This window comes from Lathyrus oleraceus, chromosome 7 (assembly GCF_024323335.1).
Source record: "Lathyrus oleraceus cultivar Zhongwan6 chromosome 7, CAAS_Psat_ZW6_1.0, whole genome shotgun sequence".
NCBI classification, from domain to species: domain Eukaryota; kingdom Viridiplantae; phylum Streptophyta; class Magnoliopsida; order Fabales; family Fabaceae; genus Lathyrus; species Lathyrus oleraceus.
Genome location: NC_066585.1, coordinates 13475647 through 13547735, shown reverse-complemented (window position 1 = coordinate 13547735; position 72089 = coordinate 13475647). Strand labels below are relative to the sequence as shown.

At 38.6% G+C, this 72089-nt stretch overlaps 1 protein-coding gene and 1 long non-coding RNA gene across 3 annotated transcripts; both read left to right on the top strand.

Annotated features, from left to right (window-relative positions):
- The first annotated feature begins 31176 nt into the window (after positions 1-31176).
- On the top strand, positions 31177-33623 carry LOC127102132 (lisH domain-containing protein C1711.05). Of its 2 annotated transcripts, XM_051039542.1 has the most exons (6): positions 31177-31339; positions 31442-31568; positions 31890-32043; positions 32130-32503; positions 32792-32834; positions 32972-33623. In XM_051039542.1, the coding sequence occupies exons 3-6, from the start codon at positions 31926-31928 to the stop codon at positions 33394-33396; spliced, it is 960 nt and encodes a 319-aa protein (XP_050895499.1). In that variant the 5' UTR covers positions 31177-31339; positions 31442-31568; positions 31890-31925; the 3' UTR covers positions 33397-33623. The 2 variants fall into 2 exon arrangements, with proteins under 2 accessions (XP_050895499.1, XP_050895500.1); XM_051039543.1 differs by having other exon boundaries at positions 31177-31550.
- A 5294-nt stretch (positions 33624-38917) lies between these two features.
- Positions 38918-41306, top strand: LOC127102131 (uncharacterized). Its single transcript, XR_007794706.1, has 3 exons — positions 38918-39392; positions 40061-40357; positions 40458-41306. It is a non-coding gene; the product is annotated as an uncharacterized LOC127102131 (long non-coding RNA).
- Positions 41307-72089: the final 30783 nt, after the last annotated feature.

The window sequence follows — 72089 nt, the reverse complement described above, 5'->3', positions numbered from 1 at the left end:
ATGACTTTGGGTTTCAGATGAATTTGTGGTTCCGAGTTCAAGCCGAAGCTTTGATCCTGTGTTCTGAGAGACACAGCCAACCAGTCTTGTCTGCATCATTTGCATCATAACATGAGTTTATTTTCAAAAAAATACGCAATAAAAAAAAGAGAAGAAAAAAAAAAGAAAAAAAGAAAAAAAAACTAATCCCTGCATGCATATCATTTCTCAGGTACATTCCAGAGCTTGTTCACTGATAGAGATGGCAACAGTCCCAGAGTTGAAGCGGAAGACTTGTTCCTACAGCTTTCACCGTGAACCTTTGACGTCTCTGATTGAGTTGAGCGACCTTATGACCAGTGGTAACCAGAAGGGGTTTGTTGACCAGTATGGAGATACTCTGACACTGTTGAAGATGGTAGTCGATCCGGTGCCGTTGCAGACTCTTCTACAGTTCTACGACCCAGAGCTTCATTGTTTCACCTTTCAAGATTATCAGTTGGCGCCTACTCTTGAGGAGTACTCCATTCTGCTGAGTGTCCCGGTCCGGTATCAGGTTCCTTTCTTGGATGTGCCCAAGGAGGTTGATTTCGGAGTTGTTGTCGGAGCTCTCCATTTGGGTATCAAGGAAGTCAGTGATAGTTGGAAGTCCAGTGGGGATGTTGTAGGATTGCCTTTGAAGTTTCTGTTGAGGGTAGCTAGAGAAGAAGCAGAGAAGGGAAGTTGGGAAGCCTTTCATGCTCAGTTGGCCGTCATGATCTATGGGATCGTCCTGTTTCCGAGTATGCCCAATTTTGTTGACTATGCTGCAGTCAGTATTTTCATTGGAGGAAATCCAGTTCCTACTCTGTTGGCTGACACTTACTATGCTATTCACAGTAGGCATGGTAAGGGTGGGGCTATCAGGTGTTGTCTCCCGCTTTTGCTCAGATGGTTCTTGTCTCTCCTGCCAGTCAGTGGACCTTTTGTGGATGCTCAGAGCATGCATAAGTGGACTCAGAGGGTTATGTCTCTTACCTACTATGATATCAGGTGGCAATCTTACCGGATGGATGTGCGTAACGTCATTATGAGCTGTGGAGGATTCCGTAATGTGCCACTCGTAGGGACTAGGGGTTGCATCAATTACAACCCGGTTCTTTCTCTCCGCCAGTTGGGGTTTGTGATGAAGGGAAGACCACTTGAGGCTGAGGTAGCTGAAAGTGTGTATTTTGAGAAGCAGAGTGACCCGGCCAGATTGGAGCAGATAGGGAGAGCTTGGAAGTCTATTGGTGTGAAGGATGGATCTGTCTTAGGGAAGAAGTTTGCCGTTGCTATGCCCGATTACACTGATTGGGTCAAGGAGAGAGTAGAAACTTTGTTGTTACCCTACGATAGGATGGAGCCGTTGCAGGAGCAACCACCTTTGATCCTTGCTGAGAGTGTGCCTGCGGAGCACTACAAGCAAGCCCTGATGGAGAATCGCCGTTTAAGAGAGAAGGAGCAAGATACCCAGATGGAGCTGTACAAAGCCAAAGCTGATAGGTTGAACTTGGTTCATCAACTCAGAGGAGTGCGAGAAGAAGATGCTAGCAGATTGAGAAGCAAGAAGAGATCCTACGAGGAGGTGGAGAGCATGTTAGATGCAGAACACCGGGAGTGCTTGAGGCTGCAGAGAGCTGAGGCCAGCTATCAGAAGAAGATCAGAAACTTGGAGAAGCAACTCACAGATAAAGACATCCAGTTGAAGAAAGAAGTAGACTTGAGACAGGCATCAGAGAACCACCTTGGAGGAGAAGTGGTAGAGCTTAGACGACAACTGAAGGAGAAGATCACTCTTTTGCCAGAATGTTCAGAATGTGACCTGTTGATAGACCAGTGTCAGTACTTGAAGACTCTCATTCCGGGAGGCCGTTTGTCTTAGCTTGTATCTTTGATGTGTATGTTGAGAATCACCTCCAGGCTTGTTGGATGGGATTCATTGTTGTACTCCGATTGTTTGGATTTTCTTTGTCGACTTTGTTGTATGATCCTGTTACTCATATATATGGGGTTATTGGTTTCACCTTGTACTCATCACTCTTGTGTATGTTTGTTTCTGTGCTTCTGTGTTGTTCTTGCTGCAGGTTGCCATCTTTTGAGGATGACTCAGGCTCTTTGAATGCCTGAGGAATGAACATATCATGTGCATCATACGCATCATTAGCACCATACTCATATCATTTTGCATAACAGGTGTTCTTGGTCGTGACTTCTCACTCTTGGTTCCTGTTCAGGCAGGATAGCTGATCAACGTCCGCACCGCTACTCAACAAGACTGAATCAACAGAGAGGTATGGATCAAGTTCAGGCTGAGTTGGCTGAGATGAAGGCTAACATGGCCCAGTTTATGAATATGATGCAAGGGGTTGCACAAGGTCAAGAAGAACTTCGAGCCATGGTTCAGAGACAAGAGGCTGCAATCCCACCGGTCAACCATGCTCCTCCAGAGGGAGGTCCGGTCAATGATAATAATGTTGTTGCTGCTGTACCCATCAACAACTATGCTACAGGTGATGAGTTGGAGGGTATTCGAATCAACGGTCAACCTATTGTTCCAGATGCCGCTAATGCCAGAGCAGTCCGTGCCCCGGCCCGTAATCCTGCTCCGATTGTTGACAGACAAGAGGATATGTTCACTCTGCTCAGTGAAGACGAAGACGTTCTGGGAAGGGTTGATGAGAGGGATCGTAAAGTTGATGCCCTTGCTGAGAAAATTAGAGCTATGGAATGTCAGAATTCTCTCGGTTTTGATGTTACCAACATGGGGTTGGTGGAAGGTTTGAGAATCCCTTACAAGTTTAAAGCACCGTCCTTCGACAAATACAACGGTACTTCTTGCCCTCGCACCCATGTGCAGGCTTATTATCGAAAAATCTCTGCGTATACCGATGATGAAAAGATGTGGATGTATTTTTTCCAAGATAGTCTATCTGGGGCTTCTTTGGACTGGTACATGGAATTGAAGAGAGATTCGATTCGATGCTGGAGAGATCTGGGTGAGGCCTTCTTGAGGCAATACAAACACAACATGGACATGGCACCGAGCCGGACTCAGCTGCAGAGTCTTTGTCAGAAATCCAATGAGAGCTTCAAGGAGTACGCCCAGAGGTGGCGTGAACTGGCTGCTAGAGTTCAACCCCCTATGCTGGAGAGGGAGTTGACAGATATGTTTATCGGTACTCTTCAAGGTGTGTTTATGGACCGGATGGGGAGCTGCCCATTCGGTAGTTTTTCTGATGTTGTCATTTGTGGAGAGAGGACTGAGAGCTTGATTAAAACTGGGAAGATCCAAGATGTTGGTTCCTCTTCTTCTAAGAAGCCGTTTGCTGGGGCACCTCGTCGAAGAGAGGGTGAAACTAATGCTGTTCAACACCGCAGAGATCAGAACAGAATTGAATACCGTCAAGCTGCTGCAGTAACTATTCCGGCACCTCAACCTCGTCAACAACAACAACAAAGAGTTCAACAACCGCAACAACAACAACAGCAACGTCCGTATCAGCCCAGACAAAGGATGCCTGATCGACGTTTTGATTCGCTACCTATGTCGTACACCGAACTGCTGCCCGAACTACTCAGGTTGGGGTTGGTTGAGTTGCGTACAATGGCTCCGCCTACAGTATTGCCTCCTGGGTACGACGCCAACGTCCGTTGTGACTTTCACTCTGGGGCACCAGGGCATCATACTGAGAAGTGTCGGGCTCTCCAGCACAAGGTCCAAGATTTGATCGATGCCAAGGCGATCAACTTTGCTCCAGTGCCTAACGTCGTAAACAACCCTATGCCTCAGCATGGTGGGCATAGAGTGAACAATATTGAGGGGAAAGAAGCTGAAGATCTGGTTGTTAATGTTGATGATGTTCAGACTTCTCTGCTAGTTGTGAAGGGCCGTCTGCTGAATGGGGGTGTCTACTCGGGCTGTGATGAGGATTGTTTGGGCTGTGCAGAATCTGAGAATGGTTGCGACCAGCTAAAGGCCGGTATCCAGGGTATGATGGATGAGGGTTGTTTGCAATTCAGTAGGGCTGTAAAAGATCGTGGGACAGTGTCAACTATCACCATTTACTTTAAACCGTCTGAAGAACGTGGACAAAGGGTCGTTAGTGCACCTGCAACAAATGGTACCCCAGTTACCATTTCCGTGCCTGTAACCATCAGTGCTCCAACTACTATCGCCGCGTCTGGAAGAAGGGTTGTTGAGAATAGTAGAGTCGTGCCGTGGAAGTATGATAATGCTCACCGCAGTTACAGAAGGGCTGAAAGTCAGACGATACCAGTGAGTCAAGCTCCAGTGACAATTGGTTTACCAAATAGAGTTCCTGCAACTGTTGGTCCGGCTGTGGACAATGTAGGGGGTCCAGGAGGTTTTACCAGAAGCGGTCGTCTGTTCGCACCGCAGCCTTTGAGGGACAATAATGCTGAGGCTCTCGCCAAAGCAAAGGGTAAGCAAGCTGTGGTTGAGGAAGAACCTGTCCAGAAGGAAGCGCCCGAGGGGTCATTTGAGAAGGACGTGGAGGAGTTTATGAAAATAATCAAGAAGAGTGACTACAAGATTGTAGATCAGTTGAATCAAACTCCGTCCAAGATTTCTATACTTTCACTGTTGTTGTGCTCTGAGGCACACCGTAATGCCTTGCTGAAGATGTTAAATCTGGCTTACGTGCCTCAGGAGATTTCTGTCAATCAACTGGAGGGTGTGATGGCCAATGTGAGCACCAGGCATGGTGTAGGATTCACCAACCTGGACTTACCGCCTGAAGGGCGGAACCATAACAAAGCCTTGCACATCACCATGGAGTGCAAGGGGGCAGTGTTGTCTCACGTATTGGTAGACACCGGGTCGTCGCTGAATGTGCTGCCTAAGCAGATTCTGAAGAAGATTGATGTGGAAGGGTTTGTGCTTACTCCCAGTGACCTGATCGTTCGTGCTTTCGACGGCTCCAAACGTTCTGTGTGTGGGGAAGTTACCTTGCCTGTGAAGATAGGTCCTGAGGTATTCGATATCATCTTCTATGTTATGGACATCCAGCCCGCCTATAGTTGTTTATTGGGGCGTCCATGGATTCATGCAGCAGGGGCAGTCTCGTCGACTCTCCATCAAAAGCTCAAGTATGTCTGGAACGATCAGATTGTGACTGTGTGCGGTGAAGAAGAGATTCTGGTGAGTCATCTATCCTCGTTCAAATATGTTGAGGTGGATGGCGAGATCCACGAAACCTTATGTCAGGCGTTTGAGACTGTGGCTCTTGAGAAAGTGGCGTACGCTGAGCAGAGGAAGCCAGGTGCTTCAATTACTTCTTACAAGCAGGCTAAGGAGGTTGTTGATTCTGGCAAAGCTGAAGGCTGGGGCAAGATGGTGGACTTGCCTGTTAAAGAAGACAAATTTGGCGTTGGTTACGAGCCTCTCCAAGCAGAGCAGAATGGTCAAGCGGGTCCGAGTACCTTTACCAGCGCTGGGCTGATGAATCATGGCGACGTCTCTGCAACCGGTAGTGAAGACTGTGACAGTGATTGTGATCTGGACAACTGGGTTCGCCCGTGTGCACCAGGGGGGTCTATCAACAACTGGACGGCTGAAGAAGTGGTTCAAGTTACTCTTCTGACAGAGTAATTTTCTGTTGTTTTTTCATTTTGCATGAAAATCCTACGATCTGCCCAAGGCGTAGTGATTCATTGTAGGGCCTCATCATGTTTTAATGATTATCATTAATGAAGGACATTTTTTGAAATCAAACTTTGTGATCCCTGTCTTTCTATTTTTTGTTTTCATCTTTTTTTTCAAAAACAATAAAAATGGCAATGTTTTTGTTTTTTGTGACTTTATTGAACTCTTTTTTCTAAAACAAAGCATTAAACATGCAGAAGCGATCTTATGGCATTCACTATGAACAGTTCTGTTATGGCTCAGTATGATTTCGACAATCCCATCTACCAAGCTGAAGAGGAGAGTGAGGAAGACTGTGAACTCCCTGCAGAATTGGTCAGATTGCTGAAGCAGGAGGAAAGGGTCATCCAACCTCATCAGGAGGAGTTGGAGGTTGTTAATTTGGGTACTGAGGACGCCAAAAGAGAAATCAAGATTGGGGCTGCTTTAGAGGACTCTGTCAAGAGGAGGCTGATTGAGATGCTGAGAGAATATGTGGAGATATTCGCCTGGTCATATCAAGATATGCCTGGTTTAGATACAGACATTGTGGTGCATCAGTTACCTCTTAGAGAAGGGTGTCCTTCGGTCAAGCAGAAGCTTCGTAGAACGAGTCCTGACATGGCAACTAAGATCAAGGAAGAGGTTCAGAAGCAGTGGGATGCAGGTTTTTTGGCTGTTACAAGTTATCCCCCATGGGTGGCCAACATCGTTCCTGTGCCGAAGAAGGATGGTAAAGTCAGAATGTGTGTCGATTACCGGGATTTGAATAGAGCAAGTCCGAAAGATGATTTCCCATTACCTCACATTGATGTATTGGTTGATAATACGGCTCAATCCTCGGTATTCTCTTTCATGGATGGTTTCTCTGGATATAATCAGATCAAGATGGCGCCAGAGGACATGGAAAAGACGACATTCATTACACCTTGGGGCACGTTCTGCTATAAGGTGATGCCATTTGGGCTAAAGAATGCTGGTGCTACCTATCAGAGGGCAATGACGACTCTCTTTCATGACATGATGCACAAAGAAATTGAAGTGTACGTAGATGATATGATCGCGAAGTCGCAGACAGAAGAGGAGCACCTGGTTAATTTGCAGAAGCTGTTTGACCGGTTTGAGAAAGTTCAAGCTGAGGTTGAATCCGAACAAGTGTACGTTTGGAGTGAGATCAGGGAAGCTTTTAGGCTTCATTGTCAGTGAGAAAGGGATTGAGGTTGATCCAGCAAAAGTCAAAGCTATTCAAGAGATGCCTGAACCGAAAGCAAGTCCGTGGGTTTTTAGGGAGGTTGAACTACATTGCAAGGTTCATATCTCATCTAACAGCCACGTGCGAACCAATTTTCAAACTGCTTAGAAAGAATCAGACGATCAAGTGGAATAATGATTGTCAGAAGGCTTTTGACAAGATTAAAGAGTATTTACAGAAACCTCCAATCCTTATACCTCCAGTTCCAGGGAGACCTCTGATAATGTACCTGTCAGTGACTGAGAACTCGATGGGGTGTGTATTGGGACAGCATGACGAGTCTGGTCGAAAAGAGCATGCCATATACTACCTTAGCAAAAAGTTTACCGACTGTGAAACAAGATATTCACTGCTCGAGAAAACTTGCTGTGCTCTGGCCTGGGCTGCTCGCCGACTGAGGCAGTATATGTTGAACCATACTACCTTATTGATTTCTAAGATGGATCCAGTGAAGTACATCTTTGAGAAACCGGCCCTCACCGGGCGTGTTGCTCGTTGGCAGATGATTATAACAGAATATGATATTCAGTACACGTCACAAAAGGCCATCAAAGGTAGTATTCTGTCAGACTACCTCGCCGAACAACCGATTGAAGATTATCAGCCTATGATGTTTGAATTCCCTGATGAAGACATTATGTATCTTAAGATGAAAGATTGCGAAGAGCCTCTTGTCGAGGAAGGACCGGATCCGGATGACAAATGGACACTGATGTTTGATGGGGCTGTGAATATGAACGGTAACGGTGTTGGGGCGGTGCTGATCAATCCTAAAGGTGCTCATATACCTTTTTCTGCCAGATTGACGTTTGACGTCACCAACAACGAAGCTGAGTATGAGGCTTGTATCATGGGGATAGAAGAAGCCATTGATCTGAGGATCAAGACGCTTGACATTTATGGAGATTCCGCTTTAGTGATCAATCAAGTCAACAGAGATTGGAATACGAATCAGCCGCATTTGATTCCATATAGAGATTACACCAGAAGAATACTGACGTTCTTCAAGAAGGTGGAGTTGTATCATGTCCCCCGGGATGAGAATCAAATGGCTGATGCCTTGGCTACTTTGTCGTCAATGATCAAAGTTCATTGGTGGAATCATGTGCCACATGTTGCGGTAAATCGACTCGAGAGGCCTGCGTATGTGTTTGCAGCCGAGTCTGTGGTGATTGATGAGAAGCCGTGGTATTATGACATCAAGAACTTCCTAAAGACTCAGGAGTATCCTGAAGGTGCGTCGAAGAATGACAAGAAAACCCTGAGAAGGCTAGCTGGAAGCTTCTATTTGAATCAGGATGATGTGTTGTATAAGAGAAACTTTGACATGGTCTTGCTCAGATGCGTGGACAGACCCGAGGCGGACATGTTAATGCAGGAAGTTCATGAAGGTTCCTTCGGTACTCATGCCGGCGGACATGCAATGGCTAAGAAATTGTTGAGAGCGGGTTATTACTGGATGACTATGGAATCCGATTGTTTCAAGTATGCTCGGAAGTGCCATAAGTGTCAAATTTATGCTGATAAGGTGCATGTACCACCAAGCCCTCTGAATGTCATGAATTCGCCTTGGCCGTTTGCCATGTGGGGCATTGATATGATTGGGAAGATTGAGCCTACTGCTTCGAATGGACATCGCTTCATTTTGGTAGCGATTGACTATTTCACCAAATGGGTGGAAGCAGCTTCCTATGCTAACGTTACCAAACAAGTGGTTACCCGGTTCATCAAGAAAGAAATCATATGTCGTTATGGAGTTCCTGAGAGAATCATCACTGACAATGGTTCGAATCTCAACAACAAGATGATGAAAGAGCTTTGTAAAGATTTCAAGATTGAACATCACAATTCTTCTCCTTACAGACCGAAGATGAATGGTGCTGTAGAAGCGGCGAACAAGAATATCAAGAAGATTGTGCAGAAGATGGTCGTTACGTACAAGGATTGGCATGAGATGCTGCCTTTCGCTTTGCATGGGTACCGTACCTCAGTACGTACGTCGACCGGGGCAACCCCTTACTCCCTTGTGTATGGTATGGAAGTTGTCCTACCTGTTGAAGTGGAGATTCCTTCTCTGAGAGTTTTATTGGATGTCAAGCTGGACGAAGCCGAGTGGATTCGAACAAGGTTTAACGAGTTGAGCCTTATCGAAGAGAGACGGCTAGCAGCTGTATGCCATGGACAGTTGTATCAGCGAAGGATGAAGCGAGCCTTTGATCAGAAAGTGCGTCCTCGAAGCTATCAGATCGATGATCTAGTTTTGAAGAGGATTCTCCCTCCCGGTGCAGAAAACAGGGGCAAGTGGACTCCTAATTATGAAGGTCCGTATGTTGTGAAGAAGGTCTTCTCCGGTGGAGCCTTGATGCTTACAACTATGGATGGTGAAGATTTTCCGTCTCCTGTTAACTCAGATGTAGTCAAAAAATACTTCGCATAAATTGACCCGCTGGACAAAAAGAAAAAGAGTCCAGGCAAAAAATGGGCATCCCGGCGAACCAAAAAACAGAAAGAAAAGGTTCGGGCAAAAATTAGGGATAAAATGAAAAGAATTTGTACACCCGGTAAGTCGAAAACCCGCAAGGGCGGCTTAGGCAAAAATGGGTATCCCGGTGGATTGAAAACCCGAAAGGGCGATCCAGGCAAAAGAGGGATTAAAGCGAAGACTACAGTCTGAGTTGTCTGTACTTCATCAAGCTTTGTCGTCTGCCATCTCGAAAGATGTGATCCGTCCAGTCATTCTTCTCAGAAAGCAAGGAGTTGGGAGGAAAACTGATGATCTGTGAGTTATAACAGAATTGGGAAATAGTGGATGCCGTGTTCACATTGCCATTAGGATAGATTTTTCCTTTTGTGCGCAATTACCTCTTTCTAGGAATTGCTTCCCAATGTATTCGCCTCTTCAGGCACATTTTCAATCAATAAAAGTCGTTATTCAGATAAATAGCTCTTTTGTTTTTATTTTTACTGTTTTGTTTGCAAAAATGTCCGAATTTTTGATAAGCATTGCATATAAGAACATGAAGGCTAAACAATAGCTTGCAGGATGATGAAACATTTGAAAATCATTTTGAATGTTGAGGACACTTGAACGTATCTTGTCCATGTATCCCCTGGGGGCATTTTGTTGTGCTGTTTTTCAGGTTGGCATCTGTGAGGACGTTTCCTCAGCAGATATTTTCCCCAAGCAAATTTGGAAGCTATCAGAGCTGTGTTCCCCTGCGGAGACGTCTGTGGATAGTGCCTTCTATTCCCTAACAGATCTAAGGATTGCTTATCCCCAGCAGGCCTGTATTTGCCGATTTCCTCCCCGAGTGAGGCAGGTTCATTGAAATTTATCTCCAGCGTTTATCCTATCTGTGGACTGAAGGATATCCCCAGCAGCAGTGCTATTCTCCAACATGAGTGAGAAGTCGTTGCTCTCCCTGTAGAGTCTCCCCGCAGAGTTGGAGTACCCGATCAGTTTTGGCTCCCCAGCCGGATTTTTTCATCATTTTTGCATTTTGCATGTAGTGATCATTGCATCCTCAGATTGCGTAGCATTCCCATTCAATATGGAGCATTACGCCATAGAAAAATTCAAACATATGCATTCATGTGTTAACCTCACCAGACCGTATCCCCGGCAGAGGCGGATCATTTCCTTCAACATCAGCACAGCAAGTCTGCTACAATTGCTCTTGACAGCATTCAGGATTGATATCCCCACAAAGGTTTATTACCTCACCCATTGGTGACAGAAAGTTTGTTTCTCCCCAGTGAGACCCCCAGCAAGTGGTCAACCTTGCCTTGACATATCTAAGATGTCGTTCTTGTGATACCGGTAAGTGTCATACTAGCACCCGCGTGTGTTTCTTTGTTTGGTGTCGATAAACACCATTGTTTCGGTGTCTGTAAACATCGGGTATTCTCCCCAGTCATCAGTAAATGTCTGGTCATCATTTTTGGTGTCGATAAACACCATTGTTTCGGTGTCTGTAAACATCAGGTATTCTCTCCAGTCATCAGTAAATGTCTGGTCATCATTGTTTTGATGTTAGTAAACATCGAGTCTCACCCCAGTCATCGGTAAATGTCTGGTCATTTTTTTTGATATCGGTAAACATCATCTTTCGATGTCGGTAAACATCGAGTCTTGTCTGCAGTCATCGGTAAATGTCTGATAATCCCCAGCTAGAGATCCCCGGTAGAGTCATCGGTAAATGTCATATCTGGTTTCCAGTTGCAAATATTTGTTTTTTCCCTTAGTGAAGTGTTCCCCGGTCATCGGTAAATGTCTGGTCGTTTCTTTTGATGTCGGTAAACATCATCTTTCGATGTCGGTAAACATCGAGTCTCATCCCAGTCATCAGTAAATGTCTGGTCATGCTTTGTTTCCTTGTTGATAAAACCAAGATCCCCAGAAGTCGTCGGTAGACGTTTTGTCTGATTACACCACAAAGATTTTGTTCCTCCCCAAGTGGAGACGCCATCGGTAAATGGCCCCGTATGCTTCGATATCGGTAAATATTGAATGCCCAGTTTTATCCGCCATCGGTAAATGGCCCAGTTTTCTTCGATATCGGTAAATATCAGATCCCCAGTTGCAGTAGCCATCGGTAAATGGTCGAGTTGAAGTTGATATCGGTAAATGTCAAGTTTCTTTGAAGCCACCATCGGTAAATGGTCTTGCTTCCTTTTACATCAGAGTTGTTTCCCAGCAGCCATCGGTAAATGGTCTTGCTGAAGTTGATATCGGTAAATATCAAGTTTCCAGTTTCTAACCATCGGTAAATGGTTTCGCTTTTCTGAAGTTGTCAATTGCAGGCGTCATCAGTAAATGACATGGTTCTCCCTGTATTATATCCAGTCGGTGCAAATTTCTACGGTTCTTGGTATTCAATCCCTGTTTACCCTGAAAGTCTGACAGCCGTTGCTCTCATCCATTCGGGTTCCCAGCTGATTGAATAGGGGCAGCTGTAGCACCTCAAATTTGCACCTATCATTGTACATACATTCTCATATTAGGTCATAGCATATCATGGTCCACTGCATAGCATTGCATTGTCCCAGTTGCCTCAAGTGCAAGCCAAGCAAGAAATTAGGTCAAACTGATCAGGAGATCAGTCAACCAAGCAAGCAAGTGTGTTTTCTATTGAGCCAAGGCCCTAGGGTTGGTCCAATTTGTTCACATGACTTGGGGATCCATTTGAAGTGTTTTGGTCAAGGATTGGATGTTCAGAAGTCATCAGTCAATGCACAGTCAGTCAGAAACCCTAAAAAGTCAAACTTGGTCAACTGTGGTTGATTTTGTGGTTTTGATGGTTGGATTTGGTTTGAGAGAGCTCATTCATGTCCAAATAGGCCTCATATATCATGGCAAACAATATCATTGAAGAATTTGAAGCCAGATCAGAAATTTCCAAAAATGGAAACTGGACCTGTAACTGAAACCTGCCAAAAATGGAAAGTCTTGATCCTCAAACTTACATCATGATACAAGCTTCAAATGAATTTTTGCCCAACATGAAAGTTGAAGATCTTGTTCTCCCATTTCCAAAAAGTCCAAGAACACTCAATTCCCATGTATGGTTGGCAAGTTATGATCAAATCATTTTCAGAAATTCTTGAACTTCAAAAGGCCATATCTCTCAAACCATTTGGCCAATTTGGGTGGGGTTTTTTCCTACAAGTCACATTTGATCCCCTCTTTCCAAAAATGTAACCATCATTCACCAAAACTTCACCAATCAAAATGGCATTTTTGGACTTGCATGAATTGATTTCAAGTGTGGTACAAAAGTGAGTTTCAAAATTAACCATTTCTAATCAATTCTACCAATCAAATATGTTCAGAAATCATATTTTGGTCATGTTACAAAGTCATTTTCGTGCAGTACATATAGCCATTCCTAACTTGCTTGAAAATTGGCCAAAAGTACATTTTTCAACAACTACATCCCACCTTTTCATGGACTTTGATTTGTACTTTTAAACAGAGAATATAAAGATGATTTTCTGTCATTTACAAACCCTAGCAGCCATCTAACCACAGAAATCCACTCTCTCTCAAATTCCATCTTGCTTGCATTTTCCAAAATCAGTCAAAAAGCTCCAAAGAACTCGAGCAAGCCATTGTTTATTCACCATCCAAGCATCATTGTGGACACTTTGCAACCATATTTCCCCAACTGAAAGCTCCTTTCCTAGCACTGTTTTCAAAGAGCTCAGCCATGGCAGATTGATATTCTAGCAAGAACAAGCTACATTGAGCCAAGATTACTTCACCATTCAACTTGTGAAGGCTAAGTTTTCCTCTATTCGAGCTTATACAAGCTAGAAAACACCCGAATCTTCATCTGCCTTGCAGATTTGGTTAGTATTCGATTCTCTCTATTTCCAAAACTTTGCCATGCTTAGTGTAGGTCTTAGTACCCTGATCATTATGAGCTTTGAATGGTAGAATTTGGTTAAATAATTAGCAAGAAATCTGGAAATGAAGATTGATGTTCATATGCTTTTTTGCTCGATTCTCTCTCAATAGCTTGTTACCATGAAAATAATGCTTGGAGTTGTCATGTGTATGGTCTGATGGTTCTATTGGTGTACTCATTGATCATTTCTGGGAATGTTTGTTCTTGAGCAAGTGTTAATGTTGAATGTTCTTTGGTTCGATTCATGATATATGTGATGTTTTGATGAAAATTGATGTTGGATTCTTACTTGCCATGCCATGCTGAACATTTCTGTGTAACCAATTTGGAATTCTGGGAAATTTCATGAAAACACGATTTGGGGATGAAGGTTGTTGCTTACTGTTCATGAACCCTAGGGTTTCTTCATAAGCCTTGCCCAGAATTGTTGTTGTGAACGTGCGCATGGCACTGTACGCCATGCTGACCAATGAGAATATTTCATTCTCGCGACCAAAACGTGGTCGTTTTGTTAAGTGACCTCCTAAATTACACAATTGCCATTCTCGGTCTTAATATTTCCAATTAATTCATTTTAATTTCACATATTATTTCACTTTGATCATCAATTTTGCAAAATTCATAACTTGTTCATTTTAATTCCAAATCCAGTGGGAATTTTTGCATCATATTCACATAAATGCCTACTCTTTTGTCATGATTTTTAATGAATTTTCTGATCATTGGTTTTTGTTTGGCATTAGGATTTGTAACATGTGACCAAATTTTGTACACTTTGCCAAGACATTTGTGAAATGGTGATACTTTATCCAATGGCTCCCAAATTTTTTGTGCTTAAACTAGACACACTCATGGTGATTTTGGTGTAGAGTTTGTGAATTTATCATTGCTGGTTTGTGAGTTATGAATTTTTGAAGTAGGGTGTGACAATTTGTGTCACACCATTGATGTGCAACTTCATGATTTTTGATACCATGCTTCCTGACCTCCAATTGATGTGAATTTTTGCATGAACCTACTCTTGGATCTCTAGTTTACATGTGAATTTTCTTGGAATTATTTGTGACATTTCCTAATTGTTTGAGATTTTCTCCCCTGTTTAGTCATATGTTGACTTTTTGTGACGCATGCTCCCATTTCATTTGTGAAATTCTCATACTTTATCAGATGGACTTGAAATTTGATATGTGATTACTAGACATCTTAAGCTTTGCCATGGTTTTAGTCCCATTCATTTATCATATGCCATCTCTGATTTATGAATTTTTCAAGTTGATGCATGTTTGGTTGACTTCATTGAGCATGTTCAAAATTGCTTTGACTTTCTGATTTTCATTGACTGCCTTCCACTTGTTCAAATGGGATGAAATTTGACATGCTTACCATGCTGTGGGTTGTGATTGATCATGATTTATTTGGTGATTTTTGGAATTGATTATGATTGGTTTTAAGTTAAGTCTTGCTGTTGACTCCTATGAGCTCTCATTTTGCCATGCTTTGACTTCTTTTGCTTATTAAATGATGATGATGCATGATATGAACATGAAACCAATTGGGTTTGCTTCCTAAATGTTTGAATTTGATTTTGATTGGACATTGCTTGCTGTTTTGACTTTCTCATTTATTTTTGACCCTAGGCTTGTCCTAGTGGTCCTGTGACTTATGTTTGAGTTCTTGTTTTCAGGTGAAGCTACAAATGCTCCAATGAGACCACTTCTTTTTGATTGAACTTGCTTAAATATCATTGTCTAACTTGTTTGTCTTGTAGGTGGCTTGGCTCACATGCCTCAAGCCTTATGCCCTGCACATCCATTTGCTTCTGATTAACTGTTGATGTCTGTTTCTTTTTGTTTTGTTTGAAGTTGTATACTAATGTCTGCTTGACTATTTCAGGTGCTTTTAGTTGCTCAGTTCCTTGTGAACTTTTGCTTTGCTTTGCTTGTATAAGCAATTTGCATTGAGGTACAACTTCCTAACTTCATGTAGTCTGGAAGACCTGGCCTGTTACTTGGCCAGGCAACTGTCTGAAGTCCTCCTTAAGAGGCAATGTTTGTGGATGTTTAATTTTGTCCTTGCATAGAGTCAAAGACCTCCTAAGTGAAGAGGCAATTGGCAGAACCCAAGGGATATGCGACCTATCCCCTGCTATTCTGTGTGTCATCTGCTTTGCTCGCACCACTGTGTTGATGCATTGCAGATACAAACCCAAGATCTTGTACAATTGTACAGTTGAGTCAGTTTTAAATGTGTAGAAGGGTTCCCACTTTCTGAACCCACACATTCTTGTCTTAAGCTCTCCCAGGCCAGGGATAAGAGCTGTGAAGTCTTATCTTCACTCATCTTTCATCTGCTTCACCTTAGCCCCTCAATGGCAAGGTTAAGAGCACATTCACCCAGTTCCAGAGGTTTGTTTGTTGAGGTTGATATGACCCCTCGACTAAAACCTAGCCTTGCTTGAGCCCCTTGTTTGTGTATAGTGTGTGCTACCTGTGCTTGTATGTTTGTTTGACTTGCTTCCTGTGCGAGTTAGGGTTAGTTTAGACTTGCTTCCTGTGCAAGATAGGTTGTGCTTGACTTGCTTCCTGTGCAAGTTAAGTGTGTGTGTGGCTTGCTTCCTGTGCAAGTCATGTTTAGGATAGGCTTGCTTCCTGTGCAAGTTAGCTAGAAACCTTAACTTAGGGATGATCTGCACGATAACATCTAGGCTCGAGTCGTAGTCTCCCTAGTGTTGTGTCTCCCTCTGTTATCTGGTTAGGCTAGTCCTTTTTCCCTCCGTAGGGGAACTACGTCGCCCTGATCCTCATACCAGATGAGGTACGTAGGCAGGAGATGAGCTGATCTCTTCGGGCGCCCTTTTTTTTCTTTTTGTGTGTGTCGTTTGACAGTTGCTAGGCTCGAGTGCCTGACTCCTTAGCAATTTGTTGTCTGTTTGTTTGAGTGTGTGCTTGACAGTTATAGGCTCGAGTCCCCGACTCCCTATTAACTTGTTGTGTTGTTGTGTGCTTGGAAGCTGATGTAAGTCCATCGAGTGGCATTTGGGTTCCAGTGTGCGTGTGTTTTGGTTCGGATGTTGATGTAAGTCCAGTGATTGGCATTCAGGCTCCATGTTTGCCTTTGCCTGTGTTTGTTTGAGTGCGTGTCAGCCGAGCTACGAATGCTCTGATTCTTCTTCGTCCAAGAAGATACGTATGCATAGGATGCGATATCCTAGCGAGCATGTGTCGTTTCCCCAGTCCGAACTACTTCGACTCTGATGTCTATGCCTGATAGACTAAGTAGGCCCAGGATGCGACATCCTGCCGAGTCAGTTTCAGTCTGGTGTGTTTTCTTGTGTCTCTTTCAGCCAGTGTGTGTGTGTTTGAGCAGTGTTTAGCAACCAATTTCCTTCCTTTTGTGCGTGGATCCCGTAGAGTACTACGGATGCGTAGGGGTGCTAATACCTTCCCTTCGCATAACCGACTCCCGAACCCATTCTCTTTGGTCGCGAGACCATGTTCTTTCCCAGGTTTACTCTGAGCGTTTCCTTTCCCTCTTTTGGGATAAATAACGCACGGTGGCGGCTCTGTTGTTTCTTCTTTTCCCGCCGGTTTTTCGCGTGATGCGACACTTTTGTGTCAAAATTTAGTGATATGTTAAGAAATCGTAATTGGACTTATGTAGAAGTCACAACTATTTGAGACCGGGCAATAGAATTTTGGTGTTAATGCATGTTAGATACATAGTATAATGGACTATGCTCATGAAACATACCACACACAAAAAGAATATGCAAAGTGGGGGACCTAATCATCCATACTTATGTTGATCTTGCAAACAACTAGCCTTAGGATATAGAGATATTATAGGTCCATGACATGAATGAATAAAGAAGAGGAATGAGATGAAGAGGGAGGGGAAATGGATCAAACACAAATTGGTCAAAGGAGGACTTTTACCAAATTAAGATCATTCATTCATTTTGGGAGATGGAATGTACATTCCATCAATCCTCTAAATCTAACGATCTTAACCTAGCAAAGTCAAATCAACCTTGACCAAGGCCCAACAACACAAGTGAAACTCACAAAGTCAATTAAAATGGCTCTACACAATTAATTTGGAATTTAAACAATTAAAAATAATAAAAATAAGCATTAAATTAAATTATGGTTGGTCAATTTCCTAAAACCTCCTCAAAACACGAAAGAAATGGCCATGATATTTATCATAGGTCAAACAAGGTCAAAGGACCTTGGAGAAAAAATTTCAGAATTTTTGGAAACTTAAAAGTATTTTTAAACAATTAAAAATATTCACAAAATCAATTAAATCATGAAAAATATTAATAATGATCCAAAAAATAATTTTAATTCAGAAAATGAAAGAAGATTTTATTTAAATTATTTTGGTGAAACTCTCATATTTTTTGGATCAATATTAATTTTAATATGAATTAATAAAAATAAAACAAATAAAATGAAAATTCAATTAATCAGAAAAACGTGGACCACTTGATCTCCCTCATTAATTGAGGTGGCAGGTCAAGTGGTCTAAAATGCGCGTTCCACCAAACACACGAGTCAGCGTGCTACACCAATGGTATTCAAAAGCAATGCTCAAGATTAAAATGCCAAGGCTTGATCATGTGGCTCAGAACACGTCCAGCACATCGCCGGAGCAAACCACCGGTCATCTTCTCTGTTGACCTTGGCCGGACTGGTTCTCTCATTACCATCACAAAAATGAAAAAGAAGGACATGATCTTAAAGAGAAAATGGCACTGATCACGAATATGACCTCAATTCAAACTAACTCCAAGTATATTGAGAGATACATGGAGTTGAATTTTGAGGTGTATGAACCGAGTTGCTTCGATTTGACCTCAAAGCAACTCAATCTTCTTGCCTACATTGGTAGGACTTCATACAACCAAGGATCCAAGAGAATTGATGAGAATTGAGAGAGAATTGAAGAGAAGAAAAATCTGGAAAAATACCTTCAATGTTGTGCAGAACTTGATCTCTCTTGCTTCAATTCGTGTTTGATCTTGCTCAAGAAGCTTGCATAAGTAGCTTAGGATTGGTACAAGGCTTTGGATCCTGGAGTTTTTGAATCTCCAAACAGTGAGATTCAAACTCAAATTTCAAATGAAATTTCTCAGGTTTTCCTTTCAAATATGAGGGTTTCAAGTGTGGGAGGCAAAGCTGGCGCGCAAGGGTCCAATTTTTGATGCCAAGGGTCTCTTATTTATAGCTCAAGCAAGTGTTATTTGCACCTTTCAAAATATTTCCAAATTTGGCAAAGTGAAGTGCATGCTTGCATGGGCGTGTACAGTCCCATGAAGCTACTCAATTCAGTCCATATGCAAGTTTAATTGAGTTTGAATATGGATTGTAATACAATGCAAAAGTGTGTTGATGTTTGAAGATTGATCCTTGCCAATTGATGCAGCCATGTTCAAACCATGCGCGGACCCCTTAAACCTTGTCCAAAATGAATGAATTTGGACTCTTTGGAAAGGTTAGATCAAGAGGAACAACTCTTATGTTGAACACTTTTTAATTTGGATCTTGTATCATGATTAATTTTAAGGTGGAAGTTTGGAAATTTCAACATGTTAAAAAAAATTCTAAGTGTCAAGCCATATGTTCAATTATTCCACCTTGGCTAACTTTTTATGTGAGCTTCAAATGAGAAAAGTGTCTTCATCAAAGTTGTAGCTCTTTCAAAAATATTAAAAATGGTTACACATGTGACCTCATTTGGATTTGGGATGAATGAGTTATGCATTTTTGAAGTTGAGGAAAATCACTTGTTCAATGGTATTGGTCCAAAATGACCTATAATGTATCCTCATATCACATGCTCATAAAAGTTGAATTAGATCTTACTCCAAACATAAAAGTTGAATTAGACACCTTGAATTTGATTTTTCAAGTTGGAAATATTTCATCTAATAAAAATTGAGCAAGTTATGGCCTTGGGAAGTTGACTTTCAAATTAGGTTTTAGACAAAATGACCTATAATCTTTCAACATAAAAGATGACTTTCCAATAAAAACTAGATCTATACATCAACATGAAAGTTGTTTGGAATGTCATTTAGAGTAACGTTTATCTTGGAAACATTTTCATATGATGAAAATTGTAGGAGATAAGGTCTAGGGGAACCCAGTTTTGATCAGATGAATTCCTTTGGTCAACCACCATCAACCACCTTGCTAACTTGTAATTATCTTGACTTTTTGGATTCTTGGGAGATCATATATGCATAAGATGATGACATTTGAGACGCCCCTTGAAATATTTGATCAATTGGTGAAGAAGCTTGTTGAAGAAGTTACACAAGATACCGAGATGAACTAGGGTTTCCAAGGCAAACCAATTCCAAAGTCTTGAAGAATTCTTGATCAAAATAACATGTAAAGATCATGGGGACTCATATATGATGCCTAGAGCCTTTGTGGATCATTCCCTGGTTAAGCTCTTAGCAATGAGGGTCTTAAACCCTAGATGTGAACTTGATAGATCAAAGGTGATCATGTGCCTCACCTACAAAAAGGTTAGACAAATGCAAAGACATATTTTTGGTATTTTTTTTAGTAAATGATAAAATACAAAGTATGATACAATCACATGGTGCTTGGTGATCTTTCCCATAACAACCCAATGAATGAAGGGTGATGAGGATGCCAAGGTGTGATCCCAATGCTAATGCATATGATGTGAATAGCATGAGGGATCTTAGGGTCAAAATTGGGATCTTACAGTTAGTATACCCTATTGTTATTTAAATACTTTGTTATCATAAAAACCTTAGAGATATGGTACAAACAATTTTGTTCCAACAAAAATACCCTTCGTTTGGCTGACTCTTAGGCTACAAAATACACTAAGACCCTAATGTCCGATGAACGCGTCGAACTCAAAACTTTGTCAAAGGATAGATTTATGCAACCCTTTTCGAGATTATGGAGATGTTTTGAAGAGATAATGGTCATAATCTTATGGATTTATTCCTGATACTCCTCCAAACTAGGTCTACGTAAGTTGGTCGAACCATCTTGGTCTACGTGACTAGCGTGTCGAAGACTAGGTCTCTTCATACCTAGTTATTTTCCAACATGAATATCACCATTCTCGGATGAATCCTTCAACTAGAATTTTCAGGCTAACAGGTAGAGACAGACCACCATGAGTTTTTCCTTCTAGAAGACGTTGTCCTCAAAAGAGACAATATCATTTTGGATATCCATTATGTCTTCCTCTAACCTCTTCTCAAGAAGATCCTCTGCCTTAACAATCTCCTTGAGCATTTCCAGCTATGCCTTCACTTGGTCGAGCTATTCCTTAAACTTATTAGCCTTTTTGTCTCAATGTTTCTCAGATTCCTTTATGTGATCATGTTCATTAGTAACATAATTTATAAAATCTTGAGCCTTAGTTGTCGTCTCCTGCTGAGTGTTCAACTTGATTTTTAGAACAACAACCAACTTGTCAGACTGACAGTAGGTGACAAACACTGCGCCCTAATAGGAACCCCATAAACATATGGTTCTCCAGTGCATTCAACATTTGAATGCTCCTATGAGCCGTCATGCAATGATCATTAGAGAAGTCGACAGGAAAGTCCAAATACGTTTGCATAAAATTTTGGGTGTTAAAATCCTTACCCACAACTCTTTAAAAAAGCCTCACCTAGAAGGACTACACCTTGTTCCCTAAGGAAAAATATGTGTATTTCCCCTTCTTTGACATTCATTCAGATTGATAATTTCCAATGGCACATCCAAATCAATGGTGGCGCACTTTACGTGTCAGTAGAGTGGTGACTTTGTGAAGCATAATCCGCCTATCCAGCTAGAACATGCTTCACGAACTTCATAGGGCGGGTGGAAATGATAGTTCTTCATTATTCTTCCTCCCTTTTCCTTCCCTCAATAGGCTGCCAAGAGGGAAGTAGGGATCATCGAAGCATCTCTCTCCTCAAGCAACCTTCTGCTTGGGATGGAGAGCCTTCTTCTATTGGTTAGTTAATGGCACCATACTGAAGGTGTGAAAAACATAAGAAATGGGGGTTTGAATTGGGTTTTACAAATAAAAAATCTTTTTACCAACTCAAGAACACCACTAACAAGTTAATGAAAAATAGATAAAAACACAAGTATTTTTATCCTGGTTCACTTTAAACTCAAAGATACTCTAGTCCACCCGCCAAGGTAATTTTGCCTTATCACAAAGACTTAATCCACTATAATCAACAAATTATAATAATCACAAAGAATAACCTTCTTTGTCTTCTCAAGGATCCAACTATACCCTAGTCTCCTTAAGGACTCACAAAGCATAACCTTTTTTGCCTTCTCAAGGATAACCTCCTTAAGAAATCAAACAAATAGTTTGAAAATATTTTGTGTGTTACAAGATGCTTCTATACAAGCAGATTTTACACAAATGATAAATAATTACTTAAATAAAAACTGTGTACAAAAGAATGATATCTTTTCACAAAGAAATAGACTTGTCAAAATGTTGTATCACTGACGACTTTTCTTCAAGTCTCCAAGTCTCACTTATATAGCATAAGAAGAAGACCGTTGGAGAGAAAAATGGGGAAAGCTCATAAAGCGGTTGTCCTCTGTTGGATGGTGAAAGGAATGATACTGTGTACTGTTATTCGCCCATAAAATCAGTGAAATATGTGATGTATAGTATTGTCCTTTGTCCATGAAATTAGATAGTGGAAAGGATATTTGATTTGTACTATGTACTATTTGATCATATTCCCATTTGATCCTATCTTCAAGTTTCTGGTTTCTGATGAAAGTTGATGAAGCATGAAATGAAGAAACATAAAGCTGAATTCAGAAACTTCAGAATCTTTGGTCAGAAACTTGACAACATCAGTAGTCTGGCTTGAGATCTTCAGTATCTTCAAAATCTTCAAAGTCGTAAGAATCTACAGTCAGAACCTTGATAACCTCAATCGTCTGGCTTGAGATCTTCAGAATCTTCAGCTACGTAACATAACTTCAGAAGCTTGTCATTCTTTAGTAGCTTTGGTGATCAGAGTCACGTCCAGAAGCATGAACTGAGAGAATGTTGCATCAATAACATATCTTTTCCTCAGAAGCTTCTCAGGAGTGAATCAAAACAGAAGCAGAAAGATCATTGCAACAAAAATATTGAACACCTTTCAGAACTTCTAATAACTGGCGCATAAGCGGATTTGGAACTCATTGTTTAGAAACTGATGACGTTGCACGTTATATACTCAGAATCAGAACGGGCTGTTAAAGTTACACAATAACAAACCATTTGAGTACCAAAATTATTCTCATACAAATATAACATTGTTATCGTCAAAACTCAAGGTATCGATGCAAAACCAAATCTTGTTCTAACAATCTCCCCTTTTTTATGATGACAAAACATATATTCTGATGAACAATTTTATATAGGGTAATCACAAAATAATACATCTTACAGAAGCACAAATCTCCCCCTGAGATGTATAATCCTTAGAAAGATAAAATCAGAATGAAAGAACACTTCCCTGATTAACCTTTTTGAAGTACCAGAGTAATTTTCAATTAGAATCTGGTTTATCTTCAGAAGTTGATTGATGTTGTCTAGAGAACTGGTATGTTAACATCAACATTCTTATGAGCTTCACTTTAGAAGCTTGGTTGAGTTCTTTTGAAGAAGCTTTAGAGCTTGTTATCTTCATTCGGAACTTGATTTCTGGTTCTCTTTGAAATTCTCTTCCAGATCTAGATTGTCGTTGAAGATCTCTTTGAAAAGAACTTTCAAAACCTGGTTGAGATTTCTTCTTAAGAACTTGATTTCCAAGTTTGATTACTATGGAGGAAACTCTTACTCATAGATGGATGCCAAAATTGTCTAATTCTTCAGAACTTAATGCTAAGTACCTAACATTGCCAAATACCCAATATTCTAAGTTCAGAACATGGTTATTAATTCCTTGAAGATTAATACGCTTGAATCTGATTCTCAATCATTAACATGAAGGTTTTACTGACTCAGATAGAAGACCATTTCGTCAGAAACTGATAACTTGTATTCTGATCTTTGAAACTTCATAAAAGCTTCTGATGTTTAACCATTCTGGCTTAAGAACTTAATCTTTCAAAATAGTTAACAAACTATTCTTCGAAGTAGTTGTTAGCAGAAAACATTAAATAATGTTTGGGTCTTTAGTTAGGAGTTTAGGTACATCAAAAATAATTACGCATATTCCCCTTAGATATGTTTCTCCCCCTTTGTCATCAATCAAAAAGACATAGGCAAATAAAGATAATAAAAGAAATAAAGAGAAACAAACACATTTTTCATTGATTAATGCCAATAGGCAGAAAAGATACAGTTGATTACAAAGATGGAAATACAGAGAAAAATAATTGAGAAATGCAACAAGTATTCAAATAACCATAAAGGGAACACACGCACACACACACACACACACACACACACACACACACACACACACACACACACACACACACACACACACATATACACACACATACACACACATACATACACACACACATACACACACACACACATAGACACACACACACACACACACATACATACACACACACATACACACATACACACACACATATATAAAAATGAAAATAACACGTGCGAAGACAATGTTTGAAAACTATGGGTTTTGGGAAGGAGGAGGAGGCGGAACAGCTGGGTAGTCATCCGGGAGATTTATCTTCACGACACGTCTCCATGTAGTATGCTAAAACTTCTAGTGGATTGATATTTGTGAAGATAGGATAGTTCTCTGACGGGATATTACTACTGTTGATTTCTTCTTTAGATGGAGGAGTGTTTTCAAAAGTAACAGATCTCAGAGGAACTTTAGGTTGAGCTAGTTGTAGTTGTTGAAATTGTTGTTAAATTTGTTGTTGAATTTATTATTGTGGAGCAACCATTATTGAAGATGAAGGAGAGGATGAACAGTTGCAGAGAGATATTTTAGGTTTTAAAAATGAAAGTGTGGGAATATCGTGTGCGTAATGTGAAAATGTGAGGGAAGTAGGTTTATTTAAAAAAGTTTTGCAATGATGACAAGGTAAAAATACGCAGTCATAAGGGGAAGCGTGAGAGTTTTTAACCTAATTCCAAGAATTATGAAACCCAATGTGTCACACTTTCATCACGCATGCTCAGAAAGTGGGACAATTGTCACCACTTAGAACCATATGAAATCAAACGATATGACAACCATTTAATGCAACAACTGTTCAAAATCAAGAAGACAAATCGATAAGATTACTTCTGATCAGAACCTTTCTGATTCATGAAAACTTCCTTACTTTAGAAAGCTCATGTTTCAAAGTTAATAAGTAAGACTCTCAAAATATAATTTAGAATTCTGAGGACTTAGACATTCTAAAATACATCTTTTCATTCTGGACATAAATCCATAAATAAGTTTTTTAGAATGAAAACGAATCTATCTTAAGCAAGGGGTTTTGTAAGAGATTTCATCCCATTGATGGCCTGTATCAACAAATTTTAGATGAAAAATACCCTTTTGAACATAGCCACGTAAAAAATGATGTTTAATTTCAATATATTTAGCCCTAGAATGCAATATAGGATTCTTAGATAAACAAATTGCAGAAGTATTATTACAAAGAATAGGAATGTTACTCTCAGATATCTGATAATCTTCCAGCTGACTCTTCATCCAGAGTATTTGAGTGATGCATCCAGAAGCTACAATATACTCAACTTCGGCTGTTGAAAGCACAATTATTGACTGTCTCTTGCTGGACCATGAGATCAGATTGTCTCCTAAAAATTGACAACTTCCAGAAGTATTTTTCCTTTCTATTTTGTCTCCAACATAGTCTGCATCACATTAGCCTACTAATTTGTATTCACTTGATTTTTTATAAAACAAACCAAGGTTAGTAGTACCTTTTAGATACCTAAAGATTCTCTTAACAGCAGTTAAGCGAGTTTCCCTAGGATCTGATCGAAAGTGAGCACATAAGAAGACACTAAATAAAATATCAGGTCTAGAAGGAGTTAGATAAAGGAGAGAGTTTATCATACTTCTGAATAGCTTCTGATTTACCTTACTGCTTACCTTTTCTTTTTCCAGAATACATGTAGGATGCATTGGAGTTTTTGCTTGCTTGGATTCTCATAAATTAAACTTCTTCATAAGTTCCTTTGTATATTTTCTCTAATGAATGTACATTACTTCTAAATGTTGATTAATCTGGATTCCCATAAAGAACTTGAGTTCTCCCATCAGAATCATTTCAAATTCTTCCTGCATTGACTTAGATAAATCCTTGCACAAAGAAGCATTAGCAGAACCAAAAATAATATCATCATCATAAATTTGCACAACCAGAATATCATTCTTAAAGGTTTTACAAAAGAGAGTTGTGTCCACTTTCCCTCTAGTAAAATTATTTTCCAAAAGGAAGTTACTTAGTCTATCATGCCAAGCTCTGGGAGCTTGTTTTAGGCCATATAACGACTTTTCCAGTTTAAAAAAAAAGTTAGAATTTTGAGAGCTTTCCAAACCAGGAGGTTGATGCACATATACTTATTTAAAAACATATCCATTTAAGAATGCACTCTTAACACCCATCTTATAAAGGATGATATTATGATTGACTGCAAACGAAATTAAGAGACGAATAGACTCTAACCTAGCAACTGGAGCAAATGTTTTTGTATAGTCTATACCTTCTTGCTGACTATAACCTTGTGCTACCAGTCGAGCCTTATTTTTGACAACCTCGCCCTTCTCATTGAGCTTATTTTTGAAGACCCATCTGGTTCTAATGACATGGAAGCCTTTTGGTTTCTGAACAAGATCCCAAATGTCATTTTTGGTGAATTGATTCAATTCCTCTCGCATAGCCAGAATCCATTCATTATCCAGAAGAGCTTCATCAATAGATATGGGTTCTATTAGAGATACCAAACCTAGAAGAGTCTCTTCAAAAGGTTTGAATGAGGACCTAGTTCTGACTGAAGCAATTTTATCTCCCAGAATCGGTTCTTCAGAATGAGGGGTTCTTGATCTACTATTCTTATGATGAGTTGGACCAATGGCAACTCCTAAATGAGTCGTATCTGAGTCATTTGCTTCAGATTCTTTAGGTTTGCCTTCTGAGTATTTTTCTCCAGAATTAGTATCCTTGGATTCTGAAAGATTGATCTTCAAATCTGCAAATTTCTCAACTAGATTTGAATTTCTAGGGTCAAGCTTATCATTGAATCTAAAATAAATTTATTCTTAAACAATTTGTGTTTCAGTGTTAAAGATTTTGTAGCCTTTAGAGCATTCAGAATATCCTAACAATAAATATTTTTGTTCTTTAGAAAATCAAACTTGCCCATATTCTTTTTAGTGTTCAACATAAAACATTCACATTCGAAAGGGTAAAAGTAAGAAATGTTGGGATTTCTGTTCTTCCACAATTCATAAGGAGTCTTGCCCAAAATAAATCTGATAGAAATCCTGTTCTGAATATAATATATTGTGTTAACTACTTCAGCCCAAAAATGCTTAGCCATGTCAGTTTCTTGGATCATGGTGCAAGTCATTTCTTGCAAAGTCATATCCTTCCTTTCTACAACACCATATTATTGTGGAGTTCCAGGACAAGAGAAATCATGGGAAATGCCATTTGAATCAAAAAGATTTTAAAATGTTTATTTTCAAATTTGCCACCATGATCACTTCCGACTTTGACTATTTTGTAGTTCATTTCTATTTGCACTAGTGAGCAGAAAGTAGAGAACACAAAATGTGACTCATCCTTGTGTTTCAAGAGCTTTATCCATGTCAAACAACTATAGTCATCAACAATGACTAATCCATAATTCTTTACATTGATAGAGGCAATTTTCACTGGTTCAAACAAATCAATGTGCAGAAGTTCTAACGGTCTAGAGGTAGAAACAACAATTTTTGCTTTGAAAGATGTTTTAGAAAACTTACCTTTCTGACATGCTTCACAAAGAGAATCTGAAGTGAACTTCAGGTTGGGTAAGCCTTTGACTAATCCAAGCTTATTTAGCTGACAAATCCTTCTCATGCTAACATGGCCTAAACGTCTGTGCCATACCCATTGCTCCTCATTAACAGACATTAGACATTTTACATTTTTATCCTCAAGATCAGAAAGTCTGATTTTGTAAATGTTGTTCTTTCTCTCTCCGTTAAAAATGATTGTACCATCTTTCTAACTAACAGCCTTACATGACTTTTGATTAAAAATGATATCATAACCATTGTCACTAAGTTGACTAATAGGCAATAGGTTATGCATCAAACGATCAACTAAAATAACATTAGTAATAGAAGGAAGTTTAGCGTTGCCAATAGTTCCAGAGCCAATGATATTTCCTTTCTAGTTTCCTCTGAAACCAACGAAGTCTCCAGGCTTAAGTTCCAAATCTTGGAACATAGACCTTCTACCCTTCATGTGTCGCGATCATCCAATGTCCAGGTACCATGACCGGTGTTTCAGTTGAGCTGCTAAGGATGTCTGCAACATAAATTATTTTATCCTTAGGTACCCATTTTTTGGGTCCTCTCTTGTTAGTTTTCCCAGAGTTTCTTACAACTTTGGGTCTTTTAGAAGAAGGATAATCATGAGGAATTTGTGCATGATAATTGGGTTTCATAACTGAGTTCTCACCCTTTGTATGTTTTTGTGCAGAAATATCAAGCTCAGTGCCAGCAGACATGAAATGCACATAGATAGGTTTTGGTTTTACCTTCTGACTTTCGTCAGGTTTTATAGTTTATGTATAACCTAAATCTTTATTGATATTTATGCTAACTCCTTAGATCAGAGAATCCATTTTGCTTCTACCTATGCTTTTAGCTAGAAAGTACTGGAATACTTTGTCATATTTAATGATGCAATTAGTACCAGAAGCTTCTGAAACTATTTTCTCCTCTAGTTTTAAAGTTTTGTTTTTCAAAGCAGAGTTGTTACTTTATAAAGAAAATACTTTTTCATTTAGAGAGGAAATATCTTTCTCAATCTCACTGTGAGTTTCAGAGGAAACTACTTGGACTTGTTTAAGGTCCTTGTATTTACTCTGAAGACTCTGGTAATTTTCCAGCATTTCAGAGAGACATGATTCAAGATTAGAATGAGATAGGTTAGAAAATACTTCTTTAGAATCGGAGTCGGATTCTGATTCTGATAATACCATGTCGTCTAGTTCTTCAGAACCTTCGAGATCGTCTGTAGTTGCCATCAATGCAAGATTGGCTTTTTCTTCGTCACAATCTTCTTCTTCGGATTTTGAGTCATCCTATGTAGCCATTAACCCCTTCTTGCCTTTAGAAAAATTCTTCTTAGGCCTTCTGTCCTTTTTAAAATTAATACAATCATTTTTGTAGTGGCCTGACTCCTTGCATTAAAAGATAATAACTTCTTTTCCAGAACCTTGCTTCTTCTGTCTAGACGAAGAATCAAAATGACCAATAGTCCTTCTGGCTCCTCTGAACTTCCCTTGACTATTGTGCCTGTGCTTCCAGAGTTTGTTGACTCTCTTTGAAATTAGAGACAACTCATCATCATCTTTCGAGTCTTCATCAAATCCTTCTGATTCTTCCTCAGCTTGACAAGCTTTTGTCTTCTTAATCTTAGACTTTAGAGCAACATATTTACCTCGCTTCTGAGGTTCATCTTCCTCGAGCTAAATCTCGTGGCTTCTTAAATAACTAACAAGTTCTTCAATACTGATATTGTTTAGATCCTTTGCTAGCTTCAATGCAATTACCGTAGGTGTCCATTTTTTAGGAAGGCTTCTGATAATCTTCTTGACATGGTCAACTGTAGAGTTTCCTTTGTCCAGAACTTTCAGTCATGCAACAAGCATCTGAAACCTTGAGAACACAATCTCAATTATTTCATCATCTTCCATTTTGAATGCCTCGTACTTCTGGATTAAGGCCAATGCCTTTTTCTCTTTTACTTGAGCATTCCCCTCATGAGTCATCCTTAGAGAGTCAAAAATGGATTTGGCAGAATCTCTGTTTATTATCTTCTCATACTTAGTATAAGAGATATCATTTAGCAAGATATTTATGGCCTTATGATGATTTTGAAATCTTTCTTCTGTTGATCAGTCATATTACTTCTTGCTATATTATTTCCTTCAGCATTAACTGAGTGAATGTAACCATTAACCACAAGACCACAAAGATCAACATCGTAACCAAGAAAGAAGCTTTATTTCTATCTTTCCAATAATCAAAATTTTCACCATCAAAGATTGGTGGTTTTACATTGCAATGATCTCTTTCATTATTGTTAATAATGTTAGCATTGTTAGCAACGACCATTGTTTCTCACACAAACTGAATTGATACGGAACACAGTGAAATGTTGATAAAACTTTTATCACAATCAGAACTGAAGCTCTGGTGCCAATTAAAGGTGTGAAAAACACAAGAAATTGGGGTTTGAATTGGATTTTAGAAAACAAAAGCTTTTTACCAACTTAAGAACACCACTAACAAGTTAATGAAAAAGAGATAAAAATACAAGTATTTTTATCCTGGTTAGCTTAAAACTCAAAGCTACTCCAGTCCATCTGTCAAGGTGATTTTGACTTATACACAAGGACTTAATCCATTATAATCAACAAATTGCAATAATCACAAAGAATAATCTTCTTTGTCTTCTCAAGGGTCCAACTATACCGTAGTCTCCTTAAGGACTCATAAAGAATAACCTTCTTTGTCTTCTCAAGGATAACCTTCTTAAGGAATCAAACAAACAGTTTGAATAATATTTTGTGTGTTACAAGATGCTTCTATACAAGCAGATTTTACACAAATGATAAATAATTACTTAAAGAAAAACTGTGTAAAAAAGAATGATACCTTTTCACAAAGAAACAAACTTATCAAAATGTTGTATCACATACGTCTTTTCTTCAAGTCTCCAAGTCTCACTTATATAGCATAAGAAGAAGATTGTTGGAGGACAAAATGGGGAAAGCTCATAGAGCGACTGTCCACTGTTGGATGGTGAAAGAAGTGATAATGCGTACTTCCTTCGCCCATAAAATTAGTGATAGGTGTGATGTATAGTAATGTCCTTTGCCCACAAAATCAGGTAGTAGAAAGGATATTCGATTTGTACTATGTACTATTTAATCACGTTCTCATTTGATCTTATCTTCAAGTTCATTAGTTTCTGATGAAAGTTAATGAAACATGAAATGAAGAAACATTAAGCTGGATTCAGAAACTTCAGAATCTTTGTTCAGAATCTTGACAATGTCAGTAGTCTGGCTTGAGATCTTCAGTATCTTTAGAGTCTCCAGAACCTACAGTCATAACCTTGATAACCTCAATCGCCTGTCTTGAGATCTTCAGAATCTTCAACTACGTAACATAACTTTAGAAGTTTGCAATTCTTTAGAAGCTTTGGTGATCAGAGTCACGTCCAGAAGCACGAACTGAGAGAATGTTGCAGTAACAACATAACGTTTCCTCAGAAGCTTCTCAAGAGTGAATCAGCACAGAAGCAGAAAGATCATTGCATCAACAATATTGAACATCTTTCAGAACTTCTAATAACTGACACATAAGAGAATTTGGAACTCATTATTCAGAAACTGATGACGTTACACGTCATATACTCAAAAATCAGAATGGACTATTAAAGCTACACAATAACAAACCATTAGGATACCAAAATTGTTCTCACACAAATACAACATTGTTATCATCAAAACTCAAGGTATCAATGCAGAATCAAATCTTATTATAACACATCCATCTTACAAACAGAAATAATAATATTAGCCAAAAATAATATGTATCTTGTAAACACCAGAATAATGATTAAACTTCTGCAAGTAGTCTCCAATCTCTTTATTAGCATTATCAAATTCCATTATCTCCCTAGAAATCATTATACAAAATTCGTCCAAGATATCAAGGACACGTCTTTCTCTTTCAGTGAGAAACTTATAATTGAATCCATTTATCGCCTTAAGGTCCTCCGTCTTGTAAAACACAAATCGATTTTTTTCGTTCTCTTCAAATATTATCATAAATTGGTCATCTTGCCCTTGACTCTTGCCAACTTATCTTTCTAGCTTTTATAATTATTCAAATTGGGGGTGAAGAGGACCTTCCCGGATACGCCGCACTGAACTCAACCGCCTGCTAAACGGAGCCGGAGTTTTTCGCCGCCAGCCACAAACAGTTACAAACTCCGTCCAGGTTTTTTTTCTTAAAAATTTCATTCTTCTTTTAATAAATTTTCCCTGATGCGACTTGCGGCCGAATTGACCGCTCTCGCCAAAGGCAAATCATCAGAGAATTCAGCAATTCCCCGATTAGGTGCTGCTAAAGTAGAAAATTGTTCTGGTGATGCTGAAGTAGATAACGATTAAGATAGTCAAATTGTGCTTATTAGGTTTTGTTGCATGCTGATTATGGTGTTTAATATTCAGATTGAAAATGTAACTCCTGGTTAGGGTTACAATACAATATCTTCTGTTCATTTCTTTTTCAATTTAACCAAAACACGTTTTCAAACAGGTTGTGTAAGGTTCCTGAACTTTACTTTCATCCACAATGGCTAACAAATCTAAAGAAGAACCTAACACTGCTCCTAAACCTGATACATGGTACAATCTCACACTAGGACCTTCTTTCAAAGATGATTCCGCTAACAAATACTGCACTCTCCGATGTAAGCTCTTCCCAACATATTACCTAATACTATTCTGTTTGCTATTTTTAATTTTTTTTTGATTTTATGTGTTGAACTTTTTATAGATGAATTTAAGCCAGCTTCAGTTGATAAGACTAAACCAGGATTGCTACGCAAGAGCAAAGAGAATAGAGTTTCTGTGGAGTTTCAGAACAACCAAGTAGGAAAACCCAAGGTCACATTTGAGGGAAATAGCGAGGAATACAAGGAAAACGATGCTGTCTTGTTCTTTGATGGTCGTACACTTCGATTGGAGCGGCTTGATAGGGCTGTAAAGCAACTGCGGCATCTTCGAATGCCCGGGGAGTCTTCAGCTGTTGCGTCTGGAATGGTTACTGCTCCATCTGGACCACCTTTGGATCCTCGGTCATCCCCCATTGGGAAGCCCGTAAAACCAGCATCTTTTGGCACTGCCCGGGGCTCAAATCAAGCTGTTGCAGTAAGTGCTTACCAACTATCTTTAGCATAGTTGTTTGTTTTTCTTTTTGGGTTTTATGTACTTCTTAATCGAGGAAAAGAACGTGGATTATAATATGACTTGAAGCCGGTGATTGATATTTTTGAGGTTGGTATATGTTGGGCTTCTAAGTGAAGCACATATACTCTTTTAGAAGGTGTTAACATTTTTTCTGTTTTGCCTGAGCTGTTGTAAATGATTCATTCCTTGTACTTATCTGTTTTCTACTTTTCTTAGTTTATTTTCTTATATTTACATTGGTCTGCACAGGTTGAAGTGGAACGTATTGATACAGGTGAACCTGAAAATTCTGGTATGTATGATACGAATAGAAGCTTTCTCGCAGAATATATAGACTCTGTTGATTTTCTGATGACCTGTGAGATAGTTTGCAGAGATTTGCTTGGTATTTATTGAACTAAATTTAATGTTGTACTTATCATATGACAGGCATCAAATCTGGTTCTAAGAGGTCATATGATCAATTAAATGAACCACCACATGTTTCTACTACCTCACCAGCTGCCATAGATGAAGCTGAGGAACATAGAGATATAGACATTGATGACCTTTTTGGAAGTGGAACACCTGAGGATGACAATAATGTTGAAGAAAAGGATAATGTTGGATTTGACATGAATGTTCCTATCACTGATGATGAGATAGCTGATGTGGATGATAGTGGTGATGAGGTGGACAAAGGACCCAATGCCGCCGAAGCTCTCAGAGCCCAAGTGAATGCAGAGGGGAAGGGTGAAGAAACATCTACTTCTAGCAGTAGCAGTGACAGTGGAAGCAGCAGTGATAGTGGTAGTGGAAGCAGTAGCAGCAGTGATAGTGGAGGCAGCGATGACGACTCAGTTACTTCAATATAAAATTGCACAACCATGATATTTTTCTATATTTTCTTTTTATCATTTTTCGTTTTTGTTGCAAATATATATAGAATGTGTTTCTTAAGCCTAGGTTAGGAGAATGTAGATTCTAAAAGGTTGGGAATTTTGTTAACACTGAAAAAATATGTTGTTGGAGGAAACTTGTTGGACCATTATGTCAATATTTAAATATAGGAAGATGAATTTGAAAAAGTTACTTAAGTCAAGTTCCACATTGTGTGTTAGATGAAAAAATTCCTTAGTCATTCATTGCTTAGGTGAGATATATTTCTTTTCTCACTTCATTATATAAGGAAAATCTTTGTTTCATTTCAAAATACACCAAAAACTTATTTTGAGGTTTTTCATCCTCACTCTCATAACTCCGTTGAATTTTTTGAGTATTTTCTTGAATTCTCTTTAGAGGATTATGTTAATTTCTTCTCGTTCGAGTTGAGAAATTACAAGTATTAATTTTTGAATTCTCTTTCGGAGAATAATTTGAATTTCTCTTGGTTTGAGAAATTATTATGACTGTATGTTATACTAGATACCACGAGAGATATTTATACCATATTTAAATGGTCTTTGTATCATTAGAAGTGTATTTCTAGACCAATTATCTACCGTGTAAGTTGTAATCGTACAATATAGAATTGAGCGTAATTGTACAATATAGAACTAAGTTGTTTTATCCTGGAGGCAGTGCGTTAGTTTGACTGCTTTGCATAACTTTGTGCAGTGTCGTGAAACGTCTTAAAGAGAGTGACCTAGTACGCGACTTGACCCGGTAATTTCTTATGTGGCTAATTTTCAAAACCGTGAAACAACAATTTTAAGACGTTTCGAACTGTCATTGCTACGGAAGAAATTAACGGTAAAAAAATATGGATTTAGATGGAACACTTAATAGTATTGACGCTGAATATGCTACACATATTAAAGCGGACGATTTACAACTCAGGAAAGAAATCACCTTATGAAAAGAGAATGATTACAAAAATCATATTCTGAATAGACTCACAGATGATATGTGATTATTACAGTAGTTGCGATACTGCAAATAGGTTTGGGATGCTCTGAAAAACAACTGTGACACGAAGAAGTTGGAGCAAAGGAGTATGCAGGTAGTCGCTATCTCAAGTATCAGATGATATAGATGAAAGATCCGTGGAGACTCAATGTCAAGAACTTTAAATGATTGCTTATGAGATCATCCCAAAAGGCATGTGTTTAAATGAATCATTTTAAATTTCCTTTTATCATTGGCAAACTGCCCCATAGTTTGAAAGTTTTTAAAATTATGCTTTGCTGTAAAATAAAAGAATTTTTAATTGAGAGTCTGATTATTTGCCTGAAGAAGAATTATAGAAACATGATAAAAGAGAAAAAGTTTTGGTTGTTTCAAACAATAAAAAGAAATTCGGTGTAGTTCTGAAGCCATTTGGAAAATAATTAAAGAATCAGAACCGCAATGTTGTAAACTGAAGTAAGAATGAGAACCCTTAAAGGCCCCAATTACTCCAATTGATAGGCAACAACCACCACCATAACAAAATGACACTGATGTTTTCTCTTGATTCAATTGTGGAAAACTATGTCATATGATTAAAAAAATGTAAGATCAGGCTTGAACCTCGTGCTACCCCTAATGCACATGTTAACCTGACTGATGAACAATTTATTACTTTGATCACCGAAATCAATGTGATTGGTGATTCTGATGGTTGATAGTTAGACACTGGCTCCTCTCTCCATGTTTGTTATGATCGTGCAATATTTAAAACATACACGAATAAGTAAGTGTTGTTAGGAGTTTCCCACACCACTAATGTTGTCGGTATTGGGGAAGTGGAACAGAGTCCACCTCTGAAAAAACTATAATCTTGAAGGATGTCGTGTATACTTTAGAGATTATAAAGAATCTTGTTTCTGGTTTTCTTCTGAATAAGGCATGATTTAGTCCGTCTATTGGAGTAGATTTGTACATAATCACTAAAAATGGTATTTTTGTGAAACTGTTATGTTTAAGACTTTTGCGAATGAAATTGAAATTCAATTTATTAACAAGATTAAGAGAATACATAGTGATAAGGGAACTGAATATTATTTCAGTTTATTTAATGTATTTTATAAATAACATTGAATTGTACATGAAACGATTGCACCATATTCTCCTGAAATGAATGGTAAAGCAGATAGAAAGAATATAACTCTTATTGAACTAGTTGTTGTTATTACGTTGAGTTCTGGTGTTGCATCTCACTGGTAGGGGGAAATTTTGTTTACTGTTTGCTATGTCCTAAATAGAGTTCCCAAGTCAAAAAGTAATATCTCTCCTTATGAGATATTAAAGAAAAGACAATCAAGCTTGTCTTATTTACGAACTTGGGATTGTCTGGCGCATGTCAGAATTTTGGATTTGAAGCGAGTCAAACTCGTTAATAGAGCCTATGAATGTTTAGTCATTGAGTATGCATATATCTGTTTTGAACTAAATGCTAAAATGAACATAGAATCAAATGATGTTAAATTCCATCAAGACAAATTTTCTTTCAAATTGAGAAATAGTGGGGGCACTGAGTCGAATTACATTAATGTGATAAGAAGCATTGAAAGCAACAACTAAGTAGAAATAGAACTTTGACGAAGTAAAAAAGTAAGAGTTTCTAAAGACCATGGGCCCGATTATGCGGCTTATAATGTAGAAGAAGATCCAATAAATCTTCAAGAAGCCTTGTCATCTTTGGGTGCAGATTTGTGGCAAGAAGCTATTTATGATAAGATAGATTCTTTGGAATCTAATATAACCATGCACTTAGTAGACTTGTCTCATGGTTGTAAACCAATTGTTTGTAAACGTGTTTTGAAGAAGAAACTAAAACCTGTTGGGACAATTGATAAGTACAAGACTTGCCTTGTAGCCAAAGGTTTTAGGCAAAGAGAAAATATAGATTTCTTCGATACTTTTTCTTCAGGAACTTGAATTACATCCATTAGGGTAATTATTTCAATGGATGTTATTTATAACTTAATAGTACATCAAATGGATGTTAAAACAACTTTTTTAAACAATGACTTAGAAGAAGAAATCTATATGGACCAACTGGAAGGGTTTATAATTCATGGGCAAGAAAACAAGATCTGAGTCTGAGATAGAGTTCAAGACAATTGTGTCACTCTTGTTGAATCAGAATCCTATTTGTTACACAAAGGTTCAAGTCGTAGACACCTTTTCTTATGCACAATCTTAGAAATGTTTAACGTTTAAGCTACGCGAAAAATACCCGAGCGCATCACACACTCAAAGATACAACAGAGTCGCCATCGAACTTTATTTATTTCCGAAGGAAAGGGAAAACATCGATAAAACCCCGAGGAAAAGAGAAAAGGGTAAGGAAGTAGGTTATGCAAGGAGGATGTATTAGTACCCCTAACATCCATGGTACTCCATGAGAACCGTTTTGAATGTTCTTTGCAATAATATATGTTATTATCTGAAGATTACTCGCGGAAGGGGAAACATGGGTTAATAGATAATTGTGAAAAAAGGTGAGAAATAGATAATTGTGCTTGCCAAGGATTTGGGCCCTCGTGCCTACGTATCATCATTTATGCAATGAGAAAATCAGAGCTCCTTAGTTCGTGGAACTAGGACGGATGCGTTAGTTATTTTTAGTGGACAGTATTAACGTTCATGTTCTACTATCGACTGGCTTGTATGCTCGAGCATGAGAGCTTTAAGTGTCTATCTATTTTCGGTAGAATGGATGAACTCGGATCGCACTCTAGCAGTTAAACATTGCTTGCTCGCACATGGAGGCTTAAGCGTCGTTCACGGTAGAACGGAAGTAACATGTCCTTTCTGAAAAGGTTTTAAACTGAAAATGAAGCCCAAAGGCAAAGCTGAGTTTGATGAGGTGAGTTTTCTTTTATTCTGAAATGAGAGTCATGATTTGAATCGTACTAAAGTCTATGAATGGAGATGAATACAATGAGCAATTGAGTCATTTGTACCACATCCAAAGATAACCAGAATGAGGGTAGGAACTCTCTAGTCCCATTCCTTCTCCATTGCTTAGGGCTCGTATCGTACAATCATAATCGTAGGATTAATTGTTTTTGGGTTTATTCACAAAAGTGGTTTTAATTTTATTGGGAGAACAAAAGGATAGAAAGTGAAATCCTGACAGGTCGAAGTCTGATCTTCAGTCTGATCTTCATTTTGTGTAGAAAGACTTATCAATTATTCGATTTAAATTGCACTAAAGTCTAGGAATAGAGATAAATACAGTGAGCAACTGGGTCATTCGTCCCGCGCCCAAAGATATTCAGAATGGGGGTAAGAATTCTTCAACCACATTCCCTCTCTACTACTTAAGGCTCATGACGTGCAATTTGCATCATAATCGATGAATGTTGAATTTGAATTTCCTTGCAGCTTCCCATGATGAAAGGTTGTCTTTGGATGATGAAGAGGCTTGTTAACCACTTTGAATCAAATTGTGCTAAAGCCTATGAATAAAGATGAATACAGTGAGAAACTGAGTCATTCGTCCCGTATCCAAAGATATTCAGAATGGGGATAAGAATTCTCCAATCCCATTCCTTATCTATTACTTAAGACCCATGTCACACAACTTGACTCATAATCGACAAGTGTTGAATTTGACCTTTGTAGAGCTAGAATAGTAGTCCCGTCTTGTACTGATTTGAATAGCTTGAATTCTTGATCTTGATCTTTGAATCTTGATTGAAGTTGGAGATCCAGTATCCAACATATATTGATCACAAGGACTTGCTTTATCAAGTGATAAAGGGTCTTTTGATCACTTGACTAAGCTTGGAGAATTAAGCATAGTCAAAGGATTTAGTCGATCAAAGCGTACTTTGATCAACTTAATCAGTTGGGAAAAAGTTAGTTGAAGTGAATACAACTACCTAAAGGATTAATGATTATTGGAATATTTTCTAAGTCCTAAAAGTAGGGGAACATGCTAAATTGAACTATTTCTACACCTAGGGGTAAAACAGTCATTTGACAATTTTATGATTATTGAATTAAAGTTCTAATTATGCCAATCTAGTTAAACTCCATTTTAAATCCTAAACAACTCTACTTTCTAAAATTCAATTAAATTCTAAAATTAATCCAATTTCTAATCAAAGTTAATATTCCTAAAAATTCTATTTTTACCAACCAAAGCAATTATTCTAAATTTAATTCTAACTATCCTAATCTTTCTAATCTGATCACACTTTAAACTCCTAATTAACTTCTTAATCTCTAATTAATTCCCATTATTTAGTACCAAAGGGTATTTACTATAATTAAAAGTATATGTAAAAAGGATTGCAAAAAGAATTAACAAAAAGAATCATAAAACAAGCAAAATAAGGGGGTTTGATTCAGCAAAATGAGGCACTAAAGTCAAGAAATGGACACAGGGCCCATTACAGGCCCAAAACTACTAGCTTGAAACAGGGAGGTGTATGAAGGTATGAGGGTGCGGACATCAGTAATTGGGCCCAAGGCATGGAAGCCCAGTGGCTCTCAGCAAGGGATGTGAATTCGGAAGCAACACCTCATGTGCTCGAGTTGCTTGCACGTTTTCCTTGTGGCCAAACAACGTCCAAACTAACCCTCTTCCCTCCATCTAAGAGTCTCCTCCTCCGTGCCGGAGTTTGCCTCAGGCGGCGGCGGAGCCCTAAACCACCGAACCAATTATGTCAAAATCTTCTTATCCCTGCCCTGATTCCGAATCTAAAGTCTAAATTTCACAAACCTTCACCAATTCAATGAATCGAAACATATTATACATGAACCCTAGAAACAAAATGTGAAATTAAAATGCAGCCTCTTGGAATTAAAGCCCCCGGGATTGGGGCTTCGATGTCTCTAGTTGAAACCTACATTCGGTACCGAGTTTGGAGCAAACGGCGGTGGAAATGGAATACTCACCGACGACGATGACGAGGCGGTGACCGGAGTTCAGGTAAATCCCCTCCTCCTCTTTTTCACTCTTCGAATCCTCTTCTCCTTCAATCTTTCCTCTTCTTCTTTAATCTTTAGCCTGTAGGAATCGTTTGTTCATGAGATGCGTGTGTTGTTTGTTGCAACGGAGAGGGTGATGAAGGTCGAAGCTCAACTGTTTAGAGCTTCTGATGTTGAAGCTCTAACAGTTACGGTAATTGAGAGCGTATGGTGAGAGATTGGGATGAGTTTGCAGGAATCACACCAGCCATGAATCAAGGTGATAGATGAATTTATAGAGCTAGAATCATAACCGAAATGGGCAACTCGGGTAGCTCTGTTAGGGAAGTTCAATATGTTAGTCAATTTGGAGAGGAAAGTGGTTAAACGGTTAACTTTGTTAGCTCTTCGGTTAGTGAGGTGTTGGAATCAGTTATGTTTGTTTAATTTGCAGTTAGTTAGAAATTAGGAAAACTGTTAGGATGAAATTGTAAGTGAAAATTGGAATGAAATGCAAATTCTTTTTTTCTTGTTTGAAATGAAGTCAGTTAGTAATTAGTTTAATAAGATTTTGTTATTGTAAAATTTGTGTGAATTAGTTAATGAACCAGCTAAGTGGAATTAATTGTTTGACTAAATCTCATATGCAACCCAATTATGAAATAGTCTAATTGCCCAATGTTGGTGCAGGGTTGCTACTTCCACGTTACCTGGCAACTGGTATGTGTTAGAGGGATCTACGCCATTGGAATTGCTATTATGAACTGAACTTGTTTAATATGATAATTAACATTTGTCCAAACTGTTCATCATCTACTATGGTTAGGGAACTAGGATAGGTTGGTTTCGAGCTGCAAGTTTTAAGTTTGTTGTTAGTTAATGTTAACTGGAGCGCTGCCAACTACTAGTTATATGATGGAAATTGGTGTGATGTGGTCAGAAAATGAAGCTGTCATTGCCATGCTTGTGTGACTTGCGGCGTTTACGGTAATGTTCGATACATGACGTGTTCCTGATACTTATACATACTCTACATTGATGCATGGTTTGTGTAATGTTGGTAGAATTAACAGTTTGCCTCTTGCAGGTTTGGAGCTTAATGTTGGGGAAATGGAGTTTCAGATTGTTTGCGTGTCATGCTGCGTATTGGTTATAGCTTGTGTACGTTCACGTTTATTTCCTCATCATTTCTGCCATGGCTCTCTCTCACTTGGGACACGGCTTCGAGTTAGCAAATATCCATTTCATGTTTTCGAATTATGTGTTGTTCTTCGTCAATCTTTTGGAGATCAATATATTCGTTATCTTATTCACTAAGCAACAAGAATTGAAGAACTGAGGTTGGAACATCAGGATCAACCACATTCAAAGCAATGCATATTGACGTCTCCTGAGAGCTTCTGATGATCCGTTTATAAGAATTTCCATGATAAGCTTAAACAATATGGTCAAGCAAGCACTATTTGATGATTGTTTAACCACAATGAGATCAAGGCATGTTATACTGTCAGAACTTAGACTTCTCGGAAACATAAACCTTTCATCTCGCAGCTTAGCCATGCATGTCAGTGCTACCTGGGATAATATGAATGCCATCCTCAGTGAAAAGTCTGGAGAAGCAGATGCAGTGAAAGAGGAGTCAAGGATCTGAAAGAGAATTTCAGATCGATCTTCAAGCATTGCTAATCTTATAGATGCATATACCTCAACAATCTGAGACCAAGCAGACAACATATGCAGTTGTGAAGCTTGCTCCTCAAGATTTTTATTGTATTTCCATCCCCATCTCAACATCTGTTGAGTTGTCTTTCTTACATCACTTAGCTCAACTTTATTGCTAAGATTACTCCCCTGCCAAAGTTTGTCATGGAGGGAAGCAAGGTCAATCAGTCAGTCACCTCTTTCAGAATAATAGTAGACACCGCCCTTTCCAGAATTTATTGGACTTTCTAGTATGTCTTCTGCCAGTAAGTCATACTTCATACTAGAGGTGGCAATTGGATCCATTAATACAAAATCCATCCATCAAAAAATTCATTCAATCCATCCACTGCATAAAAATTAAGTTAATGGATTGAATTAAATCCATCCATTTATAAACATGGATTATCCAATCCATCCAACATATTTTAATGATCCAATGGATTTTTTTATCTAATTTTTAAAAAATAAATTATTTCAAATATCAATTTTTTTTTTGAAAAATAAAAAATAATTTTTTTTTTCGAAAAAAAATCAAATTTTTTTGAAAATACAAAACATCTATTTTTTTCAAAAATTTAAAAATCATTTTTTTTGAAAAATACCAAAATTTGATTTTATTTTTGAATTTCATTTTTTTACGAATATAAAAAAATTATTTTTTTTTCGGAAAAAAATGATTTTTAAATTGTTTTTTCGAAAATACAAAAATATATTTTTTTTTTGAAAAAAAAACTGATAGTGTTTTATTAAAAAAAAACAAAAAACTTTTTGAAAAAAATAAGTGATTTTTTTCAAAAAAAGGAATGGATGGATGAATATCCATCCACTAAAAATATGATAATTGATGGATTGGATGAATTTTATTTTTAATGGAGGGATTAGATTGGATATTTTTAAAAACTTTTAGTGGATTGTTAATGGACTAATGGATTGTTTTGATCCATCTATTAACGATCCAATTCATATTCATCCAATCCATCCATTTTGCCACCCCTACTTCATACCAACCATCATACTTGACGACTTATTAATAGGATATGGACATCTAAACTGGATGATTTCAAGCAATTCCAGTTTTGAATGTGTAGCGGGGTATTCGTTACTATTAGAGATATTGACTAAATCCAAGGTAAATCATACAAGTCGAGTCGCCACCGCACTTCTATTTATCCAAAGGAATGGTTAGAAAGCGAACAAAAACCTAATAGTTTTAACTAAAACTAGTAAAAGAAACAGAGATCTGGGTAAGGGGGTTGGTTATGTAATGGGAAGGTGTTAGGCACCCAAAACATCCTACGTACTCCTAGGGAGTCCTTTTCATACTTGTGAAGGTTGTTGTCTTGTGAAAATTTGTTTGTGCAAACATGATTGAGGAGATGAGAAGAGAATGTACAAGTTATTTACATTTTGTGTTTGGATGGATAAACCCATTGCCTACGTACCATCTTATAAAAAGATTAGGATCAAAACCTCGTAGTTCGGGGTAAAAATTTCAAAATGAGTTGGTGAATTGATTGGTCCAAAAGCCTTAAGGTCTTTTGTTATCAAAGGGAGAAAACTCAACCAAACCACAAATCCATCATGTGAGGATAGCTTCAACATGCTAGTGAGGGGTTAACCCTATAATAAGCATAAAAGACTCATTGTCCATCACTAAGGATATAGGTGAGTATTACATCTACCACAAGGATAACTCAAACCTAATAGCTAAAGGTTATGGAAAATTTGATTAAGAAGGTGGCCATTGGAACCACAAAAAGAAGTTTGAATGGGTTATATTTACCAATTAGAAGTATATACAAAAATGGTCAAAGTTGACTTAAAGATTTCATTCAAAATAAGTGTTATGAAAAGAAAGTTTGAAAATCAAAAGCATAAGGCTTAGGTTTCTAATGTTTGAAAACAATAGTTAAATGTTTGCACAAAAAGGGTTTTGGCTTGGGTTAGAGTGGAGAGATGAAGAAGAAGGGCTAAGTCCTAAGGAAAGCAAAAAGAGAAGGGATAAGAAATGAAACCACACTAGGAGTTCCTCTCTTGAGATCATATTGATGATCCAAGTAGCTCCCATCCTTTGGAATAAGCAAGCACAAAGCATAAGCAATCAAACAAGTCTCATGAGAGATCCTCAATGTGTCTTGTATCTCCCACTTAGATGAACATGGCAATGGTCCTCCAATTAAGATTAAATGGAAACTCCTAGCACAAAAGCACACACATCAAAAGTTCCATGAAGTAAAACAAGAATGGACAAGAGTGAGTTTAGAGATTTGGTCCTTCTAATCCCTCTTCATCATTAAGATCCTTTTGTTCCAATTTTGCATAAGGAAGGTCCTAGAATCTAAGTCCAATTCTCCATTTCTTTGCATAGGGAAAGTCCTAGAAACTATGTCCATTTCTTTGCATTTGGGTCACCACAATCAAAACAAAAACACAAGCAAAAGAATATATACACAATTATGTGCTCAAGTGAGCAAAAGGCAAATGGCATTAACATAAACATGTGCTCAAATGAGCAAAGAGAAAAGCAAATGAATAATATGTGCAAGAATAGTAAATTGCATTAAAGTAAATTGCATAAAGTAAATGTTAATTGTCAATAGTTAGTGTGTCATAAGGCAAAATTTAGCGCTATGTTAAGCAATCGTAATTGGACTTATGTAGAAGTCACAACTATCTGAGGCCGGTCAATAATAATGTAGGCAACAAACACAAGTTAGGAGTCTTGATTAGTGAACCAAGTCCCAAAAACTTGCCATGCCAAAAAGAAGAAAAGAAATGATCTTGTATTGGTTTAAGCCTTTTGCATGATTTAGAAGACAACCTATCCTTAATGCAAAGCCATTCACTTGATCAATTGATCAAGATGAATTAGATTTGAATCAAAGAAGATTAAATCCTCCTAATCAATGCTAACTTATCAACCTTCAACTCATTGATCAAAAGGAAAAAAGAAGAAGAAGAAGAAGAGAAATGGTAAAGGCAAAATTAAAGTGCATTAAATGAAATACAATGTACCAATCCTCATATGTTGACCAATAACATTGAAAGTCAAGGTCAAACAATCAAAAACAAAAGTGAGATGAAGATTGGGAGTCAAGAAATGAACAAACTATTTTTGGCATTTTTTAATATTAAAATAAACTTGAATTAAAAATAATGGAAAGGTCAAACTTCAAAATCACTTCAAATCAACCTTGAAAGGTCCACGTAATTTATCCCAAGTTCAACAAGGTCAAACAAAGTTTGACAAAAAATTTCAGCATTTTTAAAAGTCAGAAACTATTTTTAATCAATTAAAAATGAATAAGAATAACCTAATTGAACTAAAATCTCAAATAAATCTCAAATAAATCTCAAATCAATTTAAAAATTGATGAGAATATTTTTCATAGATTCATCATCATTCAAATAGGTTAGGAAAATATTTTTGTATTTTTTGAATATCAAAAACTATTTAAAATGAATTAAAAATGACCAGAAAAGAGAAAATTCACAAAAAATATCAAATGACAAAATAAAAAATATTAAAAATCAGAAATAGAAACTAGAAATTATTTGGAGACTAATGCAATTGGTCCCATAATTTTTGGATTAAAAATGAGAGAGATATTGAATTTAGAAAATGAAATGTGATTAAAAATGAAATAGAAAATAAAATCAGAATTAAAAAAAAGGAAAAAACACGAGCCCTTGGATCTGAGCTCATTAATTGAGCTGGCAGATCCAAGGATCCATAAGCGCGCGCCTAATGTAGTCCACAGTCAATGCATCCACACCTAGCCATTAATTTGGTCATAACATTGAATGGATCAGATCGAATCTGGAAATGGAAATGCACGGCTGTGATTGGATCTGGAGTTGGGACGACCACCGGAGCCACCGTCTTCTCCGGTGAGACCTCCAGTTCCGGTGAGAATTGCAGACATGGCAATCTCAACCAAATGAAGCGATCTATATACCAATCGAAAGAGGAAGTGATGTACATACTCCTATACCATGCACTTCCACTCTAGATTCCTATAAATGGAGAAATCAGAGATGGAAGTATGATGGTGTTCATCATGAACTTCATGTTTTTGCAAAATTGAAAGCACAAATCAAATGCCTCTATTGAGAGGACTTCAGCCAGACCAAGGAACACAAGAAATAAGCAAAGATCAAAGGGTTTCGAAGAGAAACAGTTCTGTTATCTACCTTTGAAGTGCAGGTCTTAGAAGCACGATCCTTCACAACCAAAGCTTGCAATGAGATCCAGTGATGAAGAGGAAGCAAGGCTAAGGAATTATAGGTCTGAAAATCAACCAATGTAGTTGAAATTCAAATCTGAATTTTTTAGAGAAAAGTGAAAATTCCTTTAGTGATGGTTATGGAGAGAATTCTGCAGCATTTCAGGTTGAATTAGGGTGTCCAATGGAAGCTCACATGCCATGTATTTATAGCCAATGCTATGCTGAAAGTGTGATTTCAAACTTGCATGAATGAAGGGGCCCTCCATGCATGGGCCTGTACAGGCGCATGGAGGGCCCAATTCCACATGGATTGGCAAGCTGAGATCATGAATGAATGAAATGGACGTGCAATTTTGATGCAATCAGCTCATGCATGGTAATTGAATTAAGTTTCCCAAAAATGCACTTAAAGTTCTCCTCTTCGAAAATGATATTTGCCAAATCCAAATGTAGCCATGTGAGTAATGGTTGGAAAAGTCTTGATGTAAGGAACAATTGTTATGTTGGTCAAAAATCCATTTGAAGTGTGGAAATTTATGAAATTTGAGTTTAAAGTGTGATGTGCAAAACATGTCAAGGTAAAGTTTTTAAAATTGGCCAACTTTCAAGCCCTTCTGTTTTGATGATGCAAGCTTCAAATGGAAAAGCCTCCAACATCAAAGTTGTAGATCTTTTTAATACAATCAATATGGACTTAAATTTTGCATCATTTGGATTTTTGATGAAGAAGTTATGGGCACTTGAAGTTGGACTTTTTTTGATTTTTAATGCATTTGTCCCAAAAGGACCTATAATGTCTTGCATTATCACATGTATTTCCTTTGAGATTTTGAAATTTTATTCAACATAACATTTGAAGTAGACATCTTACGCTTTTCAATGCATTTGATCCCACCTCAAAATCATAAAAAATGAATGAGTTATGTCCTTGGGAAGTTGACCCAAAATTAGGGTTTCAGTTAAAATGACCTATAATGTATTGGAATGAAAGATGGTTTTACAAGCTTCAAATAAAAATTTGATGAACATGAAAGTTGTTCATATTGTCCTTAAGAACATTTTTGCTTTTGGAACCATCTCCATTTGACCAGCACATAAAGAGTTAGGTCTCAGTGCATTTCAAAATAGTCAGATGAATTGGCTGATCAACTTCTCAAGTCCATGACTCATATCTTGATGAATTGATGATTGAGGACACTCAAATAAGTTCAAATATGCATGAAATGAAGAGTTAAAGAATTTCCCTTGATTGTATTTGACCATGGGTTGAGGTTGCTTCATGAGCAAGGCATTGTGGTGCACAGATGAATTAGGGTTTCTCTGAAGAACAAGACCTCAAACCCTTTGACTTGCTTTGATCAAAATGATGAATTGAGGTACTAGGGAGGCACATTTGATGGATGAGAGCTTTGGGAACCATTGTCATGCTTGCTTTCATCTCCTCTTGACCATGTCTTTGTACATAGGATCTCCTAGAAGCTTTGGATCTTGTGATTGCTCATGCTACAAACAAAAGATGTTAGTGACATATTTTTGTGCTTTTTGGTTAGTAAACAAAATAAGAAAAGCAATGATATACAATTCAAGCATGTTTGATGATCTCAAACCACTCTCAAGAGATCCTACCCAAAGGCAAAAGGAACCAAGATGCTCAATGATCCTCGAGGCTATGCAATGCAATATTATGATGCTATGAGGGATCTTAGCGACAAAATTAGGGTCTTACAGATGCCCCTATTTAAGGTCATTCTAGCCGGAGAAGGGAAGGTTAAAATCTTCGTCTCGACGGGGTAGAATGGGCTTAAATAATAACAAAGAGACGAATTTTGGTCCCTAAGAGACCTCATGATGCAGATGCATGCGTGCAAAACGATAACCTTCTGTGGGGATATGCGTTCACAAAGGCAAAGAAAATCAGTAGGGGATTATCAGTCCCCGTGAATAATTCCATCCATGGGGCAGAGACTCTGGGGACTCTAATGGAGATAGGAAATAAATACGTGAGCAGGGCACGACTCAAAGCTTGGGCAGTAGAAATCCAAATGGGAAAGATCCATTGGAAAGACTCGAATTGACTCGAAGACGCTCGTATCGGGGAATACACCACTACAATAAAAACTATCCACAACAGATACTTCGGATAAAAATCCGGACGAGAACGATCTAATAATGGACTTCGCTGGGGATGTCTAAAAGATAACCTCCTGGGGAAGCAGCGAGATGAGGTGTTACCGGTTACTGGGTAACAAGCCCAATGAGACATGTGATCTGAACACCGACATAAGGGGTCAGAGATACAACATGCTCGGGAAGAAATGAATATCTAAGACCGGTATAAGGGTGAGAGATATCAAACATCGGAAATCATCTGAGGAAGACCTAAAAAAAATGGTATATTTCAACTCAGGAAAATCTGACTCCGTAGGGGACAAAAGTCATAATAGGGAGCCGAAGGAAAGAACACCAGGGATGCCGGTTACTGGGCATATAATAGGTGACCAACCGAAGCATGAATTGGGGAATATTCCCAAAACACTCATCATCCAAAAAGAGGGAAAAAGCAAACTCGATTAAGGGATGGACATTCGATTCCAGAATAGGAATACGAATCTTACTCGATAGGGGAAGAACAAAAGGCTTCGACCAAAGAGTGCATGAGATATATTATCTATTACCGTCAGAACGTAGATAATATACTCGCATGGAAGATTATCCACAACCGGTTACTGGGTTAATAAAGGATAAATCGACCGACAAAGAGAAAAGCATCGGGATACCAAAACTAGGTATATAATGATGACCAATCAAAGAGAGCAAGCAACATTACCGGCAACCGGTACATGAAAGATGATTTGCTGGGGATAAACTGCTTAATCAGAGCAATTATCCAAGAGAAGGAGGGAATATCAATACCGAATATTGGATAATGATAACCATCAAGGAGGGGATTACATCTACCGGATACGGGGTAGAAAACCACGAAATAGTAATCGTCGTCAACTAGGACGAGCAACAAGGTTAACTCTGCAAAGGGGAGAAAATAGGATTTACAACTACCGGTATAAGGGTAGTAAACCACAGGCTCTGCCGGGGATAAGATGAATGGTTGCCGATTAATGAGCAATTATTCATTTATACCACGGGGAAGCACAAGAAACAGTCACAAGAGGCCAATTTAGGACAAAACCAAAGAGGAAAACTGAATCAAGACTCGTCCTAATGAGGATATAACTCGGTAGGGGAACCCATCCCAATATATGTGTTGGGAGGAAGCAAAGACAATCGTTGTCCACGAGGATATAACTCAGTGGGGAATGCGGAAGGAAAGATAAACACTTTCTGCTTAAGGGGCTGACTCTCTATATTGAGGGACCAGACACCGACACTTGCTTGGGAAATATATTACCAACTGGCAGAGAGTAACAACAAAAGACATATGGCAAAAAAAATGCAATATGAATATTCATGTTTGAAAATATGTGCACATATGCGTGGTTTATGTATGATGAATGCTGACAAACAGACATTTCTAACACAAACAACTCCAAAGAAATAGGCACACAAACGTCCGGTACTACATCTCAGGAGAGAAAGCCAGGTCCCATGGAGAGTATCCAATCTGCCGGGGAATCAGAGATACCAGGAAACAACAAAATCTCTGCAGGGGAGGAATCAATAGTCAACCCGGCTGGGGGCAGGAGTTATAAGGGGACCGCATCCACCACATGAGCAACTCTACTGGGGAATCTATCCGAGGATAAAGGAATTCTGGGGATCAACCACCAACTACTGTATCCACCAGGGAGGTCACACCTGCTGAGGAGGAAAGGCCGCTACCCCGCTGACGGGGAGGGTGGTGAATATCTCCACAAGCATATCACTCAGGGATAAACCATAAAAGGGGCTCCGGAGGAAGAAAAGTACAGTCATTCCAGGAATATGAACAAATGTCTTACCCTGTTGGGGATCATACCATCCTTGGGAGAGCACTGAGGATCTCCTAAGTATCCTTTTCATCATTGTGGATGTTCACCTTGTTTAAAAACAAGTTAATGAAAAAAAGATTCATTTTACAAAACAATGATATTTTCTCAATTAAAAAATATGCAAAACATTTGTTGAAATAGAAACAAATAAGAGTGCAAATAATTGGATAACAGGCTCAAATTTATTTGATGGAATGGTAGTCTGCAAATGGAAAGACTCCATAGATCTTTACAAGTTTGAAATTGGTGATATATATTGGAAAAGGGATACACTGAACATAATGACCGTTTCTCCATCAATTCTGAATTCGATGTATTCGAAGCTTCGGTTGATGACGAATGAACAAGAATCTTTGACAGATGATAATTGTAGAACAAAGTCTTGTCAGGATGCAGTTACTTGCCAAATCCCTGGTTTTTGCCTAGATCGCCCCAGGGTGAGGTGCTCAATCTAGCGGGATACAATTATTCATTCATTTTTTCATGTCTCTAACTTTTGCATGGACCGTCCTTTCGGGTTTTCAATCCACCGAGACGCTCATTTTTGCCTAAGCCGCCCTTTCGGGTTTTCAACTTAGCGAGCTCTTCTTTTATATTTTTTAGGCGAAGTATTTCTTGACTGCATCTGAGTTCACAGGACGAGTGAAATCCTCCCCATCCATAGTTGTAAGTATCAAGGCACCACCTGAAAAGGCTCTCTTAACAACATATGGACCTTCATAGTTTGGAGTCCACTTGCCCCTGGAATCGGGCGCGAAAGACAAGACTTTCTTGAGCACAAGGTCACCTTCTCGGAACACACAAGACTTGACCTTCTTATCAAAAGCTTTCTTCATTCTCTGCTGATACAACTGACCATGGCACATGGCAATCAATCTCTTCTCTTCAATCAAATTCAGCTGGTCATAACGACTCTGAACCCATTCAGCATCAGTCAACTTGGCTTCCATCAAGACTCTCATTGATGGGATCTCCACCTCTACTGGGAGTACGGCCTCCATGCCATAAACAAGAGAAAAAGGGGTTGCCCCTGTTGAAGTGCGGACATATGTACGATATCCATGCAAAGCGAATGGCAGCATCTCATGCCAATCTTTGTACGTAACAACCATCTTCTGGACAATTTTCTTGATATTCTTGTTAGCAGCTTCAACAGCCCCATTCATCTTGGGTCTATAAGGAGAGGAATTATGATGTGCTATCTTGAACTCACTACACAATTCCTTCATCATCTTGTTGTTCAAGTTAGATCCATTATCAGTAATGATCTTATCTGGCACACCATATCGACATATAAGCTGATTCTTGATAAACTTCACGACTACCTGCCTTGTTACATTTGTGTACGACGCCGCTTCAACCCACTTGGTGAAGTAATCAATTGCTACGAGAATAAATCTATGTCCATTAGACGCTTTTGGCTCTATCATGCCAATCATGTCAATTCCCCACATGGAGAAAGGCCATGGTGATGAAATCACATTCAGAAGTGTCGGAGGAATATGAATCTTATCCGCGTAAATCTGACACTTATGGCATTTCTTCACGTATTTGCAGCAGTCAGACTCCATTGTCAGCCAATAGTAGCCTGCTCTCAACATTTTTCTAGCCATGGCATGTCCATTGGAATGAGTACCAAATGAACCCTCATGGACCTCAATCATCAACAAGTCTGCTTCGTGTCTATCCACGCATCTGAGCAGGACCATGTCAAAATTTCTCTTATAAAGCACTTCGCCATTGAGGTAGAAAATGCGTGACAGTCTCCTCAAAGTCTTCCTATCTTTCACAGATGCCCCAGGCGGGTAAACCTGGTTCTGAAGGAAACACTTAATGTCATAATACCATGGCTTATCATCTTTTACTTCTTCAACTGCAAACACATGAGCTGGTCTATCCAAGCGCATCACAGTGATCTTGGGAACTTCATTCCACAGCTTTACCACAATCATCGAAGCTAGCGTAGCAAGAGCATCTGCCATCCGATTCTCATCTCGAGGAATATGATGGAAATCAACCTCAGTAAAGAACGTTGAAATCCTCCTCGCATAATCCCTATATGGAATAAGACCAAGCTGATTCGTTTCCTATTCACCCTTAATCTGATTGACAACGAGGGCCGAATCACCGTAAACATCAAGGTACTTGATCCTAAGATCAATGCATTCCTCCAATCCCATAATACATGCCTCATACTCAGCCATATTATTGTGCATTTGAAAGTCAGCCTTGTTGTAAAAGGAATATGTGTGCCCTGAGGAGTAATAATCACTGCCCCAATACCATTTCCATACTGATTTACAGCGCCATCAAACACCATACTCCATCTGGAACCAGGTTCTGGCCCTTCATCGAGTGTAGGCTCATCACAATCTTTCATTTTCAAATCTAGAATCTCCTCATCTGGAAAGTCATACTGAACTGACTGATAATCCTCAATCGGCTGATGTGCCAAGTGGTCAGCCAAGATACTACCTTTAATAGCCTTCTAAGCTCGATACTCAATATCATACTCAGATAACAACATCTGCCAACGGGCAATCCTCCCTGTTAAAGCAGGCTTCTCGAAGATATACTTGATTGGGTCCATTCTGGATATCAACCAAGTTGTACGATTTATCATATACTGGCGTAAGCGCTTGGCAGCCCAAGCCAAAGCATAGCATGTCTTTTCAAGCATTGAGTATCGAGACTCATAATCAGTGAACTTCTTGCTCAAGTAGTAAATAACATACTCTTTCTTCCCTGATTCGTCTTGCTGACCAAGGATACAACCCATCGAGTCTTCAAGAACCGTCAGATACATGATCAAAGGTCTTCCTTCTACAGGCAGAGACAAGATCGGAGGTTCAAACAAATACTCTTTAATGCTATCAAAAGCTTTCTGGGAATCCTCGGTCCAATCATGAGACTGATTTTTCCGGAAGAGCTTGAATATCGGCGCACATGTGGCAGTCATGTGGGATATAAATCTGGAAATGTAATTCAAGCGGCCAAGAAAACCTCGGACTTGCTTCTCAGTTTTGGACGCAGGCATTTCTTGTATTGCTTTGACCTTTGCAGGATCAACCTCAAGACCTCTTTCACTGACGATAAAGCCCAATAACTTGCCGGAACGGACTCCAAATGTACACTTGTTGGGATTTAGACGAAGCTTATATTTCCTCAGACGCTGAAAAAGCTTCAACAAGTGCTCTACATGTTCAACTTCCGTTCTTGACTTAGCAATCATATCATCAACATATACCTCAATCTCCTTGTGCATCATATCATGAAACAAGGTGGTCATAGCTCGTTGATACGTGGCTCCGGCGTTCTTCAAACCGAAAGGTATCACTCGATAACAGAATGTTCCCTAAGGTGTGATGAATGTTGTCTTCTCCATATCCTCGAGTTCCATTTTGATCTGATTGTATCCGGATAATCCATCCATAAATGAGAAGACATTAAATTTAGCTGTATTATCTACCAACATATCAATGTGTGGTAGGGGAAAATCATCTTTCGGACTAGCTTTATTCAAGTCTCTATAGTCCACACACATCTGGACTTTTCCATCTTTCTTAGGCACGGGCACAATATTGGCCACCCATTGAGGATATGTAGAAGTCACCAGAAACCCCACATCAATTTGCTTCTGAATTTCCTCTTTGATCTTCACTGCCATATCAGGATGAGTTCTTCTGAGCTTCTGCTTCACAGGCACGCACTCAGGCTTTAAAGGCAGGAAATGTTGCACAATATCAGTATCTAGACCCGACATGTCTTCATACGACCAAGCAAAGACGCCAACATATTCTCGTAGCAATTCGATCAACCCCTTCTTAACAGATTCTTCAAGGAGTGCCCCAATCTTCACTTCTCGCACACAATCCTCAGACCACAAGTTGATTGTTTCCATATTCTCAAGATGTGGCTGAATGATCTTCTCTTCATGCTCAAGTAGACGGGTAATCTCATCAGGAATCTCTTCAACATCATCTTCTTCCGCCTCAAATACAGGGAATTCAAAATTGGGAGATGGTGTTGGATCATTATGTTCGATGGGTCTAGAAATCAACCTGCATAATGATTTTGGATATGAAAAGCTTTTTAGAATTCAAACAAAACAAATCATTATGCAGATGAAAAGATTGTTTTTATTCTATTTTTTAGGGTTTTATGTGATCACCAATTTCATGCAAAAAGCAAAAAGGGAAAATGATTGGAAAAACAAACATTTAACATGAATTTATTGAATGAAAATATCATTGTATTTATGTTGCCAACAATGTCATCACTTCTCCTTTTGGCATGGGAGAAGGGTTTTTAAACAAAGTGATCATTACATGGACTTGTGGATAACTGTAGGAACATCCACAACGACCCAATTGTTGCAGACCCCTCCAGGGATGATGAAATTATCAGAGTCCTCTGCATCCTCTTCTAAGACAGCAACAACTTCTTCATCCTGACTTGCGTGGATGAAACCTCCACTCTTGAATAGCCCTTGCGCGTTGAAAATCCCAGAGGAAAAGCCTATGCCAGCCCGAGACTTATTATCTTCTAGCTCGATCATTTTTCCTAAGCCAGCAGTTGCACCACACTCAATGGCCAATTTTGCATCTCTATAAGAAGTAAATGAAGGAGTTCTTTTCCCAATAGGCTCAGCTATAGGTAAAGCTTGGAAAGGAGTTCCAACTTCATCCTCAGCGTCTATGTATGAGAAGGAAGACAAGTGGCTAACCAGGAGAGTCTTTTCTCCCCCTACCACCACCAGTTTCTTGTTCTTCACAAATTTTAGCTTCTGGTGTAGGGTGGATGTCACGGCGCCCGCCTCGTGAATCCATGGTCTTCCTAAGAGACAGCTGTACGATGGGTGAATGTCCATAACCTGGAAGGTAATTTGGAAATCACTTGGTCCAATCTTGATTGGGAGATCAACTTCCCCAATCACGGTCTTACGCGACCCATCGAAAGCTTTCACAACTACTCCACTCTGCCTCATGGGAGGCCCTTGATATGACAGCTTTGAAAGAGTGGTTTTTGGCAACACATTTAGTGATGACCCAGTGTCCACCAGCACATTGGACATGGCGTCGTCTCTGCAATTCATGGAGATGTGTAAAGCCAAGTTGTGGTCTCTACCCTCCTCAGGAAGATCAGAGTCACAGAAGCTCAAATTGTTACAAGCAGTAATGTTTGCAACAATGCTATCGAATTGCTCTATCGTGACATCATGATTTACATATGCCACATCCAAAACTTTCTGCAATGCCTCTCTACATGGTTCTGAATTCAAGAGCAGAGATAATACGGATATTTTGGATGGCGTTTGTAGAAGCTGGTCTACAACATTGTACTCGCTTCTCTTGATGAGCCTCAACATCTCATCGCAATCTTCTTTCACATTGCCGCTTGAGCCAACAGAAGCAGGAGTTATCAATGTAGAGGAGGGTTAAACAACAGGTGCCAGATTCGGAGTGCTCACAGCATTCCCAATCGGGCGTTCAACAAAATCAGCCTTATCCTGGGGCTTGGGAGGTGCTGAAAACACACGACCGCTGCGGGTCAAGCCACTTACATCCGCAATATTAACAACAGAGGAAGATGGTAAGGACATTTCTTTCCCATCTTCTACAGCAACAGCGTTGTAACGAAAGAGAATTGCTTTTTCAGAAGAATACGGTACTGGACCGACAGGCTTAATGATAAGAACATGAGAAACCTTCTGCTTGCTACCATCATACTTAATAGTAACAGGCTCAGGCATCCGGAACATTGGGGAAATTACGTTGACCTCTGGCTCATCTTCGTCAACATTCCTATTCTGAAGAATCTCAATGACTCCTTCATCCAACATTTCCTGAAGATCCTTGCGCACCTGGCGACAACCCAATCGGTTAACAGGGCATATTCGGCATCTATCATGATCGTGCTCATAATGACTGTACTCGCATAGCAAACGATGCATCTCAACCAAAGATTGTCGAATATGACTAACATATTTGACTTTGTACTTGCCAGGGCAGCCCTGGACCATGTTGACAGATTTCCCATGCTCGGGCAATGGGTTCTTCTTCACATTAGGACCTACGTCCTCAAAACACAGAATGCCACACCTCACAAGGTCTTGAACCTTGGTCTTCAAAGGGTAAAAATTCTCCACGTCATGGCCGGGAGCACCATAATGATAGACACAATGTAATTCAGGCTTATACCACCACTGGGGGTTAGCAGGTATAGCCGGTGGGTCTCTCGGAGTAATCAACTTCCTCTCTATCAAAGAGGGATATAATTCTGCGTACGTCATTGGAATAGGATCAAAAGTGATCTGTTTCCTCTCGTAACTAGTGCTGGTTTGATTACTGTTTCGAGGCTGGTAAGCCTGCTGTTGCGGACGGTGCTATTGTTGCTGATATTACTGAGGTGGTTGCTGATGGTTGCTATGTTGCTGATATTGCTGATTATCTCTGAAAACAAGTGCTATATGACCCACCTGGTGCTGGTTACTGGCGGGACACACAGTCTTCCTCCTCACAGAGGGTCTTCTTGGTTTTACATGGGAGGTCACAGCATGTGTCTCTCCATCTTTCTTCTTTGCAAACCCCCCATAACGTTTGGCAGAAGAGCCTTCTTCCTTGGTTAGACGTCCTTCTCTAACTCCTTCTTCTAAACGCATCCCCATATTCACCATCTCGGTGAAGTCAGAAGGAGCGCTAACAATCATCCGCTCATAATAGAATGAACTCAAGGTCTTCAGAAAGATCTTGGTCATTTCCTTCTCTTCTAGCGGAGGCACGATCTGTGCTGCCACTTCACGCCACCTCTGGGTATACTCTTTGAATGTTTCTTTGTCCTTCTGGGACATGGCCCTCAATTGATCCCTATCGGGAGCCATATCCACATTATACTTGTACTGCTTGACGAAGGCCTCGCCAAGGTCGTTGAAGGATCGGATGTTTGCACTGTCTAACCCCATGTACCAGCGCAGAGCGACACCGGATAAACTGTCTTGAAAGTAGTGGATGAGCAATTGGTCATTGTCAGTCTGAGTTGACATCTTCCTGGCATAGATGACCAGGTGGCTGAGAGGACAAGTATTTCCTTTGTATTTTTCAAAGTCGGGGACCTTGAATTTCACGGGAATCTTCACATTGGGAACCAAGCACAGTTCGGCAGCAGATTTGCCAAAAAGATCCTTTCCTCTAAGAGTTTTCAATTCCTTGCGAAGCTCAATAAATTGATCATTCATAGCGTCCATCTTCTCATAGACATATGGGCCTTCAGACGACTCCGAATGATAGATGGTGTCGTCTACCCTGGGGAGAGTATGCACAACAGGAGGAGGAATGGCAAGGACCGGGCTAGATGCCGGCGTAGAAGCAAAAGTTGGAGCAGGACCCTCAGGCATGAAGTTAGGAGGCATCCCCCACGGAAACCCAGTTGACATGGCTGTAGGAGCAAAGTGTGCACTGGCTGCAGGCACGGTCAAGGAGACAATCTCAGAGATGACTGTCCTCTGGGAAGGAGTTGAAGGCGTCGGAGAAGACTGGCTCTGGGCAGTCAAGAATGATTCCATCAAAGCGCTCAGTCTGGCCACTTCCTCTTTGAGTTCACGGTTTTCTTGCTCTAGTTGATCCATTAGTCTTGAAGTGTTGGCTCTAGTGTAGTACTGGTGAGTCAGCTTGTCTTCAAAATAAATGAAGAACACAGAGTTAGACCACAGAATAAGAGACCGTGAACAAAACCTGCTTATGCACATGATGCATGCAATGCTTGTGCACATGATTTATTTTTATATTTCTAGGGTTTTATTTGCAAATTTTGGAATCGTTTAACATTTATCGCATATGGAAATATCTCATAAATTAATATTAGGGAAAAGAAGTACAACATTGTCAATCATGTACAAGAGGAAAGGAAAATAATCATCCAATGGATCCCTAGAAACAATCATCTAATGCTCGGGACATAGGAAGATAAGATGCACGAAGCCTCTTTACTTCCTCCTCATAAGCTGCCTCCATATCCGCCTTCTCTTTGGCGAGTCGATCATACTTCCTTTTCCAAAACCGAGAAGACTAAGGAAGTAAAGAAGTTCATGCATCGTTAGGATCATCAATAACCTGATGCTCAAGGAACTCTATCAAAGCGTCCTTCTCCTTAATCTGTTGAAACAACTCTTCACGTTCACGGATCCAGGCACGTGATAGGTCTTCGTCTCTCAACTCCTCTACTCCTTGGTTAGGGAGGGTTGAAGGCCCAGCCATAACCAAAGGTGTAGGTCTCGGATACTCGTAAGGCATGAGATACTCAGAAGCTCTCTTCCTTACCCAAGCAGTATAAGACTCCATGGCAACACAATTCTTAGGACCCAACTCCTTCCTTCCTTTCCTATGAATCTTGCGCCAAGCACGGACCATTCTGCCCTTCAAGCCTTGGGGATCTTTACCCTCCTGAAAGAACACACCCTCTAACAAAATGTTATTAGGTTTATCCTTTAGGGGGAACCCAAGCTGACGTCGTGCTAAAACATGGTTGTAGTTAATCCCACCACATGTACCAAGAAGAGGCACATTGGAGAATTCACCACAAGAGTCGATAATCTGCACACCATCATACACACGGTTGTACCAAGTGATATCATCATTAGTGAGAGACATAAGTCTCGTGGACCACCATAGACATCCCTTGTTCTCCTTGAAGGTGACCGTCTGCGGTAAGTGAGAAATAAACCACTTATATAATAGAGGCAAACAGCAAACAATGGAACGGGATTAAGAGTAGAGAAGATCCTAATAGTGTTCACATCCACAAATTTGTCGATGTTGGGGAACAATACCAATCCATAAATGAGAAGTACAAATATGGCTTCAAAGGCATCCTCACTCATAGCCTTCCCATAGATAGTAGCTTGAGCAATGAGGAACTCAGAAGGGAGACCTTGAATTCCACCTTTGGTAGTCATATGAGCACCAACTAGAGATTCATCTATGTGCAACATGTCTGCTATCTCTTGAGAAGTAGGAATACTCTCTAAGCCACTGAACGACAACTGATCCAGGATAGGTATACCCACAAGATAAGCATGCTCCTCAAGGGTAGGCAAAAGCTGAATGTCCGGAAACGTGAAGCAACGGTACAAGGGATCATAAAACTGCACCAATACACTCATCAATCCTTCGTCCACATGAGTAGTCAGAAGAGGAAGAAGCTTCCCAAAACGAGCTTTGAAACCCAAGGGATCCAATACATAGGATGTTAGATTCCTTAACTCTTTCAGATCTGGTTGCCTGAAGCTGTACTTCTTTGTATTTCTTCTTTGTCTTTCCATGTCTGAAAATTTTGCAAATAAACCCCCTTAAGTTCCTTGAAAATCTTCTTCATTATTGATGATATGGATGCAAATGAGTGCATGAATGCATGAATGCAACAATCACACTCAAGGATCAAGCAAAGCACACCAAATAAAGGTCATGGGATGGATCATGTTATCCTTAATATTAATCATCCATTTTGGTGGATTACGGTTTACACCTTATCTACACCCAAGTTCCATTGATATTAAGGATATATGAACAGATCAACCATGAATCAAGGGTTTGTTGCGAGTCACGAGCATGGGGTTTAGGTTAAGAACCACCCAAAGGGAAAGTACTAGGGTTTAAACCTGCCAAACATGTTTTACAAGAGGTTCTCAAGAGAGACTCTTATGAGTGTAGTATCGCGTAACAATCGTATCAAATCTTACACTTGAACGACCTTCGCACTACATCCTAAAAAATAGGTCAAGATGGGCTTGGTAAGCTAAGGTCCTTGGCTTCTAAGGTCTATATTGGAAAGAGTAATGTCTATCCACAACTTACTTGTGTGACATTATTGATCCCAACATGACCTCCACCAAGTGAATGGACTTGCAAGTCAACTTGCTAAGGAATAACTCCACACAAGTCAACAAGACCACGCCATTCTCCTATCCTAAGTGCACTCGAGTCCGGGTATAGAACTCATCTCACAAAGATCACCAAGCATACAAAGAATTAATATTCAAGCAATTCAATCATTACATACAATACAGTAATCCCAAATTGCACAAAGATATGTCACAAAACAATACAACACAACAAAATATGAAAAGTAGGCTAAACACACTAGGCAATAATGCCCAGCAGAGTCACCACTTTTCTGTAGCGGGGTATTCGTTACCATTAGAGATATTGACTAAATCCAAGGTAAATCATACAAGTCGAGTCGCCACCGCACTTCTATTTATCCAAAGGAGTGGTTAGAAAGCGAACAAAAACCTAATAGTTTTAACAAAAACTAGTAAAAGAAACAGAGATCTGGGTAAGGGGGTTGGTTATGTATTGGGAAGGTGTTAGGCACCCAAAACATCCTAGGTACTCATAGGGAGCCCTTTTCATACTTGTGAAGGTTGTTGTCTTGTGAAAATTTGTTTGTGCAAACATGATTGAGGAGATGAGAAGAGAATGTACAAGTTATTTACATTTTGTGTTTGGATGGATAAACCCATTGCCTACGTACCATCTTATAAAAAGATTAGGATCAAAACCTCGTAGTTCGGGGTAAAAATTTCAAAATGAGTTGGTGAATTGATTGGTCCAAAAGCCTTAAGGTCTTTTGTTATCAAAGGGAGAAAACTCAACCAAACCACAAATCCACCATGTGAGGATAGCTTCAACATGCTAGTGAGGGGTTAACCCTATAATAAGCATGGAAGACTCATTGTCCATCACTAAGGATATAGGTGAGTATAACATCTACCACAAGGATAACTCAAACCTAATAGCTAAAGATTATGGAAAATTTGATTAAGAAGGTGGCCATTGGAACCACAAAAAGAAGTTTGAATGGGTTATATTTACCAATTAGAAGTATATACAAAAATGGTCAAAGTTGACTTAAAGATTTCATTCAAAATAAGTGTTATGAAAAGAAAGTTTGAAAATCAAAAGCATAAGGCTTAGGTTTCTAATGTTTGAAAACAATAGTTAAATGTTTGCACAAAAAGGGTTTTGGCTTGGGTTAAGTGGAGAGATGAAGAAGAAGGGCTAAGTCCTAAGGAAAGCAAAAAGAGAAGGGATAAGAAATGAAACCACACTAGGAGTTCCTCTCTTGAGATCATATTGATGATCCAAGTAGCTCCCATCCTTTGGAATAAGCAAGCACAAAGCATAAGCAATCAAACAAGTCTCATGAGAGATCCTCAATGTGTCTTGTATCTCCCACTTAGATGAACATGGCAATGGTCCTCCAATTAAGCTTAAATGGAAACTCCTAGCACAAAAGCACACACATCAAAAGTTCCATGAAGTAAAACAAGAATGGACAAGAGTGAGTTTAGAGATTGGTCATTCTAATCCCTCTTCATCATTAAGATCCTTTTGTTCCAATTTTGCATAAGGAAGGTCCTAGAATCTAAGTCCAATTCTCCATTTCTTTGCATATGGAAAGTCCTAGAAACTAAGTCCATTTCTTTGCATTTGGGTCACCACAATCAAAACAAAAACACAAGCCAAAGAATATATACACAATTATGTGCTCAAGTGAGCAAAAGGCAAATGGCATTAACATAAACATGTGCTCAAATGAGCAAAGAGAAAAGCAAATGAATAATATGTGCAAGAATAGTAAATTGCATTAAAGTAAATTGCATAAAGTAAATGTTAATTGTCAATAGTTAGTGTTAGTAGTTAGTGTGCCATAAGGCAAATTTAGCGCTATGTTAAGCAATCGTAATTGGACTTATGTAGAAGTCACAACTATCTGAGGCCGGTCAATAATAATGTAGGCAACAAACACAAGTTAGGAGTCTTGATTAGTGAACCAAGTCCCAAAAACTTGCCATGCCAAAAAGAAGAAAAGAAATGATCTTGTATTGGTTTAAGCCTTTTGCATGATTTAGAAGACAACCTATCCTTAATGCAAAGCCATTCACTTGATCAATTGATCAAGATGAATTAGATATGAATCAAAGAAGATTAAATCCTCCTAATCAATGCTAACTTATCAACCTTCAACTCATTGATCAAAAGGAAAGAAGAAGAAGAAGAAGAAGAAGAGAAATGGTAAAGGCAAAATTAAAGTGCATTAAATGAAATACAATGTACCAATCCTCATATGTTGACCAATAACATTGAAAGTCAAGGTCAAACAATCAAAAACAAAAGTGAGATGAAGATTGGGAGTCAAGAAATGAATAAACTATTTTTGGCATTTTTTAATATTAAAATAAACTTGAATTAAAAATAATGGAAAGGTCAAACTTCAAAATCACTTCAAATCAACCTTGAAAGGTCCAAGTAATTTATCCCAAGTTCAACAAGGTCAAACAAAGTTTGACAAAAAATTTCAGCATTTTTAAAAGTCAAAAACTATTTTTAATCAATTAAAAATGAATAAAAATAACCTAATTGAACTAAAATCTCAAATAAATCTCAAATCAATTTAAAAATTGATGAGAATATTTTTCCTAGATTCATCATCATTCAAATAGGTTAGGAAAATATTTTTGTATTTTTTGAATATCAAAAACTATTTAAAATGAATTAAAAATGACCAGAAAAGAAGAAATTCACAAAAAATATCAAATGACAAAATAAAAAATATTAAAAATCAGAAATAGAAACTAGAAATTATTTGGAGACTAATGCAATTGGTCCCATGATTTTTGGATTAAAAATGAGAGAGATATTGATTTTAGAAAATGAAATGTAATTAAAAATGAAATAGAAAATAAAATCAGAACTAAAAAAAAGGAAAAAACACGAGCCCTTGGATCTGAGCTCATTAATTGAGCTGGCAGATCCAAGGATCCACAAGCGCGCGCCTAGTGTAATCCACAATCAATGCATCCACACCTAGCCATTAATTTGGTCATAACATTGAACGGATCAGATCGAATCTGGAAATGGAAATGCACGGTTGTGATTGGATCTGGAGTTGGGACGGCCACCGGAGCCACCGTCTTCTCCGGTGAGACCTCCAGTTCCGGTGAGAATTGCAGACATGGCAATCTCAACCAAATGGAGCGATCTATATACCAATCGAAAGAGGAAGTGATGTACATCACTCCTATACCATGCACTTCCACTCTAGATTCCTATAAATGGAGAAATCAGAGATGGAAGTATGATGGTGTTCATCATGAACTTCATGTTTTTGCAAAATTGAAAGCATAAATCAAATGCCTCTATTGAGAGGACTTCAGCCAGACCAAGGAACACAAGAAATAAGCAAAGATCAAAGGGTTTCGAAGAGAAACAGTTCTGTTATCTACCTTTGAAGTACAGGTCTTAGAAGCACGATCCTTCATAACCAAAGCATGAAATGAGATCCAATGATGAAGAGGAAGCAAGGCTAAGGAATTATAGGTCTGAAAATCAACCAATGTAGTTGAAATTCAGATCTGAATTTTTTAGAGAAAAGTGAAAATTCCTTTAGTGATGGTTATGGAGAGAATTCTGCAGCATTTCAGGTTGAATTAGGGTGTCCAATGGAAGCTCACATGCCATGTATTTATAGCCAATGCCATGCTGAAAGTGTGATTTCAAACTTGCATGAATGAAGGGGCCCTCCATGCATGGGCCTGTACAGGCGCATGGAGGGCCCAATTCCACATGGATTGGCAAGCTGAGATCATGAATGAATGAAATGGACGTGCAATTTTGATGCAATCAGCTCATGCATGGTAATTGAATTAAGTTTCCCAAAAATGCACTTAAAGTTCTCCTCTTCGAAAATGATATTTGCCAAATCCAAATGTAGCCATGTGAGTAATGGTTGGAAAGGTCTTGATGTAAGGAACAATTGTTTTGTTGGTCAAAAATCCATTTGAAGTGTGGAAATTTATGAAATTTGAGTTTAAAGTGTGATGTGCAAAACATGTCAAGGTAAAGTTTCTAAAATTGGCCAACTTTCAAGCCCTTCTGTTTTGATGATGCAAGCTTCAAATGGAAAAACCTCCAACATCAAAGTTGTAGATCTTTTCAATAAAATCAATATGGACTTAAATTTTTCATCATTTGGATTTTTTATGAAGAAGTTATGGGCACTTGAAGTTGGACTTTTTTTTACTTTTAATGCATTTGTCCCAAAAGGACCTATAATGTCTTGCATTATCACATGTATTTCCTTTGAGATTTTGAAATTTTGTTCAACATAACATTTGAATTAGACATCTTAAGCTTTTCAATTCATTTGATCCCACCTCAAAATCATAAAAAATGAATGAGTTATGTCCTTGGGAAGTTGAACCAAAATTAGGGTTTCAGTTAAAATGACCTATAATGTATTGAAATGGAAGATGGTTTTCCAAGCTTCAAATAAAATTTTGATGAACATGAAAGTTGTTAATATTGTCCTTAAGAACATTTTTTCTTTTGGAATCATCTCCATTTAACCAACACATAAAGAGTTAGGTCTCAGTGCATTTCAAAATAGTCAGATGAATTGGTTGATCAACTTCTCAAGTCCATGACTCATATCTTGATGAATTGATGATTGAGGACACTCAAATAAGTTCAAATATGCATGAAATGAAGAGTTAAATAACTTCCCTTGATTGTATTTGACCATGGGCTGAGGTTGCTTCATGAGCAAGGCATTGTGGTGCACAGATGAATTAAGGTTTCTCTGAAGAACAAGACCTCAAACCCTTTGACTTGCTTTGATCAAAATGATGAATTGAGGTACTAGGGAGGCACATTTGATGGATGAGAGCTTTGGTAACCATTGCCATTTTTGCTTTCATCTCCTCTTGACCATGTCTTTGTACATAGGATCTCCTAGAAGCTTTGGATCTTGTGATTGCTCAAGCTACAAACAAAAGATGTTAGTGACATATTTTTGTGCTTTTTTGTTAGTAAACAAAATAAGAAAAGCAATGATATAGAATTCAAGCATGCTTGGTGATCTCAAACCACTCCCAAGAGATCCTACCCAAAGGAAAAAGGAACCAAGATGCTCAATGATCCTCGAGGCTATGCAATGCAATATTATGATGCTATGAGGGATCTTAGGGACAAAATTAGGGTCTTACAGAATGGTGAGTTGTTAACTTGTTAGGTCGTGACGTCGTATTCATATGCATTAATACTTGTGGATTGTTGGGTTGGTGCAGGTTAAATAACTTAATTTACTGCAGTTGGAACATCATGGATTAATGCCGCTATCCGCGTCGACGGTTGTAGCCACTGAAGGCAAGCAGGACACTCCTCCTACTATGGTTGCCGTCGCCGTTTGATTGTGTTTTGGATGGACCTTTGTAGCACGACTTCTAAGTTTCTACAGGTTCTGTTTGTTTGCAGTTTCCGTTTGCCGTTGCATGGTTACAACGAATTGCGTAGGTGGTTCGACAGTTGCTCCTCTCATGCTCTTCACAAATTCAACAGTGTCCTTCATGAAACTCACGCTTTCTTTGGCAACCATCTCTTCCAAAAGCTCTTCAGAAGTTACACATGCATCATCAGATGACTGCTTGTTCATCATTTGTTTAAGTATCTTCTGGAAAGAACTCTGGCATAGTAAAACCCTCATATCAGAATGGATAGAACTCCATCAACGGTAAAAATCATGTAGAAATGGTGCAAAATAGGTAGGGAATACAATTCCAGCATATTCCTTTAGGTATATTTCAGCGGAAAATCGAGTCTCTGGCTCTAACTGAATCATGTCCTGAATCATCTTACAGATTCCAATATCTGGTATTTTTTCAAGATGTTGACTTAGATCGTATTGCCCTCTGCGATACACAAGAAGTTGAGACAGTTCAAATAGTGGTTGGCCCTCAAGAAAAGTTCAACAATTACACACCGACAACAAATAAATCCATTGATGGCTTTAAGGGGGTATCGTGTGCCATCTGCATCTCCCCTCCATTTTCATAAAATCTCTCAAGTGTGAGATAACAAAGTCTTCTTCCACCCATGTCAAAGAAAAAAGAGAAATCAAATGGGTCATCATACGGAATGTAAGTGGATTTGAAAGATGCAAAATCAGCAAGGTAAAGCCAATTTGAGGATGTAATTGAAAAATGAATTGAATTAAAATGTAACGCATACTATTTGAATGAATGTTTAGAAATAAATTTGATTGAGATGGAAAATCTTGGTTAGTTGACTTTGGTCAACTGTTGACCAAAAAGTCAATAGTTGACCAAAACTCAACTCTGGTCAAAGTTGCATTTTTCTGTATAAAATCGAATTTTTGTTAGGATTTTGTAGTGTGAATGAATTTGAATGCGAATGTGTATGGTGAAAACGAAACTTGTATTCTCGGTAACATATTTTCAAAATGTTGTTTGAAATCAACTTATATTAAAGGCCCTGTAGATACCATAAAGCCTTTACCAATGGATCAATCTTGAATGAAGCATGAGAAGCTTGGATGCACCATGATCTTTCAAACCAATACCTGAGTCTTGAAAGATCCATATGAGGACTTAAACCATCAGTACTGTGAAACCATAATCCTCTAGTGAACCTAATGAATGACGTGATATAGATCATAATGACCAAACAACCCCTCCCATGAGCTAGGGTTTCACAATCCTCAAACCAATCCAACAGTTACAGGACTATCTGATCTGAGTCTTAAGCATACAACAAGCAATGAGGATCACAACCCCTATGAACCAACATGTTAGGGTTCTATGTGGACTAAACTCCAACATCCCAACTCCAAGGCTTCAAGCATCTATCAACTAGGGCTTTGATTAATCACCAATCCAAAAGTCTACCAAGCCAGGTATTTGAACACCAATTACCCCTGATTAGGGTTCCAAATCACACCCAAAACTCCTCAAACATCATCTCAAACCATGGGTCCACAGTCAGGGTTTAGAAGCCCAGTTCATGCACAAAGGCCAAGCAACAAGATCCCTCAAGACCAAGAATTAGGATTGCAACCCACACGATGAGCAATACCAAAATCTTCAATCCATACCTGCTTTGTTAACCAAAAACATTGAATCTATGACATTTGTTAATCAATGTTGATCATGAATGAATGATGAGTATGCATGAGTATATATGGGTCTCAAATCATGGGTTAGGTAAAAAAGCAAAAATGGAGGGCAAATTTTGGGGTATGACAAACGTTACTTCTAAAATTACCTTTTTAAAATTCAAGTGGGGGATTATTGGAACATTATATCAATATTTAAATATAGGAAGATGAATTTGAAAAAGTTCCTTAAGTCAAGTCCCACATTGTGTGTTAGTCGAAAAATTCCTTAGTCCTATATTACTTAGGTGAGATATATTTCCTTCCTCACTTTATTATATAAGGAAAATCCTTGTTTCATTCCAAAATACACCAAAAATTTATTTTGAGCTTTTTCTTCCTCACTCTCATAACTCTGCGTCTTTCGAATTGTCGAAGTGCTAGCTTCTCCCCCTTTCTTTCTACTCGTTGAATTTTCCGAGTATTTTTCTTGAATTCTCTTTAGAGAATTATGTTAACTTCTCCTCGTTTGAGTTGAGAAATTACAAGTATTAATTTTTGAATTTTCTTTGAAGAATTATTTGAATTTTTCCTAGTTTGAGAAATTATTATGACTAGTTATTATACTAGATACTATGAGTGATACTTATACCATATTCAAATGGTCTTTGTACAATTATAGGTGTATTTCTAGACCTATTATCTATCGTGCAAGTAGTAATCGTACAATATAGAACTAAACTGTTTTATCCTGGAGGCGGCGCAGTAGTTCGACTGCTTTGCATAACTTTGGGCAGTGCCGTGAAACGCTTGAAAGAGAGCAACCTAGTACGTGACTCGATCCGATAAATTCTTCTGTGGAAAATTTTCAAAATCGTGAAACAACAAAACTTGCAGAAAATAAACTGGTACGGAATACACATTTTTAGAAAAATCAAAGTACGGGTACGCGAGTAGAAATCCATATGTGTTACGATTTTTCTCAGTAGAAGATGGAGAACTTGGTTGTACAAGGAGTTTCAATGCAATGGATTGAAATTTAGGGATTGAAGATCCATAAGTTATCCATCATTCCTTTGGTTTCAGGATCCACCGGTCTTGCAATGAGTCAAATAGGCCAAACTCTATATTAGCACTTGAAAAGCCCATTAACAAAAGCCTAAAATTATACCAATAGAAGAAAACAAATTGAATTCACGTACCCAATATGTACCTAATATGTACTCGTTGGAGTACCGATTTAAAAAAATAAAAAATAAAATAAGTACGATGTCGGTACGTACCGTACGCGTACCGGTACCCGGTTCGTACCCGGTACCGGTACTTTACCTAAAATGGAGTATCCGTGCTTCACAGATGCCAATGAAGACAAATGAATAAGCTACCTTACATTTAAGGATTCACAATAGTAGAGGATGAAGTCATACGAGATCAACTGAAATACAATGGAATATAAAGTATTCGGTTACCAGAATGAAATCATATATAACGGGGTCATAAAAGAAGTTGAGTCTACAAATAGGTGAAGATTAAGTGCTAGAAATCAGAAAAGTTAAAAACCCATTAGAAGTGTCAGAGTAGTGTAGTGTCAATCTAAATATTTCTCGTGTAAAGATAGGGAATCAAGTCGTAGACTAAGAATCTTCAGTCGTTAACCTAACTCAAACCAAGTAAGTCTTGAATAGTTAACTGATTTTATTGAATCCCTCTTCATCAAATAATAAATTAAAGGGTCAAACAACTGACCATTTAACCGGAAAAGAGGCGAGTTTGCTTCAAAGATGTAAATGTTTATTCCATGCACCGCGGGCAGGAGTGGGCTAGTGCGATAAGCATTTCCCGTGCAACGGATAGACAAGGAGATTCATTTATCCAATAGAGACTGGGCCAAAGACCACTTCGAGGACATACGATAACAATGATGAAGTATGCCATTCACCATTATTATCTTTGTACTATTAAATGTGGAATACTATGTTTTAAACCTCTTTGGGAACTTACAGAAAACGTAGTATCTCATCTCATCCCACTCTGTTGATTATTTTTCATCTGTAAGATTTTTCTTCCATGTCCATTGGAGTAGGATCACTACTGAGTCTAGATTTAGGATTTTATGATATGATTCTAGTTTCAGAAGTATCCGGTTGTAAATTATATCAAGTTTTCTTTTAAACAAATTGTATTAATTGACAAGTCTCTTTAAACTGTAAAATTATTCAAAAAAAGGTTTTAGTGTTACTATTTTAATAAATTTATCCGCATTAAGGAAAGTATCATATTTTCTTTCTTCTAGAAATTTGGTGTTACACTTTCAGTATATGACTGATATTTATGAATATCTCTACTTTTGAAAAGACATACATGTTAATGCAGAAAATCAAAACATGCATAATATTTCTTATTATCATTATTTTTAGATCTGGGACGCTCATACGCGTATGGCCTCCTCCCATACGCGTATGGCTTCATTTCCCACTTACTCATATGCGTATGGCCCAGGGTAGAGTGTATGGCCCAACTGGAGCCATACGCGTAAGGCTTCTGCTGCGCAGGGGGGGTTTGACTTGGCTGGTCTCATACGCGTATGGGCCTTCCAATACGCGTATGAGCAGATACGTGTTTTCATCCCCTCCTGCTGGTACGTGTATGCTGGGGGTAAGGCTGAGTGGCCATACGCGTATGGGCAGGAAACTTGCTTTTTCTTCATTTTTTCTCCTGCTCATACGTTTTCATCCGATTTCTTCTCTGATCCAGCTCTTCTTGATCTTTTGGCCCTATAAACATATCAAACACTACCTCAAGCATAGAAAATAACTCAGAATTATTGAAATACTAGCAAATCAAACTTTTGTAAAAATCTACAGAAATAACTTAAACAACTGCCCAAACTCACAGTAATTCACATGCTTTTGGAATTCAAATGACATCAAAACTAACATAAATGGTGACTGATCATTCACTATACTTCACTAATATTCCATTCAATTTCAAACCATTGCTCAAATCCTTTCAAAATAATTTTCACTTCATCAATTCAAAACCATTTCACAAATCAATTCAAACACTCGATCCAACGTCAAACACTTTTCTCTACTTAATTAAATGCTTTCATAACAAATTTCAAACGCTTGATCCAACATCAAGATGTTTCTACATAAAAAATTCTTTTTCTTAATAAAATCAAAAGACAAAGTGACTATTGGTGCACACCTTTTGAATACCTTGATCTTTTTCCTTAAGATCTCTAATTAAACAAAGATAACAACTAACAATTGTAAGCTCATACTTTTGAATATCTTGGGTAAATGAGCGCCAGCAGGAGCACACCCATGTTCAAATGTTTACTAAAAGTCTGCAAAGATTAATTTTCATAAACTTGGATAACAAGTGAAAATTGGAAGCACATCCTTTTGAATATCTTGGGTAAAAAAGCGCTAGGAGCACATATATGCTCAAATGTTTACTAAAATTCCATATAAAATCAACTCAACTAGTCAACCTTATTTTTTTCGCTTGTGTGCGACCTTGAAAACCTTTTTTCATAAACGAGTATGCTTTGTCCATTTCGATGCGAAACAAACAAAGACTTCAACCTCCAAGAGTGAGCAACAAGTAAAGGTTTAACCGCTGAAATGCGATCTAAGAACCACTCTCTAAAATCAATCAACCAACACGTGGTTTTGTACCATGAACTACAAAGCTCTGATTTTCTCATTTCACCAGATGAATACACATGAACATGATTCTGAAATCTTGGCGAGTACAATAATAAAAAACTTACGTTTAATCCCTTTCCTTTCTTTTTCGTCGCATAATAAGTAGAAGATCACAAATAATTCACGCTAACATTCTTTCTCATAACTAACTAAATGGGCCCCGTTGATTACAATGAATGTGAGGGGTGCTAATACCTTCCCCTTGCATAACCGACTCCTGAACCCGATCTGGTTGCGACGACCACTTCCCTTTCCTTTCACGAGTTTTATTCAATATTTACCCGTTTCTTTGAAACAAATAAAGATCGGTGGAGACTATGTTGTTTATTTTGAGTGCGCGACGCGCCCGGGTGTTTGTTTTACACCGCGGTAGCTGACGTCTCTGCTTGGGATTGTTTCTCCTAAGCGAGTCCACCCTACTTTAGTTAGTTTTTCATTTGTTTTTTAGCTTCGTTGTTTCTTCTTCTTTATTGTATGTTTTATTTATTTTGCTTTATTGCATTTTATACTTGTGTATATATTTATGTGTGGGATTTTGGATTTGTTACTTGAGTGAAACTCTCTTTCTGAGCTTTTGAAAAAAAGATAATGAACATTAGACAAGAGGTGGTTGTGTAGTGTTAACCCCCAAGGAGCACACCTTGAAGGGTTAACATGAATACTCCATCTAGAGTAGATCTTCCTTGTTGAGTTTGTCATAAAATGGCTAGCCCGTTGTATGACAAAACTCTGGTTAAGATCAATGACTCTAAAAACCTTTTAAAACCCATTCGATCTATGATGGTTCAATAGTATTGATCCCCAAGGAGCGCACCTTGTATGATCAATTAAAAGACCCCACCTTGAGTAAATCTTTTCGTGAAGTTTTTCATAAGACGGTTCTCCCGTTGCACGGCAAAATTTCGATTAGAGTCCATTACTCTAGGTACCCTTTTGTCCAAACCATAGAGCTATCCCTAATGAGGGTTTGGATAGAAATGTTTAGAGCTATCCAATTATAAGGAGCCTTCCTAAATAGGTTATTTTGTGGTTCTATTACCCATATTATCTTGAGCACCCCCACATGAAATTACATAAAAAATATGCATAAACATGGCATTGCATTTTGGCATATGCATCTATCGGCATGCATGTATATCACTTTCCAAAACAAAAAACTTATGTCACCTCTTGTCCATAACGTGTTAGCTGATTCCATGGTACCCATAGCGAACTCGTGGTAGCTACTGAAGGATAATGAAGCATTTAGAACTGAATCAAGTTATGCTGAGAGAGGACATGTACACTATGAACCATAAGGTGGGCCAGATGTTGGAAGCTCTGCTAGCTTTTTCGAAGAACAATTTTCGACATATTGTTATGAGGAATGTTGATCCTACATCAGGATTCACTATGGTGAATAACCCATTGCACGATTCTCCTCCACAAATGGATGATCTTATCGAACATCAACCATTGTACAACGCTCTATCCAGTAAAATCCCTACGGTGCAAGGACACTCCACTGTTTAAGCTGGGCATATCCCACCTCTTCATTCTAATAAAAACCCTCGAGAGATGGATCCAGTGATCAATCTTAGGACTTATCAAGATACCAAAGTTTTTCAAATGTGTCGTGTTCTGGGTGAACAAATAAGAGCCCTAAAAGGAAAATATTCATATTGTCTGGATGCATTTGACATGTGTTTAATGTTCGACATCATAATCCCGCGAAATTACAAGATTCCAGATTTTAAGAAGTATAAAGGGGTTAGCTGTCCAAAAACTCATTTGACGATGTTTATTCAGAAGATGGTTATGTACGCTCATGATAACAAGTTTCTCATCCATTGTTTTCAATATAGTCTTAGTGGGGCATCATTAGAATGATATACACAACTGAAAATAAACAATATCCCTAACTAGAAAGACTTGGATATGGAGTTCCTAAAGTAGTATGAATACAACACTGATATGGCTCCTAGTCGTAATCAATTGCAAAATCTTTCTTAGAAGAGTAACGAGTCGTTCAAAGTGTATGCCCAAAGACAGAGAGCGTTGGTTTCTCGTGTTCGACCACCGATTCTTGATAGGGGGACGATTGATATGTTTTTAGGTACCTTGAAAAGCCCATACTCGAGAAGAATGATAGGAACTG

What these genes read in the sequence shown, in the direction of transcription:
- LOC127102132 (XM_051039542.1), top strand. Translation starts at nt 31,926, where the DNA reads ATGGCTAACAAATCTAAAGAAGAACCTAACACTGCTCCTAAACCTGAT. An exon ending in CAAATACTGCACTCTCCGAT is followed by an intron (nt 32,044 to 32,129) that starts GTAAGCTCTTCC and finishes AACTTTTTATAG; the next exon opens with ATGAATTTAAGCCAGCTTCA. An exon ending in GCTCAAATCAAGCTGTTGCA is followed by an intron (nt 32,504 to 32,791) that starts GTAAGTGCTTAC and finishes TGGTCTGCACAG; the next exon opens with GTTGAAGTGGAACGTATTGA.